This window comes from Brienomyrus brachyistius, chromosome 9, assembly GCF_023856365.1.
Source record: "Brienomyrus brachyistius isolate T26 chromosome 9, BBRACH_0.4, whole genome shotgun sequence".
In the NCBI taxonomy this organism is placed as follows: Eukaryota; Metazoa; Chordata; class Actinopteri; order Osteoglossiformes; family Mormyridae; genus Brienomyrus; species Brienomyrus brachyistius.
In genome coordinates this window covers 1,060,122-1,130,036 of record NC_064541.1, presented here as the reverse complement: position 1 = coordinate 1,130,036, position 69,915 = coordinate 1,060,122, and the positions used below count along the sequence as shown (strand labels likewise).

Below are 69,915 nucleotides of genomic sequence, written 5' to 3'. Positions count from 1 at the left end.
CTGTTCTGCTGCACCCCAGTAACCTGGAGAGGGAGAGTAACCGGTCCCATGATGCGTTACCAGCCTGCCTCTGCACCCCCCACTGAAGTGAATCTGATTCACTTATTTTGTCCTCGCCAGCTCAGTTCCTTTGTTTTTGATGTTTATGTGTTGCACTGGAAACGCCCCTGCTCCCTCTGTGCCTAGAAAGGGAACAATGCTTTAATATAGCAGCAAATCACTGCCAAGTCCCTGAGTCACATGATTCTCCTGACTGTCACATGGAGAACCGTTCAGGGCTAGAACCATCAGAATTTTAATGTTAATGAGCACAAAATATAAGTAGATAAATAAACAACGAAATGGAGCTTTCTGAGTCATTTGGTTTGTCGAACCTTAACCGGCCTTTACCAGCTTTCTCTGGTGCCCAACCTGCACGTGAGCACCTCCTAATATTCCTGTACCTCATGAATGCCTGTTGCTGTGATCCTGTCATGACTGCACATTTCCACCTGACCAGCAGCCAAGCAATGTGACTAATATTGAAGCTTTTCATAATATCTCAAGACAGCAGCTGGATTCATTTATTGTTTTGTTGTTTTGGTGCACAGGCAGCCTGCCAGCCCTAGCCACAGGGTCACATGACCACACCGACTCGAAGTGGTTACTAAAGTTACTAAAAGAAAAATCAAATAAAGCTAAACCAAAAATGAGATCTCTTGAACTTATGGGCAAAGGGTAACAGCTTCACTACCACTCACTGAAACCCCTGAGCTACATGGTGGCTTGGGGAGCAGGTAAACACACTAGGGACAAGGGCTGCAAGACCGAGGGGGGGGGGGCAGAGTGACCAGCAATGCCTGCTGGCTGAAAAGGGACAAGACACAGAAGGCAGTGGCTAGGGCTGGGCATTGTTCAATTTTTCTCGATACCAGTATCAGAACGATACCTTGATTTCAATACTGGTACATTAAACGTTACAGCACAACTCTTTTATTTGAACAAGTTGATTTGTTAGCTGTTGGTTATTGGGGGGATTGATTGCAATCGTAACGGGACACAGCTTTTTATTTATATTTTACTTCTACGACCTTACAACATGTTTATAATTCATAAATAACTCTGACCAGCAGTTAGATCTTTCATTTTCCACAGAGTAAAAAACGATGCAACATTATCCCGATAATAAGTGCTGGCATGTTTTACAGATGGCACTGGCAATATATGGAGGCACAAGCTAAAAGGTATTCAGTCTTATTGAACTACTGTAGTGGGTTCTTAGTTGCTCAGAATTCCAAGAGCAGCAAGCTGTCTCTTGTCTTTTCTCCCCTCGCCACAGTACAAAAACAATTCCATCTGCTTTGTCTCTTTTTCTGCGCTTCCGTGTAAGTTCCATGTTAGTACTGGTGCTTGTTATCAAGCAGTCAGCAAGTTCATTGGTCTACGTGCCTCAACAATAGTGCTTCCGAGGAACTGCAACTGGACCAGACTCTGATGATCTCACTCACACACACATACATATACATGCACACCAATTCTCACTCTCCCTGGGGGTTTCATTTGATATGCACAATATTGTCAAAAGTATTAGGACGCCTGCCTTTTCACACACATGAACTTTAATGACATCCCACAGATAGGCTTGTCAGGGTCAGCACCCATCTGTCTGAGTCTTTTGTGTCTTCTCCCCATTTGGCCAGCAGGTGTCGCTGGCCATCCTGTCCTCCCTGTTGTTAAAGGATTTAATGTGTTTCCCCTACTCTCTGAACAGCCGCATGTTTCAATGAGCATGTAGCTACTAAACCTTGTAGTCTTGCGTTCAAATCCTGCCTCCTCTGCTTTTGTATTCTGTTCCGTAGTGTCTCATTTATCAGTTTTTCTAGTTCCTGTGATTTTGTGGTTTGTTCTTGATGTTGGTTTTTTGCTTTGCCTTGGTTTTGTTTTACCTGCCTTTGTTATTTTCCTTGTGTTTAGATTCTGTTTCCTTGTTTCTTTGTCAGTTATTAGTTTCCCTGTTAGTTTCTGAGTTCCTTAATTTAATTATTTGTTTCACCTGTTGCCCATTCTTTCAGCCCTTGTTAATTGTTCTCATCCGTCCTGCATTATCCTTGTTAGCTCTCTGTAATGAAGTTCCTGATCCTGCCCAGTTTTCTTGTGGAGTCATTAATGTCGTTGCTCTTGTTGATTGTGTGCTCTTGATTTTTTTTTATATATATTCCCTGGCTGTCCCACGGTGTAACCAGTTTCCCTTTGTAGATTATTCTGTTCTGCTAGCTACTTTGTACCCCTTTTTAGTTTTGACCCCTTGTGGTCCGTTTTTGTTTTTCCTAGTGTTTTCTGTTCCATTAATAAACTGCTGTTGTGTCTCTGGAGCTGCCAGTGAGTCGTCCACCATCCTTCATGCCTGCACCATGTCCCATTGTCGTGCCAGAAGCTACCTAGTCCATGACAAGGCTTTAATGTGGAATTGGTCTACCCTTTGCTGCTATAACGGCTTCAACGCTTCTGGGAAGGCCGTCCACAAGGTTTAGGAGAGTGTTTTAGGGAATTTTTGATCACTCTTCCAGGAGCATTTGTGAAGTCATGCACTGATGTTGGATAAAAAGGCCTGACTCACAGTCTCTGCACTAATTTATCCCAAAGATGTTCTGTTGGTTTGAGGTCAGGGCTCTGTGCAGGCCAGTCAAGTTCTTCCACATCAGGCTCGCTTATCCATGTCTCTATGGTCCTTGCTTTGTGTAATGGTGTGCAGCCATGCTGGAACAGGAAAAGGCCATCCCCGAACTGTTCCCACAAACAGCATTCAGATGTACATGTCATTCTGTTCCAGGTGTGATGGCATGGTGTAGAGCTTTGGTTATGGCACCTTACATAAACCTGTTGGCATATTGGTGTGGGTCAACAGCAGGGGCTACACAAGCCTTAATGTGTGTCAGTTTTTCAAAACACTTGATGATTTTTGGGGTGAGTGCAATAGGTCAGTAGTTATTCGGGTTATGGTCTGTTTGGCAATGGGTGTTATGGAGATTGTTTTCGGATGTGGGGACCTTGGCCAGGGAGAGTGACAGGTTGATGATGTGCATGAAAGCACAACTGAGTACATTGACACACGCTTTAAATACCAGTTCCGTTAGGCCATCTGGGCCCGCTGCTTTCCATGTGCTCAACCTGTGCAGCATGGTTCTTAGCACAGCAGTGGACAGGGTCAATGACTGTTCCTCAGAAGGGGCCAGTCATTTTGTACTGGCTTCATAATGTGACAGCTGAAATGGGCATAGAATGCATTACGTTCAACAGGGAGGGACATACTACTGAACAAATAGCTGCTCTTTTGGCTTTTGGAGACTGTAATGGCTTGAATACCATCCCATAGATGCCTGGGGTCAGATGTGCTGTTGAAATGTTCCTTCAGCCCAGTACTGTGTGCATTTTTGACTGCTCTATTACCTCTTTTCAGGTCCTGGCTTTTCTATAGACCTCAGTATTGCCAGCCCTGATGGCAGCGTCATGTTGGTGCAACAGCTGCAAGACCTCTCCATTCATTAATGGTTTCTGATTGGGATATCAGCATATGGTGTTTCTTTTTTGTGACATTTTCAATGCAGAAGCTGATATAGTCCATAGCAGAAATGGTGTACTGCTAGGTGTATATGGTAGGTTGTTGTGTAAATATTGCCCAGTCTGTCCAAGAAACCCTGGAGTTTGGGGATTGCGTGCTCTGGCCACACACTGAAAGTCTTTAGTGATAAACTCATGCACCCGATAAGCTGTTTGCAAAACTAGGGTGGTTGGTAGAGAGAACTTGGCTGATTATCCCACATGGGGGCTAGGGATAGCTTAGTAGGCTCTGCTAATGTTAAAGTGAAAATGATTCACTGTGTTCATCCCTCTGGTAGCACAGGACACTGCTGGTAAGTTTAGGAAGTACAGTCTTGAGGTTGCTATGGTTAAAGTCTCCTCTAGTGATGCCATCATGGGCTTTATTCAGATGTTTATTCAGTTCTTTTAATGCCATTGTCACATTAGCTTGAGGTGGTATGTAAATGCTAGTAATGCTAACCATATTCCCTGGGCAAGGAGAATGGCCTGCATTTAAAGGTCAGATATTCGGGATTTACAGCCTCTCCGTTATTGCACCAGGCATTGTTTACATAGATACGAAGTCCTGCATCAGGTATCTTACTGGAGTCAGAATTCAGATGCTTCAGATGTTAAATTATGGTTGTGTTTAACTTGGGTTGAAGATCAAAGAAACTGTTTCACTACGATAGGGAAAAAAAACACTCCTCCACCAGCAAATGTGACAAAAGACCTTCCATAGCAACGTTCCTGTCCATTTTGTCCTGGGTAGGACCCCTGAAATGGTTTAGGAATAATGGTGTCAACTTCCAGTGAAGTTCAAGTCAGACGTTTAGTTCCAAAGTTTCTTGCACCACATGGCTTTGACTTGAGGAATAATCCGGTCATGCCAAGCCGTCTTTCCCCCATGAAAAAGGGTGTATCATAGGAACCATGGTGACACCCACAGCAGACATGTAAGATGTTTAAAACTCTGGAAAAACCAATAGAAATCTGGAGCTTTGGGGACTGACAGCTTTTAATTGTCTGGGTGTGCAGCTTTTTGTTGAAACAGGGGCTAAAATATCCTGGCTATGTTTCTGTCACACCCAGAGAGATGCTCTGAGGCACCACCCATCCGTGTAACTGTTGTAATGGAGTACAATGCTTTGCTCTGACAGTTTGGATTCCTTGATTTATTACATGGCATTTATGAGGGTGGGTTGCAGAAAACTAACAAGGCTCCACCCATTCACTATGCTACACAAGAACCAGAAAATGAAATGTGTTTAGCTATCCAGTAGACAAATAGAGGGAGTGGCATGGTGGTACAGTGGTTAGCACTGTTGTCATGTGTGTGGAGTTTGCATATTCTCCCCATGTCATCGTGGGGTTTCCTCTGGGTACTCCGGTTTCCCCCCACAGTCCAAAAACATGCTGAGGCTAATTGGACTTGCTACATTGCCCGTAGGTGTGCATGTGTGAGTGACTGGTGTGTGAGTGTGGCCTGCGATGGGCTGGTCCCCCTTCCTGGGTTGTTCCCTGCCTTGTGCCCATTGCTTCCAGGATAGGCTCCGGACCCCCCCACGACCCAGTAGCATAAGCGGTTTGGAAAATGGATGGATGGATAGACAAATAGAATACTTTGTAGTTATAATCTGGTGGCATGTTTGTTTGGTGGTTCATGTCGTAGACTCATGCTTTTGTGTTGTGGGTGTGATTCTTACCCCTTGACTTGTGGAACTTGTTCTTGACCTGTGTTCTCCCCATTTTCGTGTTCCACCCACTGGCCAAGAATGCACCATTTTATTTCAGTATGCGTGATACTGGTTTCACATCTATCCACATTTTAACCTCTTTTCCAGTTCAAGAAAAAATGTTTACGACTGTAAGCATTTTATAGTGGGTAGTTCAATAGATTAGTTCACTTGATAAACTAAATTTTAATTCTGGAAGCAACTTGGAATAGATGTTTTAGATGCCTTGGGTAGCTGTTACAGATAATTAGAGACGAGTGCAATAAATCAGCTTGGGAATGCTGCAGGTTTAGCTGTTAAAAGGTGCTTATTTAGTCATAAGCAACAAACAATAGGCGATTTGCAAAGCTTTCACAAAGTGGTTTCTCTTTCAGTGTTTAAAAACATTTTATAGGATATATTAGCATGTTCATTCACCGTATTCACCTTAGAGCTGAGTCAAACATAAACAGCAAGTAATGTAGAGAAGCAAACAAATTCATCATCTATTAGCAGACATCCTATCCGTGCTGTAGGACGCTGTGTGTGTGGTGTATTGTACTATCAATGAGTAGAAGTATCACTTTTAAACCAATAGTAATTCCAGCTTCAAGTTGCTAATACTGCAGAAAACACATTAAAGTCCTGTAATAGAAGGTCCTCAACCATGATCAGACTCAGCAGGTTGGGACACTGCGCCAGGGATCGGAAGGTCACCAGTTCAAATCCTGTGGTCAGCAGAGTGATCTCACCTTTGTGCCCCTGAGCAAAGCCTTCAACCCCCAATTGCGCCAGGGACTGGCTGGTGCTGCTTTTTCCAAAATGTATGTCGCTTTCAGTACCCTAATAAAAAATTAAATTTTTTTTATTATTTATGTTATGTTAGACTGCTAATGTCATGATCGGCAGTAGCGGGTGAGGCGCACGGACAGGGCGACTGGGCAGTAAGCAGGGCAAACGGGGATTTATTGAATGAAACGGGAACAGGAAACATCTCACACTGACTGACATCAATGCCGGACGAGGACCACAGGTAAGACCAGGACTTAAAACAGGACAAGACTAATCAAAGTAATCAGACACAGCAGGAGACGATCAGGGACGTACACGTGGGTAATCAGGGGGCGTGGCACACACGAGGAGCCGACGGGCCGGGCATCACAGCTAAGTTCATTGGTTTGCTTCAAAGTGAATTTCATTGTATACTGATATGCAATGAAAATGAAGGGATCTAATCTAATCAAAATGATGCAACGTAAATGTAAAAACCACAAATCTGGTGACATGAGGGCAGTTAAGAACTTGTTACCAGCATTGATTAGATGCCACACATAGACACCACTACTGTCTAATTCATCTGTGTCCAAAGGATCATGCCCAGCAGGTGCCAAGCCCAGGATTTTCAACATACTTTTTGCTGTTTGTTCTCGTTTTATACCACAAAAGGTGCCTTTACTCAGTGTAAGAGCATTTGATGTGTCCAAAGCATGGTTTATAACCCCACCACTATAACTGTTTGGGAAGTTTTTGAATTGCAAAAAAAATGCAAAAAAGGGCTACTGAGAATATTTCATTAAATTGAGCTTTAGTACTGTAGGAGACAGGTGTCTGCTTGTAATTTAATCAGGTAATTAAATTTTACTACTTTTTCCCGTTAGCCAGTCTCATGAATAATTGCTCTTCAGTGATTCATCAGTTTCAGACATGCCTATTAATTACACCCCACAGAGTGTGTGTGTGTGTGTGTGTGTGTGTGATCAACAGTCTTACAATAAAAAGTTTGAAGAATAGGCCTTCATTCTCCATGGTGGGTGGAATCATTGTGCCAGTCACTGATTAATGTAAGTGACATGCGGTTACCTTGTGGAATCCCTTTGGCTGGACAGACAATGATCGATGACAGCTGTGATAGCTACCTGAACAGTCATGTTTCTGAACCTGTTAGGCTGAAGGTTTAATTCAAATGGCCTTCAGCTGAACATATAATCGAATGCTTTTTATCTGGGGAATAAATACTGTATATCCTTAGACAATTAAGTTATTCAGAAATAAACATTCTGCTTGTTAAGTAAAGTTTCAAATTTGAATCTTGCTGTCAGTTGTCAGAAAAGGTAATCGCATGGAAATATAATTAAGAGTAGAATCAGATCAGGTAAGTTCTTGTTATCATGAGGAGAACAATGCTTAAGATGATTTTAAAACATATATTGAGTAGAGATGGCACTGATCCAATACCCACTATCGGTATCAAGCCGATACTGATCAAGAATGCTGGACCGGATATCAGGGGTGAGGAGTAAGAAACCAATTCGATTTTACACTAGAAATTGCTCTAGCCTGAAGAGCATAGCAGCCCTGGTGCAACATACTGGGTCACATAGTGACGGTTGTTCAGCAACACATCTGCATCGATGCTGTCATGTCAAACTGCAGCTTGAAGTGTATGTGAGGCTGTATTAGGACGAATTTGCGGACGACTACGTTGCCTAGAATTAATAATTGTCCTCCTGTTACAGACATACATATGAGATGATTGAGGTGTAGATTGATTCTGATCGTGTATGGACTGATCATCCTGAGATTCTGATCGTCGTCCATGATTCACCTATAATATTATTGTATTAAGGTTAAACTGCATAAGCATGTTTTTTTTCTCCCTCTCTGATCACTTATATAACTTGTTTTTCACAAATGACTGATTTCAGAGCATCCTTATCTTATGTGAAAGAATCCTTGTTCTTATGTGAAAGAATCCTTGTTCTGGGATGCTTACCCTATTCAAGGACACTTACCATGTTTCCCCGGGTTTGGAGGGGCTTGCTGAAGACAGGGAAAGGTGCTGCTCAATATGTTTTGTACATCATGTATGAGACACCTGCCTTATCTTCATGGGGAGGGAAAGCACTGCTCAAGGATACTTGTTTAATTATTTTGGGAACTGCACCTAGTCAGTCAGTGTATGCAGAACACTTACCCCCATCCTTAGGAGGAGGGGGTACATTGATTATAGAAACTTTGCCAAGTAAATAATAGAAACTGCAGGTGGCATTGCTTTGACAGAATTGGAAATTTGAGAACGTATTGCCTTGGGGGGGTAGTGAGCCTGGCCAGCTCGTCCCCTGCCCACATGTAATGCCCAAAATTTAGTATAAAGGAAAGGGGAGATCTCAGTGTGGTTAGAGCTCAGCCGTGGGACAGAGCGCACATCACCCGGCACTTTCTCGGGACTCACGTGTTGGTCTCCTGCCAGGACTGAAAGGGGCTCCCACCAGAGTGAAGGTGGGTGATGATGGCACTTCCAAGTGTGAATAGCTTTGCAGTGTCAATGTGTTGATTCAATCAATTATAATAACCATGCTATCAATTTGCACTTTATATGTATGTATGTTTTTTTAAGCACTTTTTATATATATATACCTATAATCTCTTGTATTTCAGTTTTGTTCTTGTTAATGATATATGTATATAACTATAATTATTAGATATCACTTGTGATACGGGATTATTTTGCATTGCCTTTGATCCAGTGTCTTGGTATTGATTTTAATGCAAGGTTATTTTGTATTGCTTGTAATAAAAAGTTTTTAGAAGCGAACCTGTGTGCCTGGTTGTTCCTTCGAGAGCCCTATATCCCCCTCACATCATCTTAAAACAGAGGGTAATGCAAATTTTTCCTAAGCCTGAACACAGCAAAATTTAAGGAAACTAGATGCCTTCAGACTTGTATTCTTTCTTAAGTTAATTACTACTTTTTTTCAATCTGTGCTCCACTGTATATTTTGTACTGGAGACTAATGTGTACCTTTCGACTAGAAATGGTTAGTTGGGGTATACAGTGATATTCTTATGATTGATTTCTTTAATTTGGCAACAGATTGCACAATTGTGCCCAACACTTTAAGAAACATTTCTGTTCATTTTTGTCAAAATTGTTACTGAATAGGACAAGGAAGCAGACGTGTAATTCATTTTGGCCGTGGATTCCTCCTGTAGCGGCGCGGCTTTTGTTTGAGCAACATGACTATTATTTATTTCTGTTCTTATACTACTCAAAGAATGATGCTACAACGCTAAATGCAAATAATTTGCCATGTTAATTGAAGTGTTTTGACACAAATTTCTCATTTAATACTTAATAGTTGATAAAGGGGAAAATCTAGAGATCTGGACAGATCTATTTTAGAACCTATTTTATTTGTTAGAGAACTGTAACAGATATACGCGGCGTGCGAAGAGAGTAGCAGGACAATGTGAAAGAATGTATCTAATGACCAAGATCGAAAAACAAGCCGAAAGTTTTGGCTTATAGAAATTGATTCCACAAAGGAACTTACGTTCCAAAATTGAGATTTCTTGAATCAGCATCAAAGCATTTTCTCTTAATGCTTGAGAAAATATGAAAAGAACAAGAATCTCCTCATGGGCACCATAATGTAATTTATTTCTCTGTTTGTCGGGGTATCTCCAGACTTCTACCTGTTTTCATGGGGTAGTAGCCTTTCGCCAGAATTCCCACAAACATGCAGAACTCTCTGAAGTTAACTTGCTGTCACCTTGTCGGGGTTAAATTTTTTCTGCAAGACAGCTGGAGGTAAGAAGATGACAATGATGACACAACCTGCTTTGCAGGAGGGGTGCAGGGTTATTGTAGTTAAGGACAACTAAGACTAAAAGTAAAACTAGGAGTACAAAAATAATTTAGTTAAAAATAAAAACAACAGTTTTCAAAAAATGAAAACTTAAGAAAAACTACAATAAATAATGCAAACATAAACTGAATCGAAATAGAAATGTAAGTAAAATCGGCTTCGTTTTCATTTTTACCCCCTCGATTTGCACTGTGGTGATGGGTTGCCATTACATAACACGGCCCCGCCCACAGGAAGCAAAGATTGTCATCCGCCATATTGGTGCATTTCTCATCTGGTGAAAGTACTCGTGTGTACTGTTTTTCTATGTTTGTCAAGGTTGGGTTTGCTGTTTTCAGCAGTAATGAAAACAATGTTCGCGACAAAGATAAATTATTCTTTAGGATTCCAAAATAATTGTTTATAAAATGTGATCCAGAGAGGAGAGATTAAATTTTATCTAGTGAGTGCCACTGCACATTCTTTCCATTCTATCACAGACACAGTGGTTTATGTAAATGAAAATGTGCTCCTCTAGGCTAATCTTTTGTTAAAATATGAGACTACTGCTAAATGGAAACCAGGTACTAAGCTTTGTTTGCCATTGAATTCATGTTTATTAACTACACTTATTTCTTATTTCTTCTTATTGCTAAACCTATTGTCCAGGTTAAAACAGGGCTGGTGGCATTGCAGACTACTGTTAGAATCTTTCACACATTCACTTGAGTGAATTGCTGCAGAGGCTGCTGGGATTGCTGCACTGTGTGGGAGTGGTGTAGACGCTGTGTGCACTTGTGTTCTGTTGTGCACCTGTTGAAGCGGTTGACTGGAATTATTTGGAAGTATATTTGAGTGTTTGTGTGCCAGTACGGTTACTTGGATGGTTGTCTCATTTTTTACTTTTATTTTTTTTCTCTCGGTATGTGTCAGTACTTGTCTGTCCTTGTTAGTAGATGGCGTGAGTGTTCAGCAGGAAGTTAGTCTTGGGTAAGTATTTTGTAATTTGGTTATTTTAAAAGTTAATTTCTAAGGTTGTTATCGTTGACCCTATCGGATACTTTAAAAAGTCATTAGTGTTTTATTGTACTTGGCATTTTATTATATTAACTATACGTTAATTAAATCAAGTCAAAGTTAAATACGTTATATAAATATACTGGGCTGGGAGTAAAGGACGGGTCATAGTGAGTTAGGTAATTATGGGGCAGCTCAGTGTTGTGTTTGCAAGATGTTTGCCCTTCTGGATGCTTGCGTCCAGTCGGACTTCATCTGCGAGCGATGTAAGTTAGTGGACTCACTCATGGTCAAGGTTCGGGACCTCGAGGAGCAACTGGCTCTCATCCAACACAACAATGAGTTAAAGGAGGGAGCTAATACTCCTTTTAAGGAGACTGTGTGTATGTCACAAGGGGGGAGGGGGGAGAATGATGAACAGGTAGGTCGAGAGAGCTGGGTGAATGTAGGTCGTAGTCAAGAAAAGGACGTACACAGTTCACAGAGGCGGCATCACCTGAAGTGACAGTGTCTAACCACTTTCAGGGGCTTCCAGCTTTAGAGCCAGAAGAGACTGGGGAGGCAGGAGGGTCCTTGGGCACTGAGGAGCCGCCTCCCCCCAGGAAGAGGGAGGTTGTGGTAGTAGGGGATTCAGTTATTAGAGGTGTATATAGTTATGTGTGCACCCGTGATAGAGGGTCCCGTACGGCTTCTTGCCTGCCTGGTGCCCAGGTAGGGGACCTTCCGAATCGTGTGGACACGCTTTTGGCCCCAGCCGGGGTGGATCCAGTGCTCATGGTGCATGTTGGCACCAATGACATAGGAAAGGGCAGGAGGGCTGTTCTGCAGGATAAATTTATAGAAGCTGCAGATAAGCTTAGAAGCAGAACATCCTTTGTAGTATTCTCTGGAATACTTCCAGTGCCACATGCAAGTCAGGCTAAGTTAGCTGAGATAAAGGGAATTAAATGCGTGGCTAAAATGGTGGTGTAGGAAAGAGGGGTTTAGGTTTATGGGGCACTGGAAGACCTTGTGGAACAGGTGGGACCTGTTCAAGCTGGACGGGTTGCATCTGAACCAGAGGGGAACCAGTGTATTGGGAAGGCGCATGTGTAGATTAGTTGAGGAATGTTTAAACTAAGGACTGTGGGGGCAGGGAGGTTAGTTAAGAATTTAGGTGGAGAGAGACGGAAAGCCCCAAGAAATATTAAAAGTGGGCACTGTAAAAGGCCTACGCTTTACAGTTTGTATTTAAACGCCAGGAGTATTAGAAACAAAATTCATGATTTAGAGGCTATATCATCCTCTAATATCACACATAATAAGACAAGTATCACCTCTAATAACAACACTTACGACATTATAGGAATAACTGAAACATGGATGAGTGACTGATAGTGAAGAATATAATATGGATAATATGGTTATACGTTGTTCCGTAGAGACCGGATAGACAAGATGGGAGGTGGTGTTGCAGTATACGTAAAAGAAAACTTGCAGGCAAGGGAGCTCACTGATAAAGATAAAAATACAGAAGCTGTATGGATAAAACTAGATGCTGAAAACTCAAATGGCCTAATTTTCGGGGTTTGTTATAGAGCATCTAATGTAGCTTCAGAGGAAAGCAGAATGTTATATGACAATATCAGGATTATGAGTAATAAAAATGATGTGATGGTTATGCGTGATTTTAATTTACCTGGGATACAGTGGAACACAGTCTCTGGCTCTTCTGTAAATGAATTTGAGATGGAGGAATTAGTACAGGATTGTTTTTTTACTCAGTTTGTTAATACCCCTACCAGAGGAGAAGCCCTTCTTGGTCTTGTTTTCTAATAACCAGGATAGGATTGGAAAATTAGAGGTTTTAGAACCATTGGACGGTAGTGATCATAGCAATGGTTAAATTCGAGTTAATTTTAGTGTCCGACCAGCAAAGTCCAAAACAAAAATATACAATGTGAAGAAGGCTAACTTTAATGGTATGAGACTGAAACTAGAAACTGTAAACTGGAAGTTAAATAGCAAAATGTTTGAAGAGGCATGGGATTTTTTTAAGCACATTGTTGCAAGTGCAAGAGGACTTCATACTGTACCTGTTTCCAGCAAAAGTAAATCTAGGAAACTATAACCAAGGTGGTTTACTAAGGAAATTAAGAATAAAGTCAGGAGGAAAAGGGCTCTGTTACACAAATGGAAATTCACTAATGATTTAAAAACTAAGCAGAAGTATCTAAGTCTACAGGTTGAGTTAAAAAACAAAGAAAAAGAAAAATAGCATTGGAGGCTAAGGATGACAATAAAAGTTTCTTCCAATATGTTAACTCCAAAAGAGCTCTAAAAGCTGAAATCACTCATTTGCAGGGGCTTATAATTGAAAATGAATTGATATAGTAAATGAGTTTAAGCTCAAAGCTGCAGGGATTTTAGGACCTGTAGCAGCTTGGATTTAAAACTGGTTAACAAACAGGAAGCAGCGAGTAGTTATTAGAGGCACAATGTCAGAGTGGGACTGCGTTCATAGTGGGGTACCACAAGGTTCAATTTTGGGTTCCTAACATTAATGACATTGACACCAATACATACAGTAAACTGGTTAAATTTGCAGACGACACCAAGGTGGGTGGTGTAGCAGATACTGATCTAACAGCGGAGAGGCTACAACGGGATCTGGATTTAATTAGCGACTGGGCTGATACCTGGCAGATGAAATTTAACATAGATAAATGTAAGACAATCCATGCAGAGAACAGAAATTTAAAGTACAGATATTTTATGGGTTCCACTGAAATAAAGGTAGCTGATTATGAGAAAGATCTCGGTGTGTATGTTTATGCTTCCATGTCCCACTCTCGTCAGTGTGGGGAAGCAATTAAAAAAAGCCAATAGGATGTTGGGTTACATCTCTAAGTGTGTGGAGTTTAAATCAAGGGAAGTGATGCTACGATTATATAATTCCTTGGTAAGACCCCACCTAGAATACTGTGTGCAGGTTTGGTCACCATAGCTTAAGAAGGGCATTGCTGCCTTGGAAAAGGTGCAACGTAGAGCTACGAGAACGATTCCTGGTCTTAGAGGAATGTCTTATGAGGAGAGGTTAGCTGAGCTGAATCAGATCAGCTTCGAGCAAAGGAGACTAAGGTGGGACATGATCCAGGTATATAAGGTCTGGATGCTGTTCAACCAAATGGCTACTTTAATATTAGTTTAAATACTAGAACTTGTGGCCATAAGTGGAAATTAGCAGGAGAACATTTTAAACTGAATTTGAGGAAGCAATTCTTTACACAGCGTGTAGTTAGAGTATGGAATAGTCTTCCTGCTAGTGTAGTGCAAGCTAAAACTCTGGGTTCCTTTAAATCAGAGCTAGATAAGATTTTAACAACTTTGAGTTATTAGTTAAGTTCTCCCCAAATGAGCCTGATGGGCCGAATGGCCTCCTCTCGTTTGTACATTTACGTTCTTAAATGTTATTGATTTTGACATTTTGAGTGTTTTGAGACCTTTTGAAACTGGTGTATTAAACTTTGTTCAGCATTCTCTTAACACTTTGTACAATAACTGTTTGATTGCTTGATTTTGCTTTATATGTCTAGGAATAATTCCTCACTCTCTAACCACCACACCCAGGTAGACTTTATTTTCTCCAAAAATGCCAAATCCCATCATGTATGTGCATATTGTAATCAGGAACTGGGTGCATCAATAAACCAGGTCTAGCTATAAAAACATGATGATGTTACAGGAAAGAGGTGAGGGGTTTGGTAGGGAATTTTGAGGCAAGAAACCAAATTGCTTCACACTTTGTCCTTAGTTTTCATGTGCAGGGTGAAAGCATGTAAGTCACTTTCCAGTACTTTAATAGTGGAGAAATGTTCAGAAAATGTTCATAAAAATCACATTAAAACTATTTGTACACTCTTAAAAGAAATTGAACCTGAACTAAAACTGAAAACCGAAATGAAAGACTAAATAAAAATGAATATTAATGTAAATTTGAAAACTATAATAATCTTGGAGGGGTTGAAAAAAGAACTTAGGATCAAGAGGGAGGGATATGGAGAGCAAAAACAGAGAGAGAGGATTGGCCAGATGATTTCACCAGGAGTGATTTTATTGTATTAAATTTTTTTTGGCCGAGGACTGGGGGCATGAGTGCATCCATTTTACTTGTTTACCATACTAAAACTCCATCTATCCATTTTCTCTATCTGCTCGTCCTGTTCAGTGATGTGGGGGTTCCAGAGCCTATCCTGGAAGTTATGGGCGCAATGCAGGGAAAAACCCAAGATGGCACACCAACCCACCGCAGAGCACACTCGCCATTCACTCACACAGGCACATCTATGGGCAATTCGGTAACTTAGCCTCAGCATGATTTTGGACTGTGGGAGGAAACTGGAGTACTTGGAGGAAACCCATGATGACAGGGGGAGAACATGCAAACTCCACACACATGGAACCCTGGTGGAGACTCGAACCCGGGTCACAGAGGTGAGGCAACAGTGCTACCCACATTGCCACCATACCATCCCAGGCTAAAACTGCAAGTGAAAAGCATACAGCCTTGCAGCAGAAATCTTTTGTTTTGTTAGTACAAAAGGTATAATTGGGGCTGATTTACATATGGTGCGGCAGCCCATTCATAGGAAAGTGGATTTAGGCTCAGAAGGTATGGTAAATGACAGGTGGGAAGAGAACTTTTTAATGAGTGATACCACAATCAGGTCTTATGTTTTCTTTTATTTGGGACTTCATTCATAAAATCCTACCATCTGATCGTGTTTGACACCTTAGACACCTGCATGAAACCTGAGATTGCAGCAAACTTGTCTTAAAGCATCTCTCTGTGACGTCTCTCTTACTTTGGCCCCAACTTTAAAATCAGCTCTGGAGCAGTTCCTTGAACTCTGCCCAGCTCAGCTGCCTGTAGCTGGGTTCCATCCTGGCATAGTGCTGGAAGAGCTCCACCAAGGAGATCACTGCCTTCTCCAGTGTGGACATACCAGAACATAGGCCCAGGAGAGTGAGTGTTTATGGAATGTGAAGCTTTTGTCTGAGGGCAGTCATGCAGCAATATCACAGGATGCCTCAATAGTTTCACGGCCAGGAATATATGCAAATAAATGTAAAGATGGACACCTTTAAGGCAATATGCTTGATTAATCGTATTCAAACACGTGTCGAGAGAGGTGAGCATGCACGCAGACAGGAGCACAGAGCGTGAGTGACAAAAGCCTGTTGATACATGCAATGTGATCTCAGAAATTGAAGGGCTTTTTCCGGAAGGCTCTACTTTAGAGCGTGTTCTTTTTCACTGCGCTGCATTCCTCCCCAGTCAGGCGCCTCGACATGGTGTATCGCACAAAAGGGTGACTCTTCTTCAACCCCATCGACTTTCCCACCTACGCTTAAAGAGCAAACGTTCACCCGGTCTCACCTTGACGGTCGGTGGGATGGGGATACCACAGGCGTGCTGATGACTTCGTTGGAGAAACCCCTTGAAAGGTGCATTAACAGTCCAGCATGGCACTGAGGCATTCGCTAAGAAACTTGCTGTTTCACATTCAAGTGAGAGCTACCCCACCCAGCTGGGGGCAGATTAGGACATAACCCAAAACTAGCGGAAAGAAAACACACACAAAACAGACCAAGATGTCTTCCCTGTGCTGAGGCTTGGGGTGAGTTTGCATGTTCCCACAGCTCGTGGACATGCAATACATTCTCACGATGTTCATGGGCACATGACCTGCTCGGCCTCAGGCCCTTTCATCACCATGCTGGGTGGGAGCCATCACTCCCGCGGGCCTGTGTCTGTCCCCCGTTAGTTAGTGTGCCCCGCTGAAACACAGTGCACTCGCCCCCCCCCATGCCTACACCAGCATCCCCCGTATCCCTCCACGAGCTCCACCCATCCGTGTTTGCCATGGTGGCCGACCTTTGAGGCTGTGGTGACTCATTCCGCAAACAGCCGCTGTACTATTCTCCTTTCAGAAGAATGACTTCCTTTCACAGGGCCTGGAATCCCTCATAACTTTTTCCAGCAGTTTTATTTTTGCAAATACTAAGTATTGACACATGAGTGCCTGAGAAACAAAGGCAAGTTCTCGAACTAACACCCTGTGCATCCTGTATGTATCCTGGTTATTCCTCTGTCTGAATGTAACCTTCTAGTCAAACACTGCAAGTGTCTGAAGGGGATCTAAAGAAATGGAGTGTTGTGAATAATGACCTCACCTGTAGGAAATAATACCCTTTCATTCACTCAGGTTTGTTTTAAGGGCAAGACGATGACATTATGTTTGCGACTAAAGAAATACATGCAGAAAATTATCAGCAGGCAGTTTTACAGCGTACTGAGTGTGCCAGCTGCCCAGGGGCCAGGGGGGTGTGTTCTAATGATGCAGTGCGGCAGTTGACAGTTGATGGCTTTCCCTCCGCCCACCGGGCGACAGTTGGCAGGAGACCTAGGCTCTGCCTTCGGCAGACACCGCCCCCAAAACTCCAGAGCATGTGCTGACTTCCGTAGTCATCTGCTTGAGAACAGACATTTTTTTAATTGCTGGTTTTTAATTCCGAATGGATATAATACAGTGAAATTCTTTCTTGTGTGCTTGCTGTTGACCATAATGCCAAAAAATACAATAAGCACCACAGCTAATGATGAAAAACAACAAATAACAGAGAATAACACGGCAGCAGAAGTCCTCTCAGCATTTACATGTGCAGTTAATCTGTTGGAGATTAAATCTGTTGTGTTACCTGGCAACATGTCAGCATGGCTAGTTACTAGTCAGTTTTATACCATTTGTTATCGGTACTTAACCCTAACTTTTACTCATTGGGGGCCTTCGTGAATGTCATTCTAGCTGATGTACAATGGCACAGCACTCCACGCCCATGCAGGCAGACAGTGCGGCCTCAGTTTGGCACAGTGGGCTTGGCCACACTCATCAGACTGGCTTGTCCAGGTTTAATCCCATCGCACCCACCCAAGCCTGTGCGGATTCCACCTACAGCCATGTGACAATGGTATCTCGTTTCTGCTTTAATGCTAACAGCCGGCTTCATTGTTGTCTTTGACTTTACCTTTTTTCAGTGTTTAACCTATAAGCTCCTAGATGAGCAAAGAACAATGGAAGCCATTGAAATGCAGGCTGGCATGCAGCCCTCACACCTGCGGGCATCTGGGTTGAGTTCTTGCTGCTGGCTCTGAGTGTTTCGAGGTTGTATGATGGGTGCAATTATTGATTTTGCAGATGCTTTTGTCCAACGTTTGGAGTCAGAGTGTAGGCTCAGAGTGCATTCTGGGAGCAGGTGGAGTTAAGGGCTTTGGTCAAGGGCCCAACGGTGATATGATTTCTCAGCCCACAACATGCTGGAGACCAAGACTCCAACCACCTGCTTCCTCCCCCAGTCCAACCAAAACACAAAGTTAGGTGAATCGGCATCTTTCATTTGCCTGTAGTGTGGGATTATGTCTGTGGCTAAGCCCTATTTTGGACTGCCTTCTTGTGTAGGGCCCCCCCCCCCATCCTGAGCCCTGAACAGCAGCTCGGTGTCAAACTCTTTTTCCTAGGGCATCATTTTCTTGTTTTCCAGTACAGATTGTGTTTGACATCTTTCACAGGCATCTTTGCAACTTTCATAAATTACATCTGCGAAAAGGACAGCAAAAAATTATTTTTTTACTGAATTATTAGAAGAATCAGATTTATATAAATGAGACATTTAAGGAATTTACACATGAATGTACCAGAAAGTGACACTCAGACGTGATGAGCTTAAGAAGATCCCCATGAGCGAGTGCAGGAACAAGGTGACCTCTGTGACCCTGCCCACCTCTAGATGGGGAGCCGCTGCATCAAACCTTACAAACAGACTCCTTTCCAGCCTCTCTCAAGTTTCAAGCTTTATGGTCGCATGTTTCAAGAAACATGGTGAAGCTCTTGTACCACAATTGCAAGGGAGGGGACCACAGCCAGATTATGGATCAGGCCAGTGGGGCCAGTGGGGCCAGTTGGGCCAGTGGGGCCAGTTGGGCCAGGGCCCTGGGCCTCAGGCTAGAAGGCCCCCTGAGCACTAGTGTCTTTTAGTTGCAGCATTTTTAGTGCTAGCTAAACACTACGACTTTCATATACAGTGTGAGTTCACCACCAGAGCCCTCTGACAAATACAGTGCAAGTTAATCATGAGGGCCCCTGGCATATAGAGCTAACCACCGGGGCCACCAGGGCCCTTTCCACATACAGTGAGAGCTAACCACCGCGGCCCCCAGGCCCTGCAGCATTACGGTGAAAAACCTCCAAAAGGTAGGGGCCTCATGAGATCGTGACCCAGCCCTGGAGGGGATGGGTGCATGGGGGGTACGGACAGTAACGTAATAGGAGTGCAATACAAGACAAGATGCAGTAGAAGAGTAAGTAAAGATAATAATTGAATAGTGAATAAGAAGTGCAATTTGGAGGTGAAGATATGCTAATAGACAACAGCACAGTATGTCATTTTGATAAAGTGCATATATTAGTATATGAATAGTATATTAATTGGTAAGTAGTGGGGGGACAGCTGTACGTCATCGGTGGTTTGGTGACCTGCTCACTTCGGATAATGGGTCTTGTGAGTGGTGATGCAGCAGTAGCTCCTTCCAGTGGGCTTTCCAAGTCAACCGACATCCACAGCAGCAGCTCTGTGACCGAGCCGAGAGGAACAGCGGCAGGCTGAGTTCCAAGCGGCCGTCCTGGTTGCTGCCGGCCTCTCCTGTCCTCCATGCTGTCCTGACCGTAACCCCCTCGCTTAGAATTAGCTAAGCTTCCCCCACTGGAGACACAGCAGGGCGACAATACAAGTGGACAGAAAGACACTGAGGAAAGTTTTCAGCCTCAGTGCTTTGATGGTCCATAGTATCTGCTAGAGACAGAGAGATCAGGAGAGAATAAGAAAAATCTCAACTCATTCTATTAAAGGATGAATACAATAAAGATTAATTCAATGCATAAGCAACATGTGTGCATGGTTTGCTATACTGTCCCCCTCCATATGTTGACCGATTTACAGGAAACTTTAGTTGAAATAAATCAGAATTTACTACCAGTTAAATGCAATTGTCAAATGACTTCTCAAAATATTTCGATCAGTAATTTGCTTTTAGCGGTTCGCTGCAGATGAGTAAAACTGCCTGGCGAACCATGCTGGGAGTATCTGCAAGTCCGTGTTGAACAGCAAAAGCATCGGGGACCTTCCCTGGGGGCTGGGAGGCCCTGGCAGCTGACCCCACCCCCGTATATCATTAGCCATGGTACAGTTTATGTCAGGTACACTGCAGTTACCGGGAAGCTTGTAGCTTTTGGCTGAAACCAGCACATTAAGAACAGTGTCATATATTCATATATATGTACAATATAAAAAATGACTTAAATACAGTAACAAAGAATTTGTATTTTTTTTTTACAGTCGGAGTGATGTTAGTTTCCAGAATTTGCTGGTCGCGACTCAGACTTCGACCTTAAGGGTTATAAACATTAGCCTTCATTAAAAAATAACCTTCCTCATGCTGGGCCTTCCATCGACAGGCCAGGAGGGTTTCACGACATGCGTACCTGGGCTTACTTGTGTTCTCGTATACCTGTTAAACGTCATCTTCCATTGCTGAAGACCAATGCTAAGAACAGAGGTACAAATGGTGGTAAAAATCCCCAGATGTTGTTCTTGGTCGGCCCCAAATATGAAGAATATAGGTCTTTTGCAGTGAAATAGGGGATTTGATTTTTTTAGCAATCCTACAAGCAGTTCTCTTAAAGTTTTGCACTTCCAGACCTCAACTGGACCACTGCCATTCCCAACTGAGGAAACAGCTACCTGAGAGTGCTTTGCTATCTTCTTATAGCCTTCTCCGGATTTGTGAACATTAATTATTTTAATTTTCAGATCACTAGCCAGCTGCTTAAAGGAGCCCATGACTTCTGATCGTTGAGACAGGGTTTTAGGAGTCAGCTTCACTTGGTGCACACTACCACATTTGGCATGTATGTTCATGCCCTTAGTGCAAATATTCAAGGGTGTCCTGTTCCTCAAACAAGTTAAGTGCAGCGTACTTGATGTGCACTTTATCCAAACTTGATGCCTATCGTTGCCTCTGTATATAGACCACAATGCAATGCATCAGTAACTACTAACATTGCCATCGAACACAAGGAAGTCTGCTGGCTTATCAAAGCCAAACATACCTCCAAAGGAGTTCAAATGTAAGTGCGTCAAGTTATATAAGGAATGTTTACAAAGCCTAGGATACAGTGAAGGACTACCCCAAACATAACCAACACAAATGACAGCATGGTTGTAACTTGTCTCTTGTTTACCTCTTCAGATATCAAGTGTGTCCCATTGGTTTCAAGAAATCCCCCACACTTGGGCACTTTGTATCTTACATCAACATATGTCACCACAGTATGTAGGGTCACATTAAGCTTAGCCTTTAGCATGGTGATTGGGACAAAGACAGTATTTATAAAACTCTGAAATTTGCCTCACCTGGTCCTTCCTGAAAATAACTGCGAACAAGCCATAGCCCTGACGAGCTAATTAAGGTCTGAGACTTTGGTAAAAGTGCCCAAACTTTTGCCCGATGCCCCTTTCCCTTTTCACTCTAAAATTGTTCAAAACAAGTATAATACTATACTCTTGCTTAAAAAGTCAAAAACATATTTTTTAACATGCCTTTTGGATATCACATCATTTTCTACTCACATAAGTATTTACAGTAACAGAAATTTTGACCAGGGGTGCCCATACTTTTGCATGTCACAACAATAATTATTTAGAATTACGTGTTCTAGATTATGTTGGCTTTCTCGGTCATTCATGCTTGCATCGATTTTAAAACATTTCAAAATGCATCATGTGTACTAATGTGACTGTAATTTATGTCTATGGGATAAAATAATTTGGTCTATTTACAAAGACCACACTGACATCTGCTGGTCTACTTCTGAAATTTAGGACATAGTAAATAAAGGCAAAATAGTGTGTAACTAAATTGGCACCACTGCTCAGAAAAAACATCATTGGTTTGATGGCACACGGGATATGCTAGAGTCAAAGAGATGAAGAGAGATTGAGAGACGTATCTCAGTCTATTGAAGGACTAATGAAATGCATGTTCTCCCCATGTCATTGCCCACGTGATTATCTCCAAGAAGGCTGTATACTCTTTGCTGATGTTTGGTGCATAAGTTGAAGGGAGGAAACCCTCTGGCACCAAACTGGCACCAAACAGTAGGGCTATAAGTAGACCCACATCTGCTGGGTGCTTCTCATCATGGGCAACTACAGCGTGGAACAGTCCAGCCCATCTCTAGGAGTCTGGTTCCTGAGTCTGAGCCATGCCTCAGGCTGAGCCCGACTATATCTAGTTGGTATCTCTCTACGTCACGCACCAGTTCGTGCTCATTTCCCACCAGAGAGATTACACTCCATGTGCCAAGAGCCAGGTTTGGTAGGCCTGGCCTTTGGCTGTCACCCAATCTATGTTACACCCTCCCCCACGGCTCCCCTGCAGGTTGTGGGCCCACAAGAGGTAGGACCCATGTAATTCTCTTGGGCAATGGCCGACCACTGGGCCTGACCCCCCCAAGGCCTGGTTACAGGGTGGGGCCCTGATCTCCCCAGGATGATGCACATAATACATGGAAAACCGCTGAACCACCAAAGTGGGGGGGTTTGATGTGTCCCGATCTGAAATACATCATGGGTACAGAGCTGATTGTAATGACAGTATGTGATTTTCTTCTCCACTAACAAGAGTCTTACTGATACCTGTATTTTGATATTTAATACCAAAACAGCTGACTCCATTTTCCAGACTTTATTTATATATGTATGAAAATGGGATTCATTGGGATTAAATTTGTATTGTAGTTTATTCCTTGATGAGACCACAGGCTAAGCAACATCCAGTGGTCTTATTTTAGCACCTCGTAATACATTCTTCATTTTGCAGATTGTTATGACCAAACCAATGTATAAGTGAGGAACGTTTTGAGTCACAGAACAGAGTCAGCTATGGTTAAGGGCCTTGCTTAAGAGCCCAGTGGTGTTATGAGTTCTCTGTGACCTCACAACCTTCCAGATATAGGCTCGGAGCCCTAACCCACTAGGCTGCACAGGCGGTCTTGTCTGTTTGTGCACATTTAAAAGTGTACTTTTCTCTTTATCAGTCTTTTTTTCCCAGCCCTTTCACGAATGGACATGTTATACTCATGTTCAGACGCACAGATGTGTTTGAAGGTCAGTGTTTATTAGAGTTTTTATAGAATGACTATCAACACCAAGCCTTCCAACCACAATGTGCTCACTTCCTGCACTGCCCTCGCTTCTCGTGCAGCTGGTAGAACTGCTCACATGCCACAGACAGGCCCACCACCAGGGACACAAACTCCTCGAAGTGCAGCTCTCCATCCCCGTTGGCATCCAGGTCATTCCTAATGCTATCCACGACATTGGGGTCCCTCTGTGCCTGGGGGGGAGGGGGTGGTGGACAAAGGAGGGGGGGATTTATGATCTTGGGGAGCTGAGAGAGACACAGATAGAGGATGAGGTAGCCAGGAACAAATGTCCCACCTTCAGGAAGGTAGATAGCTCAGTCTCCATCAGCTGCTTGAATTCAGAGCGTGAAAGAGTGTTGCTGTTGCCTGTTTTCTTGGAGTAACGGTAAAAGACGGTGACCAGCATCTCCATGGCTCTCTCCAGGTCACTTGGCATGGCTACAGGCTAAGAAGCACCCTGACAGAGAAAGAGTCATGGTGGGGTCACATCAAGACATGGAGTCAGCAGTGTAATGCACAGGCCTCCTCTAGGAGATACACTGTAAAAGTATAGTGCAGTCTTCCCTTAGGAGATACACTGTAACAGAAGAGTGTAGCAGTATAGTGCACAGCCTTCCCTTAGGAGATACACTGTAACAGAAGAGTGTAGCAGTATAGTGCACAGGCTTCCCTTAGGAGATACACTGTAACAGAACAGTGTAGCAGTATAGTGCACAGGCTTCCCTTAGGAGATACACTGTAACAGAAGAGTGTAGCAGTATAGTGCACAGGCTTCCTATAGGAGATACACTGTAACAGAACAGTGTAGCAGTATAGTGCACAGGTTTCCAATAGGAGATACACTGTAACAGAATAGTGTAGCAGTATAGTGCACAGGTTTCCAATAGGAGATACACTGTAACAGAATAGTGTACCAGTGTAGTGCACAGGCTTCCTACAGGAGATACACTGCAGCAGGACTCAGCCAGTCTTCCCCAGAGTAAATTGCAGCAAATTTATTCCCATCCACAAATCCATAATCAGTAGCAAACATGCATGTTTAATTAATACTGGCTACTGCGGCTTTGTAACAGTCTTGCGGTTTACTAAGGGTTTAGTGTAATATTAATGAACACCAAGCCAGGGAATCTCCCTTCAGCCTGCCTGTGGTAAAGGGCAGATCTGTCCAGATATAGAAATCTGCTTTATTTTTGGCCCTCTGGAAATTAAGAGACATCTTTCCTAATCCTAATCATTTCTTTTGAGTCATCTGCCTTTGAAGTATTTTTTTATGCCACCGTCTATCTGATGGCTGGGTCGGAGTTCATGCAGTGGGGGCTGGGGTGTGGAACAGGGCAAGGCTGAGGAGGGAACCTTACTGCTGATAAACTGCATTACAGCAGGTGCAGTAACTTTAAAAAGCCAGCCTTTGCTTATCCCTACAAACCAACAGTTAGAAATACACACTGACAGAGCTTCACTAGAGATGAGGTTTGTCCTTCTTGTTCTGCAACATGTATGTGCCTGCTGTTCTGCGCCTGTGTTCAGGTATGTGAGTGGTGTTATAATTCATGGAAATCGCTAATTCAACTCGTGCACGAAATTCTTTGCTAGCAAAATTTTTTTAATTAGTAAATGTCCTGATGCTGTATTTAAGGTTTTATAACTTTAAAGATAAAATCATTGACGAATGTTGACAAAAGATTGAAATGTCTAGATTTCTGTCTCAAATCAACAAGACTAATTTAAACAAAAAGTGGAAAAAACACACAAATTATATTACATATTACAGAGTGTAATAAAAACTTCCCCATGAATACATTTTTAAAAGTAAAACAAGTTAATGTATCTAGATTTCTTCAGTACACACAATGCATTTGACAGATTAAGCAGAACTACTTTGTTATTTATATATTCAAATTACAGTGAACTTTATACTGTAAATACAAACAGATGTATAATGACTTGTAAGGCGGGTTACATGCATTGATAAATATGACCATACAGTATGGATTTAAAACTTACCCAACAGTTGGATTAGCCTAAGAAAGTAAAAAATGGACCCTAAGTAGTGAATTGTACTGAGAATTTATAACAGGCAACGCCCAAGTACATGACTGAGAGGGAGCGTCAGAGGAAGATGGGTGTGTGAGAGGGCTGGGGGATCGTGGTGCATGAGCAGTGGTCTTGCACATGTTTAATTAATATTTTTGCTTTTACTGCTGGAATAATACCCAGGCCTGTGGATTTATTAAATAAAAATGTGCCTGCGAGGGCACACCAAACAGAATAAAGCAGTCTGAGTGAATAAAAGAGATGGTTTTCTTAATTATAGGCCTATAAAATGTAATGCTAGGCTGTATATGATTAAGCACTTTTTATTAAAGAACATCGAATATATATCCATCCATCCATCCATCCATTTTCCAAACCGCTTATCCTACTGGGTCGTGGGGGGTCCGGAGCCTATCCTGGAAGCAATGGGCATGAGGCAGGGAACAACCCAGGATGGGGGGCCAGCCCATTGCAGGGCACACTCACACACCATTCACTCACAAACACGCACCTACGGACAATTTAGCAAGTCCAATTAGCCTCAGCATGTTTTTGGACTGTGGGAGGGAAACTGGAGTACCCAAAGGAAACCCCACGATGACATGGGGAGAACATGCAAACTCTACACACATGTGAGCCAGCCGGAGACTTGAACCCGGGTCTCAGAGGTGTGAGTGCTAACCACAGTGCTAACCACTGCACCACCATGCCGCCCCGGTTTAAAAACATGCCTATAATATTAAGCACAGTTCCGAGTCACACAGTTAATGCATGATTCCTGTGCCATTTGCTTAATTTTTCTATTTCTATCATGTTTCAAAGTTGCTCTAAACCTGCAAAACAACTTGCTACAGCCAAATTTCAACATTTGCAAAACCATTTGCAACGTAAAACAAAGTTTTTAAAAGGTATAACTTATGAAATTGTATGAAAGAGTTCAATTTTACTACATACATCATTAACATTGCACTACATTAAAAAATATATCTATTTTAAAAATACATTTATCACATTGGTCACTGGTGCTATTGGGACACCTTATATTTTAACATAGTAATACTGCTAACTAAGGTCAATACTCTTCAAAGAATGAGTTGGTGAGTTAAAGGCATAGATTTGGTTTCAACATTGGTATAGGGACCAAATCAGCTGCAATCCCCCCTGCCCTAAACACACATGGCGCTCCCAAATCATTGGTAGGGATACAACCTCACCTTCCATACCTACATCTAAGCCCCTGAGGTGTGTCCATACTCGCTGATTAATACTTACTCTTAATAAAAGTTTAGTAAAACTACATCCTCGAAAGACATTTCATTTGGCAATCTCCTTTGTACGGTGTAGTATTGTTTTCCTTCATAAGAACATAAGAACATAAGAACTATACAAACGAGAGGAGGCCATTCGGCCCATCAAGCTCGCTTGGGGAGAACTAAACTAATAGCTCAGAGTCGTTAAAATCTTATCTAGCTCTGATTTAAAGGAACCCAAGGATTCAGCTTGCACTACATTATCAGGAAGGCTATTCCATACTCTGACTACACGCTGCGTAAAGAAGTGCTTCCTTAAATCCAGCTTGAAATGTTCTCCCGCTAATTTCCACCTATGGCCACGAGTTCGTGTATTTAAACTAATGCTGAAGTAACTATTTGGTTGAACAGCATCCAAACCTGTTAGAATCTTATATACCTGGATCATGTCCCCCCTCAATCTCCTTTGCTTGAGACTGAACAGATTTAGCTCAAGTAACCGTTCCTCGTATGACATTCCTCTAAGACCAGGAATCATTTTTGTGGCCCTACGCTGCACCTTTTCTAAGGCCACAATGTCCTTTTTAAGATATGGTGACCAAACCTGCACACAATATTCTAGGTGAGGTCTCACCAAGGAATTGTATAATCTTAGCATTACCTCCCTTGACTTAAACTCCACACACCTGGAGATATACCCCAACATCCTATTGGCCTTTTTTATTGCTTCCCCACACTGGCGAGAATGGGACATGGAAGCATCAACATACACACCAAGGTCTTTCTCATGATCAGCTACCTTTATTTCAGTGACACCCATGAAATACCTGTACTTTATATTTCTGCTCCCTAGATGGAGTACCTTACATTTATCGACGTTAAATTTCATCTGCCAGGTATCGGCCCAGTCACTAATTAAATCAAGATCCCGCTGTAGCTGCTGAGCCACTAATTCAGTATCTGCTACACCACCCACCTTGGTGTCATCTGCAAATTTCACCAGTTTACTGTATATATTGGTATCCATATCATTTATGTAAATTAGGAACAATAGTGGTCCTAAAATCGAACCCTGCGGTACCCCACTATGAACGCAAGCCCACTGTGACATTGTGCCTCTTATAACTACTCGCTGTTTCCTATCTGTTAACCAGTTATCAATCCAGGTCGCTACGGTACCTAAAATACCAGTCGCTTTGAGTTTAAGTAGGAGCCTCTTGTGGGGGACAACATCAAAAGCCTTTTGGAAATCTAAGTAGATGACATCATAGGCCTTCTTATCATCAACTTCCTGAGTAGCTTCCTCAAAAAACTCCAACAGATTTGTTAAACAGGATCTACCTCTCCTAAATCCATGCTGGCTATCCCGCAAAATGTTATTGGAGTCCAGGTAATCTATCATTTTCTCTTTGATTAAAGCCTCCATAACTTTACCAGTTATACAAGTTAGACTGATTGGCCTATAGTTAGACAAATTACTTCTATCCCCTTTTTTGAAAATAGGCGTTATGAAGGCGTGCTTCCAATCAGAAGGTACCACACCTTCAAGTTAATTTGTTTCACGAAGTCTCTTGAAAATGGTCTGTATTTTATTTACATTTGTATCTACTTATGTTTTTCATATTGAATTAATTGTAACCGGTGAATATTGATAAATGTAGCAGTAAGATGTTTTTATGTGATAATTAGTGTTTTTTTTTACTGCAGTTTCTCTGTTTCATGTTAGGGCCTAAAGCTCTATTTCAGGAGCTGGCATAAACAAATGGCAAATATGTGGCATCCAGTGGGTTGTGAAATGCTCACTGGATAAATACATAGAAATGACCAGAATAACTACACTCCAGTAGTAAGTGTTGTACAAACAGCTGACTTTGCATGGCTGGATTTTAGTTTCATGAGAAAAAAAAAATTTTGTGCAACGCAATCACTGTACAGAAAGCAGCCAACACGTATTTGGGCCGATTCCTATACATCTTAAAAATTAGCCTCATGAGTCTCAAGTTCTGCATCATTAACATTGTATTTTGAAATAACAGAAACCAGGGCAAAGGGAAAGGACTGAACATTCACATACAGCTAGATTTTACAGTCTAGCAGAGGTCATAAGTGAAGCGTACCACTGCTTGACCTTGTGTGCTTCTTTTGACCTGTGACAGAGGCCTGTTCTCAATTAAACACCTTTTTTGATCAGTCTTAACACGTAGTTCCAAACTTCAGGTTTTTTCACAGCAATAGCTCTCTCCAAAATAATTTTACACGCCTGTTTTTCCAAAATGATTTTAATGCCTGGTTGAACCACTACAATGAGAAATGACATGAGGGAATATCAAAGACCATAGAGGCATTCCAAAAAAGGAATGACTGCAGGATAAGGGATAAAGGAATGTACAATTTATTTCACTTCAATGGCTAACAAAAAGAATGATAAAACTGTGGAGCAGCTGCACAGTTTGCTATTGGTTGGCTGGCAGTGTCAATCAGTTCTTCCTCTTCCCCTTGCTGGCTGTTTTGGCTGGAGCTGCTACTGGAACAGCAGCTTGGTAGAGAGAGGCTGAGACCTTGTTTATGTAGTACAGAGCAAGGAGAGAGAATATCAAGCTTGAAATATGACCAAGAGGGAGGGAGAATGAAAGAAAGAGGGAGGCCGTTAAAATGCAAATCATATTTCAGTGGCATTTTAGTTTTCATTACACTGGAAAGGTATCTAAAATGCATTTTTATAGCCAGTATTAATTCCATCTATCCATTTTCCAAACCGCTTATCCTACTGGGTCACGGGGAGTCCGGAGCCTATCCCGGAAGCAATGGGCAGGGGGCAGGGAACAACCCAGGATGGGGGGCCAGCCCATCGCAGAGGCAGTGTTAATTTTGGCAGCAAATTTTCATTTAGTTTTAATCATAGTCTTTTGGCTAAAATGTATTTTAGTTTTAGTCATAATTTAGACATCTAAATTATTTTAGTTTTAGTCTAGTTTCAGCTGACTAAATATCATAAAATTACAGTCGACTAAAACTACAGTTGATTTAGTGTAATGTTTAAGGTTTCCCTTCGATTTCTGAAAGTCATTATGTTCACCAAGATGAAATGAGAAGAATGTTAAGGAACGGTGTTAATGTCTGACTCCGCAGCACACAAAGACACAGATTTCACTCCTATTTGAAACACAAACATATGTTTATTTACCCGGAAACTAAGTACTGTAATATCAGTAGTGCCATTAGTGCAGCAAAAAAATCACTTCAAAGAAAAAGTGCATGGCCTATAATGCCACCAGGCCTGCTCACTCTGAATATTAAAACAGAAATAATAAAATTAATATTTGTAGATGTAGTTTATTGGTGATTTCATGTTCCCTTAAGTTTCCACTTTTTAACAACTGTATAAAGTAATGTTACTTGTTATATACAGTAAAATGCACTGTTTTCGCCTGAAATGGGTTGTCATTCCGTTTGCGTTGTTACTCTGACAAATATGAAGCTAAAATGAGGAAAAACATGTCACGTTTTATAATATGTTATAATATGACCGTCCATATCCTACTCTAATAGCGACTGAAGTGATAAGTTCGTATGTATTTATATTGAAACTTTATCTAAACCAATACTTAAATCCATGAACACTAAAATGTATGACATAAACACAACTGTATTAGGGTTTTACGGCTTAATTTAAGCACTTTATTTAAACATGCACAATTTTCACATTTCATATATTTTCTCTTCTTTTGAAATGCAGCCCTACTTTTACTTAGTAAAAGAGAAAACATTATACATATCGGCAGTCATACATATATGTTGAGTTCTATGTTACGTAACAATAAATATTGTCAAAAGGTTTTTGAATTGAAGTCATTTTATTTGACAGTCAGGTATTGATTATGCGCAATAATAGGCTACTTAAATATATATCACACTAAATAGTTAGACACTGCGATCTTCCGGACATTGGCTTCAAGAAATTCTCTCTAACTGGACCTCTTTAAATTTTTGTTGAATACGCAAACTACATTAGTTCTGATTGTATATTGTCTCTGGCAAACAGTTTCGTCTTGTTTTTATTCACTGATGAAAGTGTCAATATACTTTGTCATAATCTTAGGCCTCGCGAAATTTGTATTTAGTTAGTCTCGTTTTAGTCTGAAAATAAAGGTCGACAAGAACTATGACAAAAAATTTTCACCAATGAAATTAACACTGGTTATACCTACATTTAAGGGTTTGCATACTCACCAGGTAGTGACACAGACACGGTGCACCAGCCCAGAAGCAAAAAGAGCGATACACAGGCACAGCAAAACTAAAAATGAGAGGTTACACTGAGGTTACAGAACAAGCATACGCTTTCAAACACACAAGTGTAGTTCATACTAGCATTGACCTGAACCTGATAAGCCAGCTGTATCAGAGGTTATAGATGCTCACACACCATTCAACATCAGTTTTCTTCAAAAACCTGCACAGTCAAGGCATCTCCAAGGCCTCTAACAACCCCAGGACTGCCCATGACCATCATGACTCTGTCCTCCTACATCTGACCCAAAGGGTGCAGCTGCAGGATGCTGTGGAATTAGGTCAAGTTGCAGTAAAAACAGGGTTCACTCACTTTCTGGAAAAATCTTGGCCTGGAATCCCTTCCCGAAAACAAGGTTCTCCAGATTGTTGAAGGCCTACACAGGGATTAAGGGAGGAACAACTGGAGGAACACACCAAAAAAATGCCTGGTCTGTCCAAGCAAAATTCTGTACAACGGAGGAACAACCTTGATTTGAATTTATGTTCCTCTGTGGTTCAGATATCCTACAACTGGTTTTTATCAAACATCTGTGACCTCAAGCACATATTTACTTGCAATGAGATAATATTCTCAAAATTCAAAAATGTTCAAATTCTAATAAATGGTTCCCGTGCCACACTGACATGTGAACACCTTGTCTACAAGGAAGGATACAGTGAGAGAGCAGATGAAGAGCACTGAGCCCAGGAAGCCACCCAGGATGGTCAGCCACTCTGAGGACCCCAGCTGTCTACTAAACATCTGCATGCCTGCAAATACCAGCACCGACAACAAGCTAGAGAGGACCAGAGAGGTTCCTGTGTTCACGGCTGTAGTAAGAAAGTGGAGGGAAGAGTGTTAACATAGACGGCACAGTACTTTGACCATGGCTGATTATTTTATTATACAAACTATACATTGCAGTACAGCTAAGTTGCAACACTGTGTTAAACTCAATGTACATTCGGCATTACACATCCTAAATCACAGTAACTTAATATGCTATAGGTACATATTGACTTCCTAGGCAGAATGGGTTGATTTTGGACCAAATGTATTAGTTATAATTACGGTACATTTGGCTAAAGACGTAAAGCTATTAGTACAACATATACGAAACTACTGTGTAATTTTAAGCCACGTCAGTGTGCGTCACTAAAATGCATCCGGCTAGAAACGTTTTCAGCACTCTAGAGGTGACAAAGGGGGTGAAAGAAAAAAAAAACACCACGTTAATAACTCAAGGCACATCTCTCTATCCCTTACCATGATCATCAGCAGCTTCGTAAAAGGCAACCACTTAACATAGATACTGACAACTTATCGTCATGCACAGATGAAATAACCTGATAAATTATCCTTTTTGCTGGATAATAAATATTACCACAAACCCAGTAATGACAAATGACAACTGCACTTGCTCTAAGGTTATAAGATTAAAACATTTTAAAATAAGACACATTATACTAAGTACTATCAACAGACTAGTTATAAGCTCTGTGATTGACTCCACTTCGCCAATGTTACTACTAAGCGCGCTCTCATTTCAACTGAATGGTGACACTCACCCATCTTTCTTCCGTTTTATCTTTATTGAAAAAAAATCTGTAAAAGTTATATTTGTAACTTTTCTAATTTTTCGCGCAATCCACCGCGCTGTTATTCCGGCCCTATGTCAGAAAAAGGCCGGATTCTGGTGCCGGTGGTACACATCACCGTCGGCTCCAGCTGTAACCTCTTCAGGACACGTCTGTCGAAGTGGCGACACCTAGCGGCGTGGAGGCTAAAGAACAACAGCACTACACCTGTTCGGAATTCTATTATATCGATTAAGTCTTTATGGCTTAGCCAATATAAATTCTTATACAAGAATTCCATTTGGATATATATCTATATTTAATTTTCTCTATGCCGCCATTCTTATCTGGCTGAAGGCAATAGAAAAAAGCAATATAGACCAATAGAGAAAATGAAATGGGGGAGGGAGGGCGAGCGAGTTGGAACCCCTCATTGGTTTGAATCCTTATTTTTTCTGCAGGAAATGCTACGCATGCTCATTTCCCAGTCCTCATCTCTTTTTGAGCACTATATTGCTTAAGCATATACCCCTATCGGAAGGGGAAAATTTAGTGCGTTTATATTGCAGACTACACGCTCTCAAGAGAAAGACGGAGTGCAATTAAAATTTAATCAGCTTGCCTTTGTGGCAATCGTCTGATTTTTGTGGTTTTACCATATTGCAGACTGTCAATCTTTCTGCGCCTATATGTGTGTCGTGCAATGCGCTATATGTAGGCCGAGGTCCACCTTAAGTTAGGTTTTATTGGCAGAAGCGCTCACATTCTGCGGCTGTATTTCAACAGTTTATTGCACCGACTGGTTGTTTCTGCCATCTACGGAGAGCAGAGAGCGCACCACCAACGACAGTGCTATTGCGAGGAATGGCAGAGGCGGACTTGCAAACGTTTACCTCCATAATGGATGCGCTGGTTCGAATTAGTGTAAGTATTTTCCATTTTTATACCTGTTTAATTTTGCGCATTGTTTAACTGTATATTGTCTTTCTACGTTCATGTTGTATGCTGCAACCTTTGTGAATTGCGTTGTCGTTATAACCCGACATCACATATTACATAGGCAACTACCTGTCGAAATGCAGTCATCTATATACCTATATTTTACCGATCTTTATTTGAATGTACTGATGAGTTCTTCAGGTGACTCTTCTTCCTCGCTAACACTCCCTGCTACTGTTCAAATTAAAATGCCCATAGACCGTAATATAAATTTGCAAGTATTTTTCGGATTAATTTTTTTCTATAGGACTTTGTGGTTCCTAGTGAATTCAGCACCGCCTTGTCAGCTTACACGTCCGTTTGCATCGATGGAGGCAGGGTGAGAAAGATAAGGAAGAATAGGGCGAGAGATTCACTAGCCTCACGTGCTTACCTTCTCCGTATTATGACAGCTTTAGTTCTGTTAGCATTCGGATATTTATTGTTTTTAGATTTTGGGCAATTTTCCATAATCCTGTAGCGACAATTATTAGTGTAGGAGTCATGCTTGGGACTGTTTTATTCGTTTGTACGGGCAAAAACAGACAGAAAATGACGGTCTTTAAGAATGGCGTTGTAGAGCCTCCGTTATATCTGATATGAAACGGAGTCCGAAAGCAGAACATCCTTTTTATGACGACTGTGGCAGCGTTCAAATAATGTAATGGAGGGGACGAGTGTAAAGGCACGACAATTCAGTGGGACGCCAGACAAAGAATACTGTCACTCGCAGACAAATATAAATGCTGGGACAATTTGTTGTCGCGCGGAGATGCTTGTTGCTATGGGAACGGGATGCGAGCATGCTGAGGCCTCGCGCTGGAAGGGCGAGGTGGGGGGGGGGCGTCAGCTGAACGGCGATCCGCTGCACTAACCTGGATATGGTGATCCGGAAGGGGGGTGCGGGTTAATGTACCGACCGAGAGTACATTAACCGGAAGGAGGAAAACAGCGGCCCTGCGGCTAAAAAGCAGCGTAAACACTTTGGCCTTTACGCTGACGCTGGCAGCGAAGCAACCCTGCCGTATCTCCCCCCCCGGACCGTGATTGAAGAAAAACGCGATGTCCCACCCCCTCCTCCTGTGAACAGCGGACCAATCGTGGGGGAATTAATATAATATTCTAATAATGGTAGTAATAACAAGGCGCAGTTGTCAGCAAATATGCGTTGGATCAGCGCCCCCAATGCGAGCCGAGTTTCGAGGCAGGCATTGCGGCTCGTGCCGCCGGTCCCCGTGCCATTGTCACCCCCCTGCGATGCACTCAGCTCGCGAGCTTTGCGTTAAAGGGATGTGCTGTACTGCGGCTGGCGTCTCAAACGCAACGCAAACCGCCAATAAATTTCCAATATTATCTCTTGATACCGATGTTTTTTCTCAAAGACTCGGCGAAAAAAAAAATGCCACAAGTTGATTTTTGAAACTTTCTTAGTTTAAAATTTATTCGAGTCAATTTACTAATATTTACGTTTCATATCATGCGTATAAAAATGACTCATTTTTTAAACATAAATAGTAGGCGAAAACCCAGCAGGCAGGCTAGACTAACTTTGCGTGCGGTTAGCATATGCCCGTGTGTATCCGAGCTCAGTTGCTGTCTGTCAGCGTCCCGAAGGGAGTAGCTCGCAGTAAAAGGAGGATCTGCTGCGCGTGACTGAAGAGCGGGGAAACCTGCAGAAACACTGCTGTCCTAATGCAGTCCCAATGCAGCTCAACGCCAGTCTTTCTCGAAATGAGCAGAGCTTCCTTTTTTAGACCCCGGATACACAGAAGACAATATACAGCAACACGAGCCTGAACCTGCTCTCCAGTGATGACCGCCTCCATATGAATCTACACTGTTAGGTGACATTGAAGGTTGTCACGTTAAATGTAAGAATGCCCCCCTCGTGAAGTGCGGAGCATCCATCACTGGAGCCCTTATCCATGCTCTACAGGACGGGCTCGATGCTTCGAGGAGAGCCAACCCTATATATGAGGCCCCTTCTTGCTGGTACTCTGCGTGCCATTGATTTTTACTCTCACTCCATTCTTCTCTCTCTTTACTGCTCTCTGGCCGTCCTGTAGCAATTTTATCTTTCTGTTGACTTCCGAGCTCCTGTCCCAATGTGTGGGTTACACTGAACGACACCTCTGATGGCTTTTGCTGGTCCTCGTCACCTCCAATCTGTCATTCCATCCCTCCCCTCCCTGGCGTCCCGCTCCGCCCTGCCACCTCCCTTCATGGCTTTTTGTGTTTCCTTCTCTCGTTCCCCTGATAACTTTCTTCCCATTTGTGGGGAGTGAGCAGGCCTGTATCCCTCCATCTCCTTCACGGGATCTAACGCCCCCCCCCTCCCCCCACTGCAGTCCAACATGAAGAGCATGGAGCGGGAGCTGCAGTGCCCAGTGTGTAAGGAGATGGTGAAGCAGCCCATCATCCTGCCCTGTCAGCACAGCGTCTGCCTGCTGTGTGCCTCTGAAGTGCTGGTGCAGAATGGTTACCCCGCCCCGGACCTGCCCCCCTCGCCCAACTCGCCTGCCTCCACACCCAACACCCGCTCTCCTCGTCAGGCCCGCCGCCCCATGCCCAAGGTCGACCGCATCGAACGGGTGCTGCGAGCAGGTGTGTGTCAGACCGGGACAGACCGGGCGGCCGTCAGCTCAGAGCGAAGGTGTGGGGTGGGGCGTCAGCCCTTCCAGCTGGCGGGTAACGTTAGACGGAGCCCGTCTGGGTGCCTGCGTGTGTGTCATGCGAGAGGCCGCTTGTTTGGGTGTGTGTGACGTTAGAAATAGCCTGCTGTTTGGGTGCCGGTGTAACGTTAGCCTGCCGTTTGTGGGTGCGTGTGTAAGTGACAGCTGCTCCTGCAGGTGCGTGTGCGTGTGCGTGTGACCGCTGGCCTTCCTGTGAACCCCGCGGCGGCGAAAGGCCGCAGTGAGCAGCTGCAGAGCCCTGGCTCCTCCCCCAGTCGCCGACATCTCTATTTTCGTCTCTCTGACTTTCTGCCGGAGTACCGTGCCATCGCGTGGCATGCAGGCTTACCTCCTGGCTCCCTTCTCTGATTCAGCTGCCTTCCGTCTCCCAAACACCTCAGGGTTCGGAACGTACCCCGGCAGGAGGAGGAAGGAGGGCCCCCCTCCAAACATGCTGTTCCCCTGCCCTCCCTGCCAGAGGGAGGTAGAGCTCGGGGAGAGGGGGTTGGCCGACTGTCTGCGTAACCTGACCCTGGAGCGCATTGTGGAGAGGTACGGGGCCTTGTCGAGCCGCGGGCATCCACCCATGTGCCAGTTTGGGGGGGGGGGGGGGGGTGTTAGCTCTGGGTGAGGTCTGGGGGCACCATTGCCTGCCTTTAGCCGGTTTCACCTTTGAGCTTTTAAATGTTATTTTGTAAGGTATGGAAGGCACAAGGACCTCAGGCAATGGCCCAAGCCTTCCTCTTTTGCCAACTCCTCGCCCCCTCCCGTTTCTCGCCCGCTTCAGGTACAGGCACACTGTCAGCTTGGGCACCGTGGCTGTCATGTGCCAGTTCTGCAAGCCCCCCCAGACCCTGGAGGCCACCAAGGGCTGCGCCGACTGCAGGGCCAACTTCTGTAACGAGTGCTTCAAGCTGTACCACCCATGGGGGACACCGCGTGCCCAACACGAGCACGTGCAGCCGACCCTCAACTTCCGGCCCAAGGTGAGGGTCACGGGGTCATTGACCTTCTAGTCATGTGACCCCAGCAGACAACATTGTTACATTCCTGCAGTCTTAACCGTCAGCGCCCCCTGGTGGTAACCCACCCCTCTGATCACCCCCCCACAGGTCCTGACCTGTCCAGAGCATGAGCAGGAGCGGCTGCATTTCTACTGCAAGTCCTGCCAGCGCCTCCTGTGTCCACTGTGCAAACTGCGCCGGGTGCATGCGGGGCACAAGGTTACCCCCGTGGTGCAGGCCTGCCAGACGCTGAAGGTGGGGGAGGACAGATGGGAGCGGGGTAGGGCAGGGAAGGCGGGGTCACAGAGGGAGGGGGAGGGAAGTGGAAGCACAGAAGCTGGGTGGGGGGAGGCGGGGTCACAGAGGGAGGGGGAGGGAGGAGCAAGCGGGGGGGGGGGGGGGTCACAGAAACTGGGCGGAGCCTGATGGGGTCAGGGAGCCACGCCCACTTTTAATTCTTGGGGGCCGTTTTCTGATCACATAAATTTTGTTTGGGTTGAATCTCCAGTAATGAAGCTGTGGATCTGATTTATTACAGTATGGGCTGTTTTAAATGGCAGCCCAGAATACTGTTCCATTGTATATGTATATTTATTTATACAGATGTTATGGGGTGACACAGTGCCTCTCGGGTGGGGGTTTGAGTCCTCTGCATAAGTGTGGGGGAGGGGGGGGGGGGTTCCTCCTAGTGTTCTGGTTTTCACCCACAGTCCAAAGACAAACTGGCTTCTGATGTGTTGTATCCTGCAGTGGACTGTTCTGGGGGCTCGTGCCCCCCTGCCCAGAGCTGCCTGGGATCGGCTTCCGGCTCTCTGACACTGTCCTGGATAAGCAGCTGGGAGATGGATACATGGATGTAATATCTTGGGAATCATATTACACTCAGAACTCAGGAAATTAGCCCATTCCAGTCAGATTCTGTGGTGCCCAGTCACCGGTTAGGGAAGACAGATGGATAGATAATCACATTCCCCCTTTCATCTAATAAATAATATGCATAAATAATCAAGCTTGTTTTTTAACAATGAGGAGACCTGTGGGGCTTTACTTATCTGGGGAGTTTAATGAGGTTCTGGACCAATTTGGTTCTGCCTGTACTACAAGTAGAGCTGGAAGGTTCCGTTCCAGCCCGCTGATGCAGACTGAAATATGTGTTCAGCTGCGACAGCCGTGTGGGTCATTAGTGAAACATTATCTAACCTGGGTATTGGGCTCAAGGTGGATGGAGTCATTGAGTATTAAGTTGCATTAATCACAGAGTACAGAAGCAAAGTTGCTTAGTGCTAATTACCGGCAGGTTAATCATCAAAGTCAAGGTCACAGTTTTGTTGTTTTCGATCTTTGGTGAATTTATTCTTCCTTTCAGTTCAGTGGGCGACGCCATTGAGCTGTGACATCAGGCCTGAGACGTGACCTGGTCTTGCCTCTTAATGGTGTCAATGTTCACTCCCCCAGGAAAAAATCACTAAGGGCATCAACTACATCCTGGCCAATCAGGAGACGGTTCAGGCACAGATCACCCAGCTGGAAAACGCGATCACGCAGACGGAGGTATCCAATACGGCTCGCACCCGCTGACACACAGGCCGCTTTTTTCTGTTTAAGCAGCAAACCTGCTTGTGCTGAGGTGTATGACATGGGCAATCAGATACCATGCGTGGTTCAGGACTATGAACAGAAGGTTTCCGGTTCGCATCCCTGGGCCAGTAGACTGAGGTCGCTGTTGAGCCCTTGAGCAGGAGAGACTGGCTAACCCTATTTTCTGAATGTGGACGTCACTTTGGAATGAACAGTCTTTTAAATAATTGTAATGTAAATATCCGGTGTGAAATTCACTGGTTCTTAGAGAAGTGTCTGTCCCTTTAAGAAAATGACATGAAAATTGATCCAGCCTGGACCTGCATCTTGCTGGGGGGACAGCATAGGTGCGGCTCTTACAGATTAGCATGCCAGTTTGTTTTAAATGAGGGAATCCCATGCACGCGAGCTGCGTGGAGCTCTCTGTAACGGGACATGTAAACTCACTCGCAGATCCGCCCAGAAGCGCAAATTGCATTTCATACCGTCGCATGGGACAATTGTCATCCTCTCCTTCATCACCCGCTTCATCATCCTCTCGTCCTGTCCTCCCATCATGGCCTCTGCTACTGGGCCAGTTGGCCCTGTCTGTAACCTCACCACCCCTTATTACACGCAGACGGGTCACCCTTCCTCAGTCACAACCAGCAATCACAACCCAGGATATCTCCCTCCCCCCAAAAGGTAAACAGCGCTACAGCACAGGAGCAGCTGGCTCAGAGCGTGCGGGAGCTGGGTACAGCATTGGCGGAGCGGCAGGCGGCCCTGACGCAGGGCTTGGAAGCGGCGCGCACTCGCCGCAGGGAGGCGCTCTCGTCCCAGGCGGTAGAGAAGCAGAGCCTGTTGGAGCATGCGGGGCTGCTCGCCTTCTCCCAGGAGCTGCTCAAGGAGACTGACCCGCCCTGCTTCGTGCAGGCCGCACGTCTCACTCACAACAGGTCTGCTGCCCGTGCACCCGCTCGCTGGAGCCGCGCCGCCGCCCCTAGCCCTGCTCCCCCGCTAAACGCCCCCCTGAACCCTCCAGGCTGCTGAAGGCCATCGAGAACCTGCAGTGCTTCTCCCTGTCTGCTGACCCCTCCTTCAGGCACTTCCAGCTGGATGTCTCCCATGAGCACAAGCTGCTCAGCAACCTGGACTTCATCCGAGGTGAGGGGGAGGGGGACGTCTGGGGGCCGGGAAGAAAAGGTGGGGGTGTTTGTGTAGGCTGGGGCTATAGGAACAGGTGCCTCACTATCGTACCTCCCCCTCTCTCGCCCTACACCTGCTCTCCTCCCCTCCTCCTCTCTCCCGACCCCCTCCCCCTCTCTTCCCGCCCCTCCCCCTCTCTCCACCCATCCTCTTCTTTTCCCGCCCCCTTTCTCCACCCCCTCCCTCTCTCTCCCCGCCCCCTATCTCTCTCCGCAGCCCCGCTCGCCCCAGTGATCGACACTCAGCGCACCTTGGCCTATGACCAGCTCTTCCTGTGCTGGCGCCTCCCCCAGGACTCCGCCCCTGCCTGGCACTTCACCGTGGAGTTCCGGCGCCGTGAGGGCGGCCACGGGGGTGTGTGGGGCGGGGCCAGGGTTGGAGTGGGTGGGGCTGGAGGCGGAGGCCACTGGGGCTGGCAGCGGCTGGAGGAGGTGACGGGCACCAGCGTGGTGATCGAGCGGTTGGAGATGGACTGCGTCTACGTGCTGAGGGTTCGCGGCTGTAACAAGGCTGGCTTCGGGGAGTACAGCGAGGAGGTCTACCTGCACACGCCCCCGGCACCCGGTACGGCCGCAAAGCTGCAGCCCCAATGCCCTGTCACACACCTCGGAGTCACTTCCTGCATACATTTGTGTGTAAAACATTTCACCCTCAGCTATATGTTCTTACATATGACTTAAGTAAATCTTTAGTCTCACCAAATTAAAGGTTGATTGAATAATGCTCAGTCTTGAGATAGCAAAGATTTGTACTGAATTTTTATTACTACAAATTTAATGAATCTCTTTTTTTTGCCCATTCCTCCCACCTTCTCATCCCCTCATCTCTACGCCTTGCCGCCCATCCCATTTGCTCTCTATCTCAGCTCAGCTCTTTCTCTCTGTCTCGCTCTCTCTCTCTCTCTCTCTCTCTGGCTGTGGGTCACCTTCTCCTGCTCGGCGTGAAACAGTCAATCATCCACACCCATGTGCCCATGTGACCTGCTTTTTAAGGACTGACACTTGCCCAGTCAGGTTTGTCTCCTAAAGGGATGTTGGAGTATTCGGCAGCCCCAGTCTTCCCTGTGCCCTGTACGCTCGTGCTCTTTTCATTCTGAATAATACTGCCCTAATTCTCTGTCTCCTAATAAGCCCTTGTTTCCTGCTCCAAACGCGATGCCTTCTGCTTCCTGTCTAATGTGTGCCTCCCCTTTTTAAAGCCCTTGACCTTTTTCCTGGAATGTATACAAGGTACCTGTTGTGTCTGCCCCTCCCTCCTTTTCTCTGTGTCTTCCTCTCCTTGTTTTTAATCCAAAATGGATTCCCGCTGTCCTACTTTCCTCGCTGTCACCCTTTCTTCCCTTCCTCCCTCTGACCCACTTGCCCGCCTCCCTTCCTGGCATCTGTATCTCCTTCTATTCCTGAAAACCTCCTCGCTCCTGGTTTTTTCCCCTCTTTCCTTTTATCCTCCTCCTCCCCTGCTCTCCCTGTTATGTTTCTTCTCCTTCGTTATTGTGTTCCCCTCCGTCTCCACACTGTCCTGAATGCTGTTACCCTCCTCCTCCTCCTCTTCCTCCTTTGCCCCTTAGTGCTGAATTTCTACCTGGACTCCCGCTGGGGGCTGCACTCTGACCGCCTGGTGGTCAGCAAGGAGCAGCGCTGTGCCCGCAGTGTGCCGGGGCTCTCCCTCCTGCAGGCTGCGGACCGCGCCCTCACTTCCTGTCACCTGACCTCGGACCTGCTGGTGGGCGATGTGGCCGTCACGCAGGGCAAGCACTACTGGGCATGCTCGGTGGAACCCGGCTCTTACCTGGTCAAGGCAGGTTGACCGCTTGGGCGTTGGGGAGGGGGGGCTCTCAATTATCAGGCGAGTAGCTGAACACCAGGGTGACCTAAATGGGAGGGGGGTGGTCTTGATGATGGTGCCGCTCCTTAGTGTTTTTAATTATAGGCGGAAAAAATAGAAATTGTAATTAGTGTCATGAAAGGTAATATTAGCTACAGCAGTGTTGAAACAACAGTGTCGCACGTCGGCATGGCAGCTGCTTACTTGTCAGTGTGTGTGTGTGTGTGTGTGTGTGTGTGTGTGTGTGTGTGTGTGTGTGTGTGTGACCCACTGCCCCTGGCCCGTCCTCTGCTTCGTGCAGGTGGGCGTCGGCCTGGAAGCGAGACTTCAGGAGTGGTTTCATCTGCCCCAGGACATGGCCAGTCCGCGGTGAGTGTGACTAGCGGGGAGGGAAGCCAGGGCAGACAGACAGGTGGCGCTTGGGACCGGCGCTCGGCACAGTCTGTGGGTTTACAGGCAATACTGCAGCGTAAAGGTGTTTATATTTAGAGACTCTGCTAGTGCTTTTACCCTAAGTGACTTGCAGCTATAGTAATGGGTGAAATAAAGCCGTTCAGGTGAAATGTAATACACATGCAGGGCCCATTCAGGGAGCTGATTCAGCATCCTTCGTTTAGAGTGAAGCCCATTTCTTTAACTATTGTGCCACCTACTGTCCACATAGAGGAATGACATTTTGAATAAAATAAGTAGCTTTCAATGCCTCTGAGGCTCAGACTAAAATCCCGCTCCCGCTGAATTTCTGCCCATTAGCGCCCGCACCCGCAGATCCATTAACGGATAAACTGTATGGTGAAATAAGTTTATATACATTAAATGTTTTATTCCGATAGAACAAGAACTAAATAAAACAAATTCAAGAAAAATCTCTTTGAATCGCAAATAAATGTAAACTGACCCAAAAAAACTAATCAGATGTGCAAATATCTGCACAGTTATTAAAAAAAACAATAACCAAATCTACACAACAAATGTTTAATTATCACATTTATTGTAAACAAACAAGAGCAGCTTAAAAACAGAAGAGAACCCTGAACCTTATTTCAATGAAATACATTTAAACTAGCTGAACATCACAATTTAATACAATGTCTCAGAACAAACAGGAATATATAACACAAAATAAATCACGTGAGTTACATTCTCCATCCTGCCAAAAGTCTCGGGACCTGCTGTCTATTTTTACCCGCTTCTCCCGCCCGCCAGCCTTAAAACCGCCCGCTCCCGTGAGATTTCCGTTGGGTCCCGTGGGACCTGCGGGATCCCAGTCCCAATGCAGGGCTCTAGCTCAGACATCCTGTGTGTGCTCTGTCTGTCTCTCATCGCCAGCTCATTCTGTCTTCTCCCTTCCTTCACCCCATTTGCCCTCTAGGTATGACCCAGACAGCGGCCATGACAGTGGAGCAGAGGATGCCCTCGACTCTTCTCCTCCCTTCTCCTTCCTGACCATGGGCATGGGAAAGGTTCTCCTGCCCCAGGGGGGGACACTCCCACAATAGCTGTCCCAGCAATGCCACCAGCCCCCGGGAGCCCTCGTGCCTTTCCAGCACCAACAGTGGCCACACCACACAGACAGCCCTCACAGCCCCCCTGCCCCCACGGCTGGGGGTGTGTCTGGACTTTGAAAAGGGGCGTGTCACATATTATGATGCCCACTCGCTCCGCCCCCTATGGGAGGGCCCGGTTGATTGCTCTGGTCCCGTCTGTCCAGCGTTCTGCTTCATTGGTGGCGGTGCACTGCAACTGCAGGAGCTGGTGGCCAATCGGGCTGCAGATCAGCCCCCACCCAGACGGGTCACCATCCAATCCCGCGTCACCGGCCAGGGTAACTGAGAAGATTGACAGGAGCTTTCACTGAGTAAGCATCCGTACCCCAACAGCTGGGAGGAAGCCAATATTGTATTTTTTTTTTACATTGTTTGAAATAATACAAATTATGTTGTTCATTATGTAAATTTGTAATATTTTAGCCCTTTTACATTAATTAACATTTTTCATTGGCTTAGGGTGGGGGTTGAAAAATCCGTAAAATTCTGCTGTATAAATCCTCAGAACGTGCTGTTCGTCCATATACAGGATATCTATTTATGCAAAAAAGATTATTCCTCTGTATATGTACGGGCTCCCTTTCCCCGACTGTATTTGATTGGTGAAAAGGCTGCTGTGAACCTCTCAGACGTTAAACCCGTCGAAGGAAGCCAAAGCTGCAAAATACAGTTCAAATAATTTATTCTGAATAACCACACAGATCCGCTCGTCAAATGACCACGTTGTATCCGGATACAAGGTATCACCGTACGTAACAAACGTAAACTATACTCTGCTTATGACCACGTTTAGTCGTTTTTCCTTAACGTGTATATCCAGCAACCAGCCCTGGAAAATTTCTAAAGAAACCGTAGCTTTTCAGCCTTTCCGTCCCAGCCTGGGCGATTGCAAGACACAAATATCGCTTCCGTAGATGATCGGATCTTATTGACTTATTATTGGTGCTGTGGGTTTGCAGTTGCCTGACGCCATAGAGCTCTGTGTGTGTGTGTGTGTGTGTATGTGTGTGTGTGTGTGTGGCTGTGTGGCTGACTGCACATTTGTAAAAGCAAATCCCCACGGCATGAACAACTGGGGCGCAAAACACAAAAAGAATAAAATTAGAAGTATATTATATATTACTACTGAGCTTAAAATGCAAAATAAAAAAACACAGCGTAAACAGACTTTTCAGTGTAAGGGACTCTATTAACACGGGAGCTGCAATTAACACAAAAGCCCCTGAATGGAGGCAAATAATGATTATGATATAGTAAAAGTGTTTGGCAGTGTTTCTTGTTTGTGTGTGAGTGGAGTTGAGACTTTCACACTGTATTTAGTTCGGTACCCGACTTTTGCTGTTATCGTTGGGGATCGTGATACGTTTTAAACACGTGGTTTTGTGGCATCCGAATGACTCTGAACTGTAGCATTTCTGCAAACTTCATTTAGACCTCGCCTGTCTGGCACACTGTTTCTAAAATGATAATAAAATGGTATTAAATGAGTGAAACCTGACTGCTGTGTGCTATGTGTATTTTTCTGATGCTGTGAATAAGACCCCATAGACACCTTACGCTCTGACTGGTCGGGGATTCGATCCAGAAGGGGAGGAGAGACGCAGGTATAGCGCAGGTGCGCCGCTTCCTGTTTCTCATTTTCTGCCCGCTGAGCTCTGTGATACTGTAGTATTGCCACTTACTCGCTCATCTCCGGTAAGTAACATCTAGTTCTGTAAGTTCTTCTTCTTAGTTCTTTGAACTTCCAGTTAACTGTAGCCCGTATTTGTCATTTTCTCACTCTCATTACTCATATTTCCCCTTCTGATCATTTCCTTTCTGTCCACTCATCCATCACGCCGCGTGTTTTTTCCTCGCCGGGCTGCTGTTCGCGGGGGAAAAAAAGAAAAAAAAGTGAAGAAAGTCGGCGTATGTTGTTGATAGCTGGCGAGATGTACACAGATTGTATCTCTGGATAGGAACTGGGCGTTTTGTAATGCTCAAACAGTCGGTCTGAATTTGCAAGATAAGACTTGATACAAACATTGCAGGCCCGTGCTATTTATAAGCCTTCAACTAATGAAAAACTGGCTCTACTAGGTTTTATATGTGACGAACTGACGTCTGATCAACCTTCCAAATAACTGAGACACGCCTCATTCAGCAGGAAGCGGACAGGGGGAGGAGGGGGAGGAGGTTGCCTCAGGATCAATGCACTCTTTGAGGCAATAAATACTGGGTAAACAGACTGGCGCAGATTTTGACGCAGCAAGCTCCGCTCATATCAGCCCAAGGTGCCAGTGGCTCTTCTTACAGATCTAAGGTGGATCTTCTTGCCCCAACTACGATCTGTAATTTGGATTGGGGAGGGGACATCCTACAACAAGTAGTACAATAGATGTGCCCATCAGTATTACGAAAGTATCCTTATTATAAGAGACTTTGTTTATTATTATTATTATTATTATTATTGTTATTATTATTTATTTAAGTCACATTTTAATATCACTGGGTTGCGTTTTTTTCAGCTTGTTCTTAGCGCTTTTTAACCTAATCCAAAATTCTGTGATATACCACATGAATCATTGGAAGAAATTAAAATATTAATTCCAATTATAGGCTACGACAGACCCAACCCATCACTGATCAAAGTGACATTTGATGGCTGACGTAGGCCTACGTGGATAAAATAGCTTAAAATGTAAACGAAATCAGGCAATCGAATGCTGACTTCAGTTTAAGCTGCATGTGTAACCATGTCTCGGTAGTAATTTCCCCCTGGGATCAATATTGTTAATGTAAATCAGGGCCAATCTTATCCGCAAAGGACCGATGTGTATGCAAGTTTTCGGATAACCTTTAGGTCAGCTGTTCAAACCCAAGTGTGAGGACTCTTCAGCCAATCAGTCCTCTAATTAGTAATCTAATTATGTAGTTGCAGCGAAAAACCGCACACACAGCGGCCAATTCTGGATTATTTAAGTTCCCTTGACAATCTCCATTCAACCCCCCCCCCCCCCCCCAAAAAAAACAAAAAAACGGTAACTTGACTTAGTCCATGATATTTTCAACAGCTAGAAACTCCCCTGCTGTAAATCGTGTTTAATTTTTCTTATCGTTAAACTGTCCATAAATTATACCACAATGTCTGGCAGTTTGGTGACATTTTGATTTTCCAAAGTAATGCTAATTAATCACCGAGCGGGGGAGAGATTTAAGAATTTACATCATTTTACGTCGCTTGATTTAAATTTCATTTTTGACAAGGATTTCATATTGAATGTGTGGTGAAGGGTTAATTAAGAGATCTTATCCAGATATATCATAACAAAGGCCGAAAAGTTTTAACAAGCGTAACAGTAACTGTTATCTTTGTATTGTCTGTATAATCTCAATTCCTCTACACGAATTCTCAAATCCTACCCCACCTTCTGCGTACCCTACATTTTAAAGTGCTGGTAAATTTATTGCTTACAGTGTCAGGAAGTGCAATGGCACGCCTTCACCGCTGGGTGGCAGCAGTTTGCTTGCTGACACTGATCTGTCATTCTCAGTCTCAACCTCCAGAAGGTCAGTATTTTTAACGGCTGGGCAGTGCTCGTGAAACAAATGCCTGACTTTGTCCATAAATTCATTCAGTGATTCCATGAATTAAACTGCGGCATGAAAATGATGGTTAATTGCAGTACTTATCACTGACACTTTATATAGCACATAATTATTTAGGGGCGCTCACATGTACAGATTTATGGGTTTGAATCCTATCAGATGTATTGAGTCTGCATGAATTTCCTCCAACAGTCCAATGACATGTAGTTTAGGCCTCATCTGTAGTGTTGATGCCTTATGATTGACAAATGTCCCATTCAGAAGTTCATTATCCTCCTCTTCCTTGCCCCAGTCAATCCCAGCCTCAATCCCAGCCTGCAAGAGGTCTTCAGTCAGTACAGCAGTGGTGGATCCTGTCTCACCCAGGAGGAGGTTCGAAAAATGATGGACAAGCAGTATGGCGACTATGTGCAGGTGTGTCCCCGTGGCCCCGTCCACATGTGTGTAGGTGTGTCCCCGTGCCCCCATACGCTCGTGTTCAGGTGTGTCCTTGTGGGCCCCATACGCACATGTTCAGGTGTGTCCCCGTGCCCCCGTATGCACATGTTCAGGTGTGTCCTCGTGCCCCTGTGCGCTCATGTTCAGGTGCGTCCCCGTGCCCCCTTATACATGTGTTCAGGTGTGTCCTTGTGGGCCCCCTATGCTCATGTTCAGGTGCGTCCCCGTGCCCCTGTGCGCTCATGTTCAGGTGCGTCCCCGTGCCCCCTTATACATGTGTTCAGGTGTGTCCTTGTGGGCCCCCTATGCTCATGTTCAGGTGTGTCCCCGTGCCCCTCTGCACTTGTGTTCAGGTATGCAGGATGCTGCCTCAGGGTCCATTAGCTCCATTCTTGTTCTCCTCCAGACTCACTATCGCTTTCCTGGACAGCAGGTGTGCTTTGCATTGTATTACTGCATTCATTATATATCTAAAGGAATAAATATCTCCATTAAGATTAAAGAGATGCTTTTTCTGCAGTCAGTGGAAGCCACATTCATTCATTCGAACTGCAAATCCTGCCACTGACTCCTCCGTCTGTTTCTCAAAATGTCCATCGCTTCTTCTTCCCTGCATGCTGTGCACTTCCTCTGCTGACTTCTCGTCTTCCCTCCCTTCCACACAGCACGTGAACCTCGACCTGGAGAATGAGCTTATGCAGTATGCTAACAGCAACGGAGACAATTGCCTGGATATCTCAGAAATGCAAAAGCTGGTTGAGTTTATCACTAGGCAACGTCACTGATTCAGCTGCCACCTCCCTCCCCCCACCTGAAAACCTCATAGCTTTAGTCAAATATCCATCCAGGTATACCGTTTACAAATGCTACAGCTTGATAACTCATCTATACTGTAATCCCAAGACTAGCCACACGATGGCACTATTATCTAAAACAATTCTTCATTATGGAAAGCAGCTTGTTGTCTAGTTTCTTGCTCAATGGTTTGCACTGTCTTTAATTCCACACTTTCTGTTCTCTGTATCACTATTCATATGTATTGACGTTTGCAAACTTAAGCTCAAAATTGAATCTTTGGGTTAAATACAGGACAATGGTATGTTTTACAATACGTTGAGTTATTTATGGGAAATAAATGGAATATATATGTTTTAATGAATTTGATGTGAGCTGAATGGCCTTTGACTTATAACATAAGTAAAAGATTTAATTCAGATTTTGGGCAGAAAATGAGGAATCGTGAGATTATAACTCAAGTTAATAATATCTCAATATGGTTAATAACAAATAATGCCAAAATACTCATAGGGTTATTTAGTAACCAGTATGACAGGAAATGCTGTCGAACTCTGAATGGGAATGAAAATGGAGGCCCGTTAAGTCACGAACAGGTATGTTTTCACACGTCGTTTTTCACACGTGGAGCGACACCTGGTTCAGGAATCTGTGCTAGTTTCACGACTCATATTTTCCGGCCAGTGAGGAGCGAGACCTTGACAGACGGGCGAGGCGGTGAGCAGGCGACGGCAGGCAGGGCACCTTGGGGAGGGGCAGTCAGTCTGAGGCCGAGGAGTAAAAGGAGAAACAGACACAGAAACACAGACGACATCCAGACATGATTCACCTGTGAGAGCTGAAAGGTTCTTTGTCCACAACTTGCTAATAAAACTCCCATTAAAGAGTTTAGCTACTCAGATATTTAGTTTCCCATATTTTATGCAAGCAAAACAATGCACAATAAACGCAATAGCATTGTAAGGCACCGCTGCACAAAAACAGTAGAGTGGAGACTCGCTGGTGAAGTGAAAAGACCCTAAAGATTCCAGAAGATTGTGAAAATGTGCCGATGCAGCAATATCAGCACAGGCTGGGGGGGGGTGGGGAGGGTCACGAGCTGGAGTAAACAGCCACAGCCTCCCCCCACAGTGTGTGGCCTTTAACCCTCCCCTTACTGAGTCAACATCTGACCTCTGACTTTCTCTCAGGTCAAGGGTTAAAGGTCGACAGGTGTCTTTGAAGGGGGGGGGGGCATCCCTCAGTCAGAAAAGTGTAGTTCAGGAGAAGTTAAAAACACAATTGGCACACTCTCCTGGTCTGGTGGAGGTGCTGGGGTGACAGTAAAAACCATCTCCCCCCCAGGCATGGCGATGCTCTGCCAGGGCCTGCACATCAGCATGCCGCAGCCGACTGAGCCCCAGACATGCCAGTCACAGCAGACAGCCACCGGTCAGAGCCAATAACTGTGATGTGTCATGCCATGGAACACAGAGGAAGAGGAGGGAGTTAAGAGCAGGATGAAGGCGAGCAGGAAAAGCTGCAACAAAAAAAAGGGGGCACCAGCGGAGGGGGGGGGGTAAAACCAAGCACATTCCTCTCGTTCGGCTCTCCTTCATCGCTGCCCCCTCCCTCAGTGGAAAACAGCAGCTGGGACAGGTGTGTTTATAGTTACGAGGGGTGTGTGTGCTGACTCGGCACCCCGGCGGGGGGGCGGGCAAGGGGCACTCGCTGTTAGACGTGGCTCACACACGTGCACATACCCACAGAGCTGGGCCTGGGAACATGGGCCATGTCTGTGTGATCAGGCGCCGCGTGTGTGTGTGTGTGTGTGTGTAATCAGGGGCTGCGTTTGCTCTGTGTGTCAGGGGTTCAGTTCCTGGCTCAGGATACAGAGGGATCCTGTTTGTGAGTCTGCTCCCATTGTGGTGCTGATTAAACACACGCACTCGTTCCCTCTCTGCTTCTCACACTCACACATACACACACACACACACACACACACACACACGCACTATGACTCTCTGTGGCAGCTTCAGTCCCCTGTCACAACCCCACCCTGGACACCACCCCTTGGCCCACACGCTCGCGGTGTCACTGATTGACCTCCTCGCCCTTGCGCCTCCTCACTCTCCCGCCTCGCCTCTCCCCCCGCCTCCCCAGTGTCGGTGTCGTCAGTGCCTGAGCAGACCTCGGCACGCGGCTCACGCTCTGGGCGCTGGAAGCAATCAGCCCCTCCATCTGGATCTGCTCGGCAACCTCCACCTGCAGCACCCCCAGCTCTGCCTCCCCGTGGCACTCCCTGCTCCGATCATACGCCCCCCCCCCCCCCCCCGATGTTGTGTCTGCCCTTTCTCGCGGTGGGAGGGCTGGGTTCCTGAAAGCACAGACAGGAATTGGCACCGATAGGTACTGAGAAACAGTGGCGCAGCCGTTCCCACTGCACTCTGCGCACGCAGGCCGATTCGCACGCCGATATCGCACGCTCTCAAGCTGAGCCAGGCCCCCAGACCCCAGCCCCCACCTTCACAGACGTATCAAACCGGAGACTCTGGCGCGTTCTTTTCTGTATCTCACAGGATGGAAATTGTTTCCGACACTTTTGAAGCAGTGGTGTGAAAGTTTGCATTATGTTACCCTTAATTACGTGGCCTGGAAGCATCCAGAAGGCGACCTGATGCTTATTACTGCCCTCGCTGATTCAGTGTTTGTGTGTCAAGCAGAAACAACCTCAGAAAACTTCCAGATTACAATCTTGGTTTAAACTGAACTGTACGTCTCTTTGGATCGTCCACCAAGTGAATGTAACTACCACTTTTCCCACAATGCATAGGACCGAGGGTAGTTGTCTTCATCCCACTGTCACTTAGGCGCAATGCACGTAGACGTAGCGATGACCATCATTCCAAAGAGGAGTTGCACCTATCCGGGTCACACGAAACGAGGACGCACACACCGCTCTGTTTCCAGAAAGCTCTACCAACTTGTATTTTAATGATGGTTAATCAAGGGGATTCACAGGACCCTCTTTTGTTGAAATAGATTTAAATCTAAGAAGGAAATCACTATTAAATTAACTGGGAAAACTTATGCTTGTTCATTATCTGTGGCTAAGTCCAGTGATGCAGTGGTTAGTGCTGTTGCCTCACACCTCTAGGACCAGGGTTCAAGTCGAGTTTGCATGTTTTCCCAGTGTTATCGTGCAGTTTCCCCCCCCAGTCTGAAAACATGCTGAGGTAAATTGGAGGTACCAAATTGCCCAAAGGTGTGAATGTGCCCTGTGATTCGCCCCCCCAGCCTGGTTTGCTCCCTGTCTTGTGCCCATAGGCTCCAGACCCCCCTATGACCCTGAATAGGACAAGCAGTTAAAGGATGTCAGGCAGATGAGGTTCTGAGCCAACAACTTGATGCTGGATTAACGCAACAGCAACCGCTTAATTTTCATGTGTCACTTGTGAAACCAGTGGTCATTTATAACACTCGCAATCTCATTTCACAGCACTGTGACCTCACACCTGCAGGATATGCGGTTGACTCCCACCCCATGCTCTGCGTGGCCAGCTGTCATGGTCTCCCTGCATTTGCGCCAGTTTTCTTTGAGTACACTGCAAGTTTTCTCCTGCAGTTAAAAGCAGAAGGGTTAGGAGGTCCGACTATCCCAAACATGCGGGAGTGTGAGAGGCCTGTGACTGACTGGCATCCCATCCTTGGAGAGGCGCACTGCAAAGCTTCACTGGAAAGGTGCTCATGGAAACCGGCTGGATGGATGACAAGAATGAGATCTGATAGTGACACCGGCGAGCTGTGTGATACTGAGAGTGTGGCCCCTTAATTACACACCCTGAGCTTCTGATTAGTCTGCCGTTCGAGATCATGTGACCTCCCTCCAGCTATGAATGACCTGCTTAACACCAGCAGTCAGGCAGTACAGAGGCCAGCAGCAAGGAGGTGCCTGCCGTAGTGAATTACACCCAGCCCATACCGGGAGGGGGTGCGCAGGACACAGCACCAGATGTGGGACGGCTCTGCGAGAAGCAAAGGGAATTTCATAAAACGAGATGCTTATATTGTAACTACAGCATGTGATATAACACCCCGTGACCTTGATCGGGAAAAGAGGTTAGAAAACAAATGGGCAGCTTCATATTACATCAAGGAGGTATTATGCAGATGTGAAGACAGAAAAATAGCATTATATTTCTGTACAGTCTTAAAAATATATAAAAAATGTATTTACAGTTGTGAAAATCAGCCTTTTCTCTAGTTGCACTCTGAAGGCAATGCTATTGTTTCACTTAGTATGTAATATTTATAAAGACAAAAAATTTTAGCCTTGCCACCAATGCCCATAAATAACTGGAAAGTAGGATGTTTTCATGTTTTAAATCTTTCAGAACAGAAATTAGCCCCATGTCGTGATTTCCATGAAGAGTGATTCAGCTGAACTGTTTGGCCACAGTGAACAGAGGCTGCTCTCGTTAGGGAGAACATCCTGACAACTACCAGATCGACAGGCCGCTCCCCAAAGCGAAAACCATGTCACAGAATAAAAAAGAAAAAAAAAAAAAAAACACAGACACAGGTAGGAAAGTCCCTCCTTCTGCTCCTCTTCCTTCTTCACAGTGGCAGCAGCTTGTAGGAAGGCTTCACAGAGCTGGTTGTTGAAAAAGTCCAGAAAAGCAGGAATCTGACGAGGCTGGTGATGATGCCGGGGGTGTTGGGCACCTTGGGAAGAAGAGACAGTTGCGCTCGTACCAGTGGGTTTCCAAAAACTGATTCACTTTTTCCGAGGCCGTACAACGTTGGTGCTGAACTCCCTCCGGCACAGAGAGGAGTCACAGCTGTTCCCTCCCCCGTCCCCCCACTCACCATGATGTAGTAATCCTGAAGCTGGAGACCATACAGTGTCCAGGAGGAGGAGGTGAGGAAGGTGGCCACGGTCAGCGGGAAGGAGAGGCGCTCGACGGAGCCACTGCGCATGATCTCCAGCTATGGGCGAGAAGGAGACCTCAGGAGCCAAGGACAGGGGTGTAGACACACACACACACACACACACACACACACACACACACACACACACACAGGATAGCAGAGTCCATTAAATTCAGAGAGGCTGGATGTAAATACATGAAAAGAGACAGAAAAACAATGGACAAGTGAAGACAGGAAGGCAGGGATGGGCCCATGCACAGCGACAGACAAAAGACAGGGGAGAGATAGTGACAAACAGGAAAATAAAGAGAAAGACAGGAAGAGTGAGGAGTCACACACCAGCAGGGAGATTAAAGACAAACAGGTCGGCTCCTCTCTGGCTGTTTACGGGCACAGGACTGCTGTATATAGAGGAGGGCGGGCAGACAGGCAGACGGGGCCCCCCCACGTGGCTCTCGCCCCAGGTTACTCGCCGTTCACGGCCCATCTGTTCCTCACAGAGCTGTGTTCTTACCGCGGCGGATGGTACTCCCACACACAGAACAAGCGGGAGCCGGTAAGCTGCCTGTCAGCCAGCGCAGCGATGTCATCCCTGCCCACCACAGAAATCCAGACTGAAACAGCAGTCTGGCCCGAGCTATCAGGCTGGGATATTAGCCCAGATGAGAGTCAGGCCTTGCTCACCCCAGCTAATTCAGTCTGCTGTTAGCCTGTGATGTTTCAGGATCTGTCCTGAGCCCTCGCTGAGACTCCCTGTGCCTTCCCTCACCCCCGCCCCGCCGCTGGGGCCTGACCTTGACACAGCAATGGCAGACAAACCCGCTGAACATCCCTGTCTAATAAAACAGTCACGAGGCCACCATCCCTGGGCATCCTTCTTTACATATTTCCTTGACATATTTCCCTAGCCTTCTCTACCACTGTGTTTTTTGTCCACGGGACATGCAGCAACTTTGGCTGCCTCGATGGTACCTGATCACCATCAGGATGCCATGTGAGGCAGGCGAAACTCACCAGGTCGATGAGGGGCGACACATACATAGTGACGGTGAAGATGCTGCAGGCCAGACCCAGCCGGGCCAGCTTCTGCTCGCCCTGGGCAAGTACAACGCCGAAGTAAAGCCAGCCGGCAGCAAGCAGGAGGCCGGCAGCGAGCGTCTGTCTGCACACGCGCCACTGTGGCAGAGACACGGAAGGACTTTGCGTTAAGAACGGACACCCTAGAGACACGCCCACGTCCTTCAAGCCTACGGGGTGAATTTGCGTGTATGCCAAACGAGAAAAACAGGAATGGATGGCAACAATATGAACGACAGGTGAAGACATGTGACGTGTCAATGCGTGGCGAGGAGACACAGACCTTGCCGCTGCTGTAGTGGTAGTAGGTCAGGACGTAGAGTGCCTGCAGGACAGCCCCAATGCTATTGACAATAATGAGTGTGCCATCCTTCTTCAGGACCCCATAGTACAGCCAGCCCAGGTTGCTGAGAAAAAAATGCACACAGCAGGAAGATTTTCTACCATACAGCTCTGGAAATAAGTTTACGCGTTCAATATTACTCCCCAAGAAAACGGGGGACAGCTCAGTTTAGAAGAGAAAATCCTAGTGGGCGATATTTCACCATTACTTGAGCAAAGTAGTGAGAAAAGGAAGAAACTGAATGTTATCTGAACTCCGTGCTTCTCTCATTTTCTTCAGGTCCGTCCTGTGGGGAGCAAATGTACAGGTCAGTTTGATAATAATATTCATCGCCAGTACGTAATATAAGCATTAAGTATTAAGACACTATCACACACGATGGGGGCTCTCAAGTCTGTTAGTACGTTACTCCGGGGCGAAAACATGCGGTTCTGCACAGGCCTGTTCTGGCGGTTTTATTGAAAGTACCGCTCTGTCACCTGTCACCAATTTATTCTCCGGGTACTGCAGGATGTAGATACCAGCGCATGACAACAATATTTTTGCATTGTGGTTCATAATAATATGCATGCAAATAACACCGTATTATAACTACAACTAGCTTTCAAAGCCGTCGTATAGCAGGCAAACCGTGTATTTCAACATAACAAGGCATTCAACCATTGAATCGTTTAACGATAAAACAATAATATATTTACGGTGCACAGTGGATTATTAAAAGTTTTAAAAACAAATAATTGGTTATACTTACAGTCCTGACGAGAACATCAGTATAGTAAACACGATGCATGCCCATGATAGAAACTGTAGAAAATCCATAGAACGAAAAAAAAGAACAAAACAAAAACAAGAAACGCAGACGAAAAATGAAATACTGCACTAACACACGCTTGACTTCTGCTTCTTGTCTTTTCCGTGTTTGCAATCAGTTGCCCCAAAATCCCGCCTCCTGATTCGCGAAAACCGAGAGACGGAACTCTGTTCTCCACCAATCACAGAGGACTTCTATGTCTACTGGGGACGTATGCGTGTAGTGCGGAAAACTATTTGTAGGAGCGACACGCCGCACATACCATGCAGTAAAAGCGCGAAACGTTTCCATGCAGTAAATGGATTGAATTTATTTCTTTTACTGGTTATATTAAAAATAAACATATGTTGTGCATAAAACGTAGACCGTATCAAAGGTTAAAAAGTGAATGCCTTCCACTCTTGATAAAAGTGAAAGGCACAGGTGGAAATAATAAATAACACAAGTATTTTAAGTATAAGCCGCAGGGCACCTCGACGGTTTCTGGTGTCTCCTCACATGTCCAAATTTATGGTTTTAATTAAATTAGCCGGCCACATGTGTCATAATATTAACGTTACTGAATGCTTTAAGAATCTGTAAGAAGCATGTGGCTATATAAAGCGATGAATGAGCAGACGGGCATACACTGCTTTCACCCTTGGAAAACAGACCTGTCACATTTTTTATATTTATAAGGAGAATGAGGGATCAGTAAACAGTAAAGGTGTATCACGACCACACGGTCAGTATAATGAACGGTGTTGACACAGCGTGATTACAGAATCGGCCAGCGTTAGATAAAAAGGCCACAGTGTCACGTGTGGCAAATACAAACACATCGGTGTTCGAGACTTGTTGAATTTTCTCAAGGTTGGAGCAGCTAGTGAAAGGGCGAGTGTACAGGAATGGTTCTCTCACACCCAGGTGCCAGGTTGTCCTGCTCTCCTCTCTTGGTGGGAGGGTGCTCTAAACTCCCAGTCAGGGACAAACAAAACAGAAATTGCCACAGCTTCATGGGGGCTAGGGGGGGAGTCCCAACTGGAAGGTTTTATGGTCACATTTAAAGTTGAAAATGTGTAACCTTCACATCTGGACACACTGAACAGTCGGTGTGTTTTGCATTTTATGCCAGTGAACCTGGTTTTGATTTAAGTGGGGGATGTAACAGGGTGAAAAATGCCATTACAGTTTGCCGCTGAAGAAAAACGTCTACTCCTGACATATGGAATATTAAACACTGTATGCAACATAATGTCCCTCTTCAGCTGAAGTATTTCACTTTAGACGCTTTTAATTAAGATACCATATGCAAAAGGAACAGACAAAATGTTTTACCATCAAGGACCTGATACAGAGTAAGGCTACCCATTGCTTTCAGAAGAGCTTCAGTCCTTCTTGTAATATTATTGAACAAGTCCCCAACTGTGTGGTGGGATATTGGCCCATGCCTGAAGAAGAGAAGCCCTCAGTACTTTGAGGGATGAAGAGGCTGGAACTCTTTCAAAACTTCCCACAAAGGTTCAATAATTTTTAGATCTGCTGTCTGGGGAGACTATTGAAGGGCTTTGACTTCATCCAGGGGTTCGTGAACCCATTCTTGAATTTGTTTAGACACGTATATGGTCTCAGATCAGCTGCTCTGCCATCAAATCCAACTTTGTGGAGATCACAAGTTCTCGTTGAGCCCGGCTGCTAAAACAGTTTCATAGCAGATTTTGAGGTTGTAGCTTCGTGGTGTTTATCCTGGGTGTTCCCACTCCACCCGCCCTTGAAATGGACAAGGTGACATTCATAGTTTTCATATACATCTTTATTTAAGAAATTCACGTTGTAGCATTTAACAAATGTTTTCATATACTTCTCTATATACACATATTTTACACTTCATGATACAAATATACAAAACTGCAAAACAGCATTCAAATCAACGTTACTCCAGTTTCTCAAAAATATCCACAGCTTGTTCTTCATTCAGTGTACATACGGGGTGTTGAACATTATGGGTTCTTGGTGACCAGTGTACCGTTCTGTGAGACATTGTGTTGGTGCTACATAGTGAAAGCAGTTCAATAAAACATATTGTACAAAGCATAAGAGAACTGACTTTAGCTGGAAATGGGACTAGTGGTTCGGCTTACAGACACGCTGTGTGTGGTACAATCCTGCGATGCTGTGGTGTGTGTGTACGAGTTTCATATCGTTATGATTCTGCACTGATACAGCGTATACTTCTGGTCAGGTGCAGTGTCACCTGATCAGGACACATTTATGATACAATCTTCCAGTCAATACCAGGACACTGAGGAAAATGCTTACAGTCCGTCTGAATGCTACATAAAATGACCAGCATTTTTCTTTAGTGTGTCACTGTGTGCTGTATATCAATATTAAATGTTTCATTTTTTTTTATTACAAATGAAATACTTGATATATGAACATATCTACATATATATAGTGAATTCTGAGATGATCGCTGTATTCTTTGGCTCATTGTTAGACAAGATTAGGCAAAACTGTAGAATTTCTGCTTAAATTCATAGTTGCATCGCTGAGGGGGTGGGGTGGGGCGGTGGGAGTCACTTTTTGAATCTTTCCTGTTCCTTCACCTTGAATTCCAGTATTCTCCATCATTCTCGTCATTATGAGGGTGAAAAGGTGGAAGAGGAGGAGCGTAGCGGTCTTGGCAAAACAGAAAATCCTTCACAAAGATACACACGCATTTCAGTAAACAGCTACAACTCAAACTCCTTGGTCATCGTTATGGCGATTCTGTGCACACGTTAATAAAACCTCCTTAGAAGGAGTGTTACCCACTCTCCCAGTGACCAGCACCGGGCTGTAAGACCCCGCTGTGGTCCCCCTAGACCACTCTCGCCACAGTCCGTCGTTTCCGTAGAAACAGTCCCTGCGGTTCTGCGACTGGCTCAGTGCAGAGACAGCCATAGTAAGAAGGGGATCAGTGTGAAGAGCCAGACGGAGGCAGGCTTCAGTGCAGAGTTTGTTCCCACACTCTTCTGAACCTCAGGTTCAATCACCGCCGGGTCGTCTGGGGTGGGGGGGGAGAGGAGGAGAGGCCTTGAGTTTCAGACTCTCTCACGATAAACAGAGCCATTGGCGAAGCGGCGCATAGAACCCCACCCAATGGGACACGTCGTACCTGCAGGAAGCCGATTGGATGGGTTGTGGACTCCACCTCCTCCACTGAGTCGTCCACCATTGACTTTGGGCTCCTGAGACCCTGTTATGGACAGCAGAGCAGGATTAGAACCTTCTAGAAATGCCAAAGGGGCAGAAAAAGGGTATGAAGAGCACACACTAGGGGTCCAAACCAGAACGAGGATAAACAAATAAGCCTGGTGCTCGTACCACTGGGCGCGACGACATCCACCCGCAGCCTCAGACACTCCTTGCCGTGGTGATGCAGGGGCTTTGCTGAAAAGCACAGAGACAGGAGATGCAAGTCAGACACACCAGCAAGCGGCTGATTAAAGGCTGAAGTGAATCTCAGGAGAAGCTCCAACAGGTTTTAAGGGGGGAGATTGGCTGTGGGTGGGGCTCGGGCGGAGGCAGCGGTGCTTACAAATGTAGTAGTAGCTCTCGCCCTGCCGGAACTCCTTCCCCAGGGTAAAGGGGGTGAAGCGCTGGAATTTCTCGGAGAACTTCTCGGGGGCGTGCGGCGCGAAGGGCCGGGCGCACTCCCAGCGCAGCTGCTCAGGGGAGTGCGGCTTACAGTTAGCATAGTCCTCTGGCTCCACCATGTAGAGCACGTAGCGCTCAGCCTCCTGAGAGGGCAGCTCGCCACGCGTGTAGTGCGGGCAGATGATGTCCAGATAGTCATTGATGCACACCTGCACGGTGTACTCGCTCCACAGGAACCTGGGGGGGGACAGGAATGGGGAGGGGGGGGGACTTAGTACATCCTGCAGTCACACAGCCAACAGTATGAAGGGGCAGCATGCTGAGAGCTGAGAGGGGGGTGTTAAATATCCCCGGTTTTGCCAGCAGATCGCTTTCCGCGGACAGCGGGCTCATTTGCTAAAAAATGTGCGAGATTGGGGGGAGGGGAATGGGGCAGGCCATGTTGATCCCGCCTCCCGTGATCACTGTGCTGAATGAGGCACTGGTTGTCACGGCAGCAGTTTCCCTGGTTACATCCTACACTGCTCGGCTCGAACAGATTAGCACGGATGACCAGCAAACTGTTTTCATTCCGAGTCTCACAAACCACATTGCAGACTGTCAGATGGGGGCAGGATAGACCCGTTTTCATGCCTACTTATTAATGCATGCAGGACACGCATGCTATTAGCACGCCCACGCGGCCCTCTGGCTTTTAGCTGCCTGCGCCCAGCGCATAAAGGGTTAAGGAAGACTGGGAACTGGTTTTGGGGCGGCGGGGAAATCACAGGTCAGAGACCCACACAAAGCATCCGTGTTCAGTTACTGCCCCATCCCTGACCGGCACGTTCGGTCTGAGAGCCCCCCACCCCAAATCTCCCCCCGCCTTTGATCAGGAGCAGAAAGGACACAGTCAGACTGTCTGCCTCTTCCCCTGCTAATACACCCCCCTATGCCTCTTTTCATGCCCCCCACCCTCGCTTTCCGGGTCTGTGCTCGCCTGCCTGTGACTGAGAGCTCCACTGCACTCAGCCTTTCACTTTCTCACAGAGGTCTCCACTCTCTGGGGGGGGGGGGGGGGGCAGGGGGGAAATCACCTGATGGATGGGGAGGGGGGGGGGGCAAGCAGCTATCCTCGAGGTTTCTCCTCCATGCAAAACTCGCTCACAAAGTCACCTGCATTCATACAACCCATACAGCCTTAAGGTTTAAATATAGGAGGTGAAAAGGGAGCTCAGCCGCTCTGCCCCTTTCTGACACATGCAATAGTGATCCGGGTAGATCCTAGTAGATCCTTGACACGTGCGACATGGATCTGAGAAGATCCTAGCAGATTCTAGCTCTACCAGTTCTTACAGTTTCCCCCAGAGCAGCAGGCTTTACATCAGGCAGATGGGGGCTGAAACATATCCCCCCCCCCCCATAGAACTTTCCTTAAATTTCAGTCGGTGGACTCCCCCCTGCCCACTAAATGGATGGGTCCAAGATGCGTTTTCCTGAAGCTTGAGTATAGGACTCCATATGTGTGACTTATGATCAAAGCCTGGGGTTGAGGTGTTCACCCCCTCCCCCCCCCTTGTTGTTTTTGTCGCCAAGACCCCTAGTTAGGGACAGACACTCTGGCTCCAAACCCACCCCCCCATCCAAAATCCCCTGACTAACCCCCTGCTAACGATGACCACCCTGTCAAAATTACAACACAGTGTAAAGTGCTGGGGGGGTTCTGATTAGCTACGGCTGCTGTGAGCTCTCTGCGAGCTTGGGGGCAAGGCGGAGGAGCCCCGCACAGACGTTCACGCTTCGTTAAGGCCCCCTGCAGCCCACGGCCCAGCGCTGCCCAGTGGGGGCCTGCTGCTCGCTGCCCTGATGTTTAGGGGGCTCCCATCGAGCCACATGTTACGCTCTGCCGTCAGCGAGAAGCTCCGCCTCCGAGTCTCTGCAGCAATGATGGCCTCCTGAGACAGGCCCCCCCTCCTTCTCACCATCCCCCCTCACCCCAAAATCCTTTCTTTGAAGACTAACAAATTAAAGTTGTTTGCAGCATGGACCCAACGTGTTCTATTGGGGGGGGGGGGGGGGGGGGGGAGTTAAATGGGCTATAATTAAACTGAAAGAGACATCTAACTGTTCCCCTGGGGGGCTGGGGATTATTATACCAGCCACCTCCCCCCAGAAAGCTGTGCGCCTGAGGTGCGGGGGAGAGAGGAAGGAGGAGAGGTCCTCGGGACACTGGGGCGTGAGCAGCCTTTGTTGCTGCTTATCCAGCGCAAAGATAACGGCCCCTTTGTTTACAGCTTTTATTCAGGAAGAAATCCTCCAATTAACCAAACAGACTCAGCAATGAAACAGTAATTCATCCATGATGCCTGCAAACCCGCCGGCCTTCAGCCTCAGCTACTGCTCAGCGCTGAGCCAGAGGGGGGAGGGGAGGCCTGGGCTGGGGGGCCGTCAGGGCAAAGGAGTCAGACTCCAGCGGCTCGCAACGGGGACGGATTGGAGCTCACCCACCCAGGCATCTCCCTCCATGCTCTCCCCAAAGATGGATCTGGGGCGACCCCCCCGCACAGCTGGTCCACAGCCATGTCAAAGACACTTGCCCCCGCGGGCTTGCTTTTCCTCCTCCCTCAGGCCAACCACCGGCACTCCCACAAAGGCCCTCCCCCTCCCCCAGTGCCCCACCCCCTCCCCAGGCACTCCGCCCCCTCCCCTGGAGCCCCGCCTACCAGGAGGGAGAGGTGCGAGTTATGACACACTATCACAAGGCCCAAACCGGCACTCTTGCAGGGAGCCATAAATGCCCCTTAGGCCGGTGCTTTCACCCCCCCCACTTCGGAATGTCAGAAAGATGCGGGGGAGGGCCAGGCCACAAGGCTCAGAGGTCAGGGTTATGGATAACACACCGCTATGGAGTCAGCAGAAGCACGAATGTACCCCCTGACACGCCAGGAGGGGGCTTGCAGTCAGCGAGCCTGGGTAACGGTGGAACCTTACACCCAGCCAGCAGGGGGCGACACCACGTCACAGGGAACCGCCGGGCTGTCCCCGAACCCCCAGGCGACCCAGCCCAGTTCCCACACAAACACCGAAGAGCCTTTCTGAGAAGTGACCCGGAGTTAATGACACCGGCCTCACGGCTGAGCGAGCTGGTGGGGGGGGGCGCTAATCTGCTGCCCCCAGCGGGGATCAATGCGCTACTCAAGCCACGGTTTGGGCCAAAGCCTGCCGATGGAGGGGATTCAGCACGTCAGAGGTGCAGCAGCCAGCACAGTCGCCCTGTATCCTTTACGCCCCAGAACTCAGGCTGTGTTAAACGTAAACTCAGCCTTTTCTTTTGTATCCGATTATGTACGCGATTCAATATTTTGCCTGGCCATCTATCACAGTCAGTGCAGCCCTCCCCTCACTGTCCATCTTTGTGTCCCCCCCCCCCAGTCTGTCTCCTGCTTAAACTTAACATAATATACCAGGCTCCTTTATCCTGTGTGAATTTTGTAAAACAATCTGTCTTTCTTACAGCTGTGCCCTTTCTCTGCCCCGCCAACCCCCCGCCCCCCTGCTCTTTCTCTACCCCTCACCTCTCCTCCCACTTTAACCCCTAACCTCCCTCCTCAGCGCCCCAGTCACGCAAATCCCAAAGCAGGCGTCAAGTGAAGTCCTGAAAATCACATACACATATTACCCAAGCCTGGGGGGGATGTCACTGCAATAACAGTGAAAAAGAATGTGTCTGTGGTCATGAAAGGGAAAAAAATTATATCATAATAATAGTATTATTTTGAAAAAGAGAACCCAAGTGAAGCCTGTGATAGGTATGGGATGGGTGTGCACCTGTAGGGGGCGACAGAGACTAGTACAGAGGACTTATCTGTATGAGCATCACTCCTGTAAACATACAGCATACAAAACCCTTATCGGATCATTTCACAACACACTTACCGCCCCGGTCACACAGCAGCATTCACCAGTGACACACGATGATCCGTAAGAGTGGGAATAACAGTGAGGAAATCACGAGGTGGCGAGAAACATGGTGAAACACGGTGAGACACCGAGCCCGTCGCCCTCAGAGGAAAAGTCCAAGAACAACAAGGACAGGAGAGCAGGGGCTGTGAGAACGGAGACGCGGGCAGACAGCGAGAGGAGGAGGAAGTGTGGGGCGCAGATAAGCGGGGAGAGGAAGGGCACTGTGTGTGGGGGGGGGGGGCGTGCAGAAAGACGAGTGCTATGGGGGGGAGGACAGAGAGGGAAGAAGAAGAGGAGCCTTTGTTTGTTTTCCAAGCAGAAAAGAATGAAATGAAATCTGTCAGCCAGCAGGACAAAGTTAGACAGATAATCATTAAGCAAGATAAATAAAGCAAACTTATATAGCAGCTGAATTGAGGGGACACAGGGGGGGTAGGGGGTGGGGGGGCAGGGGATAGGTAGCGAAAGGGAGACGGGAAAGACCTAGTCGGGGGAGCGAGGGAACAGGACCCTGCCAGAGGAGAGAGAGACGTCGTTTCATAGGGTGTGATCGCCGCTTAACATTAGCTGGTCGTTCTGAGTGATTATCCATTTTGGCGTCATTATCGTTAGAGATGCCCTTAAAAACAAAGTGAAGAGCAAATCAGTGGCGGCGGTGGGAGGGGGCCATGGGCTCACTGAGGCACTCGCATTGTCCTCGTCACCCCCATGCGTGGGGGGCTGTGTGAGGGGACATGGCGCATTGTGCTGACAGGATACGCAGTTTTCCCGGGAACACACAGCGAAGAAAGAGAGAAGAGACACAGCACACAAACAGCGAGCTGCAGACGGAGACGCTTAATGGCTCCTGAAGCGAGTTTTATTGGTCGCAAGAAGCGGAGAAAAAACAGCCAGAGTCACTCTCTCTACAAACGGGGCTCCGTCTACTGGGGACCCGAACATAGAAACGCGTGAGGAAAATGACAGATCTGAAGCCCGGCCTGGACAAAGGAGCGTGTTTAGCGTGTCGCTCACCACCATTCATTCTCAGGTCCAGTGAACAAGGAAGATCTGGGGTGTCAGAGAAAAGCACAGAAACGCTAAATAAGATAGAGGAGAGACACAGGCATTCATGAGTAGGCAGCTGCGGCAACGACATCGTGACTTCAGACAGCACAGAGAAGCACCCGAAAGAATAAGGACCATAGCGAGTCCCAACCAGAGAGAGAATGAAAGTGTCCCTCCTCTGGCCACCAGGCAGGGACAAGTCTATCAGATTCAGGAACTACCTGGTATGGAGAAGGATGCTGATCGGAGCCATTCAGGGAACAGAGGATGGAATAGAATTACAGATGGAGAAGGGAGGAAAATGTACCCTGGGCCCCTACAGAGAAATATTGGGTGGGGGGGGGGGGGGGACAGGTACAAAATGGGAGAGACCAACTCGGGCAAGGGGAGGAGGGTGATACACACGCTGAAAACGCTCGGGTGGGTGACGTCCACTGGAGGTCAGGGGGTGCGTGGTCCGGGCGACACACCTCGCCGCGTGCGAGCGAGCGCCCTGTCGTGTGCCAGAAAATCAGCGCTAAGCCTCCCCTGCAAAACAGCCTCCAGTGATGCAAGGCCACGCCCACCACTATCACAATGACAAACAAATGCGTAAACCGCCTTCCAGTAAAAGTGCTCCCGGGTTAGGTGTAATGATTAAGCTGGTAATAAGCTGGCAGTCGGCTAAATGTCCTCGGAAAACACATCCAAAACAAGAAAAGACACGCAGAGAAAAGCAGTGAAAACCAGACAGGCAGCTGGAGAGACAGGTCGCTGCAGGGCGCTGACGAGGGGCTGAGGCACACTGACACATGCGGAATCACGCGTCGGCACGCAGGCGAGCGAAGAGGCTGAGCTCACAGAGCGAGCAGGTGGGAAGCCATGGAGTAACAGGCAGGGCGAGTCCCCTCGTCCGTTTAACTGCAGCTAATTGACTAATTGGGGTTTATCCAACAAGCGCAAAAGTAAGACACACCTGATAAGGAGCAAAGAGCCGCATCTTAGCCTACAGAAGTTGGGGAAGGCATGGATAGGAAAGGTACAACTCATCCGGAAGCAGTCTCTCCATTTCCTGGAATGAAAGGTCCTCCCCAGATTCAGGCTGTTTTCAGATTTTATTATCTACATACTGAACAGACTTATACTAGTACATCTTATCAATTTCCTCATATTCTTTTGGTTCTCTCATATCTAAAGCTTTTGAGGAAGTGTTTGCACTCTCTCCAGTAACATTTGAAAATTGTTTCCGAACTACTTTTGGGCCTTTAAGAAACCAGCCAGTAGACACCAGATGTATAACTCCTGAAGACCTCTACTCTCCTACACCAGGTCTCATCCGTGCCAAACCCTCAGTTAGCAGTCACTTGCTTTTATGTGTCACACGCCCATCCATCACAGCTTAGCAGTTTAGGGGGTTTTTGCGCTTTTACTGAGATTTCCTTGTTTTGGCGACACAACAGAAGTTTCTTGGAATATTGCTGGGATTAAATAAAAACCATAACCCTCCAAAGCGTTCCCTTAATCCCCCTCTGCCATCACATTTGGCTGCCACATTTCACCCTGACAGAGATCGCCTCTCATCTCACTTAACCTTAAGAAACCTACTAAACTTGACACGTTTCCCCCAGTATGACCCGGTCTCCGGGTTTTAAATTTCACCCTTTGTGGCGACCCCACCCTCCCTCACCACCCGTCGCGCTGATTCTGAAGTCCCCCGATACCTCACAGAAATGAAACGCCTATTGAAAATATCTTACGCAACTAGTTATACAAATGTAGTTTTAGTAGCATGTGTTATCATAGGAATCAACAGGATTCAGCAGGAAGAGACAAATTGGAGGTATGAGCGTGAAAGCATTTTGTTTGACCTTTAAAGAGATGAAGATGCTGATGGAGCTAAAAAACCAAGGCATTGCAGCCCAGCTTTCTATAAAAGTGCACCTTTCCACAATTCAGCAGAAAGGGGCTTATAAATCGCTCGCTACTTTCATCTCGGTAACTGGGAATTTTATCGATCACGACAAGGGGCCGTATCTCATCCTGACTTCTGAGTACTGTAAACACGCACAAGCTCACACTCACACACACACACACAAATATACACACCAAGACACACAGACACGCCACACACACAGACACAGAGGCAGACAACCACACAGACATGCCACACACACACAGAAGCAGAGACATGCCACAGACACAGAGGCACAGACACGCCACACGCACAGAGGCAGACACACCACACACACGCACAGAGGCACAGACGCTCCACACACACACACACACACACACACAGAGGCAGACACACCACACACACGCACAGAGGCACAGACACGCCACACGCACGCACAGAGGCACAGACACGCCACACGCACAGAGGGGCACAGCCACAGAGAGGCAGACACACCACATACACACACAGAGGCACAGACACACCACACACACACACAGAGGCACAGACGCTCCACACACACACACACACAGAGGCAGACACACCACACACACGCACAGAGGCACAGACACGCCACACGCACAGAGGGGCACAGCCACAGAGGGGCAGACACACCACACACACGCACAGAGGCACAGACACGCCACACGCACAGAGGGGCACAGCCACAGAGAGGCAGACACACCACATACACACACAGAGGCACAGATGCTCCACACACACACACACAGAGGCAGACACACCACACACACGCACAGAGGCACAGACACACTACACGCACAGAGGCACAGCCACATAGAGGCAGACACACCACACACACACAGAGGCACAGACACACAGAGGTACAGACGCGCCACACACACACACACACACACAGAGGCACAGACACACAGAGGCACAGACACAGGAAGCGGGCCGCTTTACACGGACCTTCCCCCGCATCTCTGCCTTCCCATCGACTGCAGCAGCAATTTAGGGGCGAACAACAGCAGACACACGCGGACTGCTCCGCTTATCGCTATATTTATTACTGTCCCTCTGCATAACAACTATATATAGGCTGTTTCAGTCTGTCCATCTGTCTGGGTATGCGTTAATGCATTCCCTGAATTAATGTCCATCTACTGCACATACATATATAAACGCCGGTTTAAATCAATGCTGGTGTTTGGTGCATCGGCAGACCTTAACCACACGAATACCAACCAACTATAAGCCATTTAAATAATCAGTCAAAAGATGAAAGTTGTTAAAGTTACAAACCGCCAAAGTGTTGTAATGCAAATGAACGGACGGAGGCTTCGCACAGTATAAACGATCAAGAAATTAACATGTGAAGGAGAAAATCGGCGCTTAAATAACGATACGGTGGAATGAAGGCGGCTGAATGGAAAGGGCAGGCGAGCAGCATACTAAAGACGCGGCGGGGGCATGCGACGGCGCCGGGGCTCCGGGGAGCCGCACTCGGGGGACCCACCTGGGGTTGCTGCTGTTCCAGAAGACGCTGTGCCGCTCGGCCGCCGTGAGCCAGGCGCTGGTGCTCACCGCGATGTACAGCAACCAGATCAAATCCATGGCGGCTTTGCCGTGAGATGAAAGCTGCATAAAAATTGCACCGATCCCCCTTAAGACTGTTAGTCTGTGCAGCCGCAGTAACGCAGAAGCGGAAGGTGATCCCGTAGAGTCCCACAGAGTGATTTCTGTTTGCAAAACACACGATCCACAAGTGTCTCTCCCCAGAGTGCTCCAGGGAAACTTCAGCGAGCGTTTTTTAGTGAACGCCCCGCGGCCGCGACCACGCCTCCGCTGGCGAGGGGGGAGTCCGGGGATCGGCGCCGGCTGCGGGATGCCCGCCCACATGTTATTAAAGGCCGGTTACGCCTGCGAGGGGCCTGCGCCTGCATGAGTGCCTTTACTGCCTATCGTGTCTTCCGGCATTAAGCAATCAGTTTCTGTTTACAAACATGAAACTACACTTGTTGTTCTGCTCCACTTACAGTCAGGCACTTGTTAAATCACGGCAAAGTGAAAGGCAAGTATGAGTGTATTTCAGAGCTTATCGCTTAAGTTTCATGGTAGTGGGTCAAGAAAAATAACACAGATTTCCTGTTTTGACCCTGAGTCTGAGAAGGGATATCCTAGGAAAGCCTTAGACCTTCTTTTTCTTTCTCAGAACATATTATTCCTAGGCGTCTGGAGCCATGTGTATTAAGAAGGAGGGCGGGGGATTTTCAGATAATGGCGGGGAGAATTCAGTCAGGCAGCCGAATGTTCACTCTTCACTCTACCTTGAGACTGAACTAAAGCCCCCACCTTTACTCTCTCCCTCCAGAATGAAGAGTCCAAACCGCGGGCTCGTGTTTCGGGCCCCCTGGCCCCGTGACGGCGGAGCCGTGGTGTCTCCCATGCGCGACTGGCCCCCCACCGGCTCATTAGTGCTACTCCCCCGCAGCGGGCTTGTAGCTGTTTGGCCCCAGCCCGCTGACCTCTGCCTCAGTGTAGGTTGGGGTGTTCGGCCGTGGAGCAGGTCCCAGTCTGGGGCAGGAACACACTTGCCTCTGGCTCACTCCTGGCTCCGCGGGATCAGTGGTCTGGATCAGGACTGGGGGCAGCGGGGGGGGGGTTGTCACCTTGCTGTGGGGATGGGTGGGCTGTTTTCGGGGATCGCAGACAGGGATGACAGAGATCATACTCAGGGGCTTTAAGCTTTAGGAACTGGATCTTGGAGATAAATAAATCTACTGGCTTCTCCCATTGCTGTAAAATGTGGTAAAGCCCTATAAGGTGGGAATAAAGGTATGGGAGAAATGAGGAAAATGAATAGCATGCGTCACACAAAGTGCCCCCCCCCCCCCCCCCCGCCCCCCCAGATTTCCAGGTGTGACCGTTTTCAATGGTACCTCAGACAGGACAGAGCAGTGATGCAAAGACAATGTGATTTGAGCACATGCTAAGTGGCATCATGAATGTTTAATTCCACAGCAGTATCAGTGAGCACACTGCCGGCCTTTTACATTGCCAAGTAAGGAGGCTCGCTCTGTGTAATGGCCTCATCTCATCTCTAATGATGTGTGAATACCAGGCAGTATCTCCTGAACACTGGCCAAATGTTTCCTCTACTGCTTGACTTCCTTAGTCGTTCAGATGCAATGGACTGTCATTTGAATGCATTAACAACTAACAACAAAATCCTTGCTGTAGCAGCCTTCTGAATATAAAGACATTAAGGCTAAATAAAATGCAATGATCCAGTCTGTCCAGCCTGGCTGAAATGGCAGCCCATCACGGTCCAGCATCAGGGCTACAGAGAGTCGCTGAGGTGCCTTCAAAGTGTCACAGGAACATTGGAGCATGTGGAGAAGAGAGAGTGTGATGGCAGGATTCGGGCCGTCAGCACGAGCTCTGAGTATAACGAGATTAATTAGAAATTCAGCGGTAAAATCACATCACCGTGATCAAATGTCCTGATGTGTCCTGTATCTCCCCTAAGAAGACGTCGTCAACATTTTTGCGTTATCTTGCAAGTGAAACTCTGCCTTGTGATAATTAGTCAGCATGTTGTTTGCCAGCGACAACAGAAATTATGTAAGAACAGTAATGGCAACAGGGCAATGAGCGGCACATCTCCATCTGCGGCTTTTTCCACCTCAGTCCTCACATCCATCCTCAGTCTGCTTGAAATAGCACACCTGTGTATAATTACGCAACTCTAATTATGGTGCTGCTTAATTGCGTATAATAGATTTTTGATGTGTGGGAGTCCAGGAAAGTTCAGGCTGAGTCAGAGGGCAGAGTCAGTTGGGTAGAGTCACCCGTCTCCAAGCAGAACAGCGCATGACAGTGGAGAGGGTTTCTCATATCACACCTACAATCTCACTTTCCAGGTTTGTGTCACGTCGTCATCATTATCGAACCTTTACCCAGTAATTGCAGTGTTGGGCCAGTGCAAACTACAAACCAATCGCAGTGTTGGGCCAGTGCAAACTACACACCAATCGCAGTGTTGGGCCAGTGCAAACTACACACCAATCGCAGTGTTGGGCCAGTGCAAACTACAAACCAATTGCAGCGTTGGGCCAGTGCAGTTTGCACTTTTGCCATGTCAGCAAAGCTCGGTGAACACAGTTGTATTGAAGTGAAGTGGATTGATTGAAAATGGATTGAGGTGGTGCAGGACGTGGTGGCGTGAGACAGAAAGAGGGAGTGGTGGAAAGAAAAACAGGCGAAGGAGGGAAGGAGGCAATACGTCAAGGAATTGAAAGTGGGG

The 69,915-nt window shown here is 46.3% G+C and overlaps 6 protein-coding genes across 6 annotated transcripts; 1 reads left to right on the top strand and 5 right to left on the bottom strand.

Annotated features, from left to right (window-relative positions):
• Positions 1-9,711: 9,711 nt before the first annotated feature.
• Positions 9,712-17,164, bottom strand: s100w (S100 calcium binding protein W). Its single transcript, XM_049025487.1, has 2 exons — positions 15,787-17,164; positions 9,712-9,815 (listed from the first exon to the last, which is right to left on the bottom strand). Exons 1-2 carry the CDS (start codon positions 15,899-15,901, stop codon positions 9,712-9,714), a joined length of 219 nt encoding a protein of 72 aa, XP_048881444.1. The 5' UTR covers positions 15,902-17,164.
• Positions 17,165-23,171: 6,007 nt separating this feature from the next.
• Positions 23,172-26,529, bottom strand: s100a10b (S100 calcium binding protein A10b). Its single transcript, XM_049025950.1, has 3 exons — positions 25,225-26,529; positions 23,516-23,677; positions 23,172-23,411 (listed from the first exon to the last, which is right to left on the bottom strand). Exons 2-3 carry the CDS (start codon positions 23,654-23,656, stop codon positions 23,247-23,249), a joined length of 306 nt encoding a protein of 101 aa, XP_048881907.1. The 5' UTR covers positions 23,657-23,677; positions 25,225-26,529; the 3' UTR covers positions 23,172-23,246.
• A 2,238-nt stretch (positions 26,530-28,767) lies between these two features.
• krtcap2 (keratinocyte associated protein 2) lies at positions 28,768-32,518 on the bottom strand. The gene is made up of 5 exons (XM_049025949.1): positions 32,346-32,518; positions 31,453-31,607; positions 31,108-31,171; positions 30,735-30,801; positions 28,768-29,102 (listed from the first exon to the last, which is right to left on the bottom strand). The coding sequence occupies exons 1-5, from the start codon at positions 32,347-32,349 to the stop codon at positions 28,982-28,984; spliced, it is 411 nt and encodes a 136-aa protein (XP_048881906.1). The 5' UTR covers positions 32,350-32,518; the 3' UTR covers positions 28,768-28,981.
• Positions 32,519-32,594: 76 nt separating this feature from the next.
• trim46a (tripartite motif containing 46a) lies at positions 32,595-44,643 on the top strand. The gene is given in 13 exon segments (XM_049025948.1): positions 32,595-33,278; positions 35,681-35,936; positions 36,406-36,556; positions 36,792-36,990; positions 37,117-37,263; positions 38,464-38,559; positions 39,271-39,524; positions 39,611-39,732; positions 39,991-40,338; positions 41,342-41,571; positions 41,900-41,967; positions 42,971-43,075; positions 43,077-44,643. Coding segments are annotated over 13 exon segments (2,391 nt in total). The 5' UTR covers positions 32,595-33,218; the 3' UTR covers positions 43,432-44,643.
• A 6,265-nt stretch (positions 44,644-50,908) lies between these two features.
• On the bottom strand, positions 50,909-55,236 carry slc50a1 (solute carrier family 50 member 1). The gene is made up of 6 exons (XM_049026425.1): positions 55,049-55,236; positions 54,506-54,583; positions 54,238-54,361; positions 53,892-54,053; positions 52,815-52,934; positions 50,909-52,670 (listed from the first exon to the last, which is right to left on the bottom strand). Exons 1-6 carry the CDS (start codon positions 55,114-55,116, stop codon positions 52,563-52,565), a joined length of 660 nt encoding a protein of 219 aa, XP_048882382.1. The 5' UTR covers positions 55,117-55,236; the 3' UTR covers positions 50,909-52,562.
• A 1,646-nt stretch (positions 55,237-56,882) lies between these two features.
• On the bottom strand, positions 56,883-67,415 carry efna1b (ephrin-A1b). The gene is made up of 5 exons (XM_049026240.1): positions 67,126-67,415; positions 58,671-58,966; positions 58,457-58,522; positions 58,248-58,328; positions 56,883-58,136 (listed from the first exon to the last, which is right to left on the bottom strand). Exons 1-5 carry the CDS (start codon positions 67,251-67,253, stop codon positions 58,015-58,017), a joined length of 693 nt encoding a protein of 230 aa, XP_048882197.1. The 5' UTR covers positions 67,254-67,415; the 3' UTR covers positions 56,883-58,014.
• Between the last annotated feature and the right edge of the window lie 2,500 nt (positions 67,416-69,915).

What these genes read in the sequence shown, in the direction of transcription:
- s100w (XM_049025487.1), bottom strand. Translation starts at nt 15,901, where the DNA reads ATGTCCACACTGGAGAAGGCAGTGATCTCCTTGGTGGAGCTCTTCCAG. An exon ending in GTTCAAGGAACTGCTCCAGA is followed by an intron (nt 9,816 to 15,786) that starts GCTGATTTTAAA and finishes GGTGACAGCAAG; the next exon opens with TTAACTTCAGAGAGTTCTGC.
- s100a10b (XM_049025950.1), bottom strand. Translation starts at nt 23,656, where the DNA reads ATGCCAAGTGACCTGGAGAGAGCCATGGAGATGCTGGTCACCGTCTTT. An exon ending in AGCTATCTACCTTCCTGAAG is followed by an intron (nt 23,412 to 23,515) that starts GTGGGACATTTG and finishes CCTCCCCCCCAG; the next exon opens with GCACAGAGGGACCCCAATGT.
- krtcap2 (XM_049025949.1), bottom strand. An exon ending in GGCCAAGATTTTTCCAGAAA is followed by an intron (nt 30,802 to 31,107) that starts GTGAGTGAACCC and finishes TCTCATTTTTAG; the next exon opens with TTTTGCTGTGCCTGTGTATC. An exon ending in CGTGTCTGTGTCACTACCTG is followed by an intron (nt 29,103 to 30,734) that starts GTGAGTATGCAA and finishes TCATATTTCAAG; the next exon opens with CTTGATATTCTCTCTCCTTG.
- slc50a1 (XM_049026425.1), bottom strand. Translation starts at nt 55,116, where the DNA reads ATGGATTTTCTACAGTTTCTATCATGGGCATGCATCGTGTTTACTATA. An exon ending in TTTCTCACTACTTTGCTCAA is followed by an intron (nt 54,362 to 54,505) that starts GTAATGGTGAAA and finishes TTTTTTTCTCAG; the next exon opens with CAACCTGGGCTGGCTGTACT. An exon ending in TTCAGGATTACTACATCATG is followed by an intron (nt 52,671 to 52,814) that starts GTGAGTGGGGGG and finishes CTTCTTCCCAAG; the next exon opens with GTGCCCAACACCCCCGGCAT.
- efna1b (XM_049026240.1), bottom strand. Translation starts at nt 67,253, where the DNA reads ATGCAGCTTTCATCTCACGGCAAAGCCGCCATGGATTTGATCTGGTTG. An exon ending in GGATGTCGTCGCGCCCAGTG is followed by an intron (nt 58,329 to 58,456) that starts GTACGAGCACCA and finishes TGTCCATAACAG; the next exon opens with GGTCTCAGGAGCCCAAAGTC. An exon ending in ATCCAATCGGCTTCCTGCAG is followed by an intron (nt 58,137 to 58,247) that starts GTACGACGTGTC and finishes CCCCCACCCCAG; the next exon opens with ACGACCCGGCGGTGATTGAA.